This window comes from Aegilops tauschii, chromosome 7 (genome assembly GCF_002575655.3).
Source record: "Aegilops tauschii subsp. strangulata cultivar AL8/78 chromosome 7, Aet v6.0, whole genome shotgun sequence".
NCBI classification, from domain to species: domain Eukaryota; kingdom Viridiplantae; phylum Streptophyta; class Magnoliopsida; order Poales; family Poaceae; genus Aegilops; species Aegilops tauschii.
The window spans coordinates 204,103,018-204,173,947 of record NC_053041.3 but is presented as its reverse complement, the minus strand read 5'-3'; the positions used below and the strand labels follow the sequence as shown (position 1 = coordinate 204,173,947).

Sequence of the window (70,930 nt, the reverse complement as noted above, 5' to 3'; positions counted from 1 at the left end):
GGTTGCTGCGGGTGGGGTGTGGGGATTCCTGTCGTGCGGGAGGTTACGAGAGGTGGGGGTGGGGTAGGTGCTTTGTTTAAGGGCTCTGACGCGGTTCGGTTAGGATGATGCAACAGTGTGTTTGTGTTAGCAGAATAAGAAAATTGTTAGTAGAATAAGACTCTTAAGGGGTGTTAAGATAACACCCTTAAGACCTTATTCTACACCCCAAAACCTTATTCTTCTAACATCGGACCAGACGCCCAGCCCCGAAGAAAAAATCCAACCCCCACCTTATCCATTCCTAAAACCAGCCCAATCCCCTCTCTCCCTGTGCTCCCCACCTCCCGCCCCGCCTTCCACCCCGCGCCTTCGCACCGTCGCCCCGCCTTCCGTCCTGCGCTGCCGCCTCGCCTCCCACCCCGTGCCTTCGCACCGCCGCCCCGTCTCCCGTCCCGCGCCGCCGCCCTGCCTTCCACCCCGTGCCTTCACACCGCTGCCCCGCCTCCCACCCCGCATCGTCGCCCCGCCTCCCACCCCGCATCGTCGCCCCGCCTCCCGCCGCGCGCCGCGTGCCGCCTCCCTTCCTCGCCGCCGCACCGCCTCCCCGCATCGCCTACCTTCCCCGCCGCCCCACCACATTCCACCGGCCGCCCAGAATTGCCACGCTGCCGGCCGCCCCGCGCCGTTGCGGATCCAACTAGGCCCGAGGGAGGAGATCAACCGGCTCTCTTCCTCCTCTCCGGCGAGGCCTGGGCGCCCCCTCCTCCGGCGCGGACAAGCCACCCCGGATCCCAGCCCTCGCCGCCACCACCTCCGCTCTACACCACGGGTGGACCGGGCCGCCACTGCCTACGTCGCACCCCTGGGTTCCCCACCGGACTCCCCTCTACCTTTCTCTGAACTGCACAGCATGCAGTGCGGGCGACTGTGGTGTGCAGTGCAGCTCGACCCGGCATGCAGCTCAGCCCCCGCCCCGGCGTGCGGGCACCCTCACGTGCAGCATCGGTGGGCTGGAGGTCCGACATCTCCCTGGCCTCCCCGGTCCGACATCTCCCTGGCCTCCCCTCTCCCCTGGCCAGATCCGCCCATTCTCGAGGTGTGACTCCGACACTGCCGAGCTGCATCGCCCATTCCCTGCTCACTGATTTAGTTGCCTGTGGTTGTGTGTCGTGCATCGCCGTGCCCCGAATGGCAAGATGTGTGGCACCTACGGGCGTCCAGTACGGCCAACGTCGGCGTGCAGTGCGACCGACGACAGCATGCAGTAGGGCATACGACGGCGTGCAGTTCGGTGACCCTCCCACGCGCCACAACAACCTCGAGTAGCAGCGCGGTTGGGAGTGGGCTGCGGTAACCATGAGTAGCTACATCTCTTCTTGGACAAACTTCTTCAAAAGGTTGCGGTTCTCATTCCTTTTATTTGCAGTGCGCTTGCAGTTTGGCGCACCTGGACGAGCAGCTAGATTATTTGTGTTCTCGGCAATCTACGTCTCGGTGCAATTAAGTTTCAGGTTGGCAACCCCAATTCGTTTGCCAGGCCATTTGCAGTTCGTCGGCGGGCAGAGTTGTAGTGCCTCTGCCATGTAGTAACCCCACGAGGGTCATATTGTACTTTTCTGTCAGAGTTTGTTTCTGCAAAATTGCGGTGATCATCTGCAGATGAGTTCATCTAGCAGCAGTCATGTGAACTCCCGTAGAGGTTCATCTAGGAGATGTACTTATTATCGTTTGTTTTAAATTATCAGGGACAAAAAGAGAATTAACTTGTTGCAAACCTTATGCCCAATGAGAAAACCACACGTCCACTGTGTAAAAACACATGATGGACACATGAAGAGCTTAAAATGTATTCCCTCCATCCGGAAATACTTGTCACCAAAATGAATAAAAGGGAATGTATCTAGATGTATTTTAGTTCTAGATACATCTCTTTTTATCCATTTTAATGACAAGTATTTTCGTACGGAGGGAGTATGCAATTAGGAAGTTTGTGTTTTTGAGAGGTTCACTTTTTCAATACCCAGGCGCCATGCAGTCCATATTCATATTTTATTACAAAAATAAAAAAATGCAGTTCATTCGGTTTGTCTCGCAGCCCAGATTGACGTCAATCGAAGCTCACAAAAAATGTGTAAGAGAACTCCAAAAATAAGTTCACTTCGCTGCGCTACAAAAACTTCACTTTATCAAGGCAGCTCACTTAGTTTAAAGTATATATTTTTAGAACATGATATAGAAAACATGATGTGGTTCACTAAGACTCGGTCCCGCTGTTCTGATGCGTTTATCTAAAAAGTGTCTTGATGCATTTATCAAATAGTTGGAAAACGAGAGAAGACTCCTTTGTTCTTCACTTGGTAAACGAGAGGAAAAAACATCTCAAAGAATTTCACTTCTTTTTTTATGTAGTTCACTCGCTCAGTCGTTGTTTCACTTATGTAGTGTTGCGGCTCACTTACTCTAAAAAAATTTGAAGTACAGATAATTGTTACAGAAATGATAAACAAAACTATGCGGTTCATTTCTCAATAGTGTTGTGGTTCACTTACGCCCGATGTGAAGTGTTGATCACTTCCTCGCCTGAGAAAATTTACGTTTGACAAAAGAAATCATGAAGTTCACCTGACTGCCTGATGCAGTGCGATTTTTAATTTGAAGCAGTGCGTTCTTCTGTCCGATGCAGTACACACGACGATTTTGGTCTCGCAAAAAACAGAGTATCCGTTTTTCGGTAAAATCAAAACTGCTCTAAAACCGTAAGGAATTGGAGAGAGTGTTCTACATGAAAAAGTTGCGCCTCATCGATATCTTTCCAACGGCATATAATTTGAATCATTTCGAAAAGCGGTTTGTAAAAATTTCGCGAAAAACAGCCGCTGCCTCTCGTCGTCAGCCGCACGATTTTCAAAATTAACTAAAAACCGTGAGGAATCTCAAAACCATTTCATCATATATAAGTTGCGCCTTGTCCGTAGCTTTCCAATGGCATACCATATGCCTCATTTTGACAAACTGTTCAAAAACTGGAGCAAAGATAGTACCGAAAATTTGAATTTTTTTTGAAAAACAGAGTTCCGCGATTTTAGTAAATTTGAAACTGCTCTTAAACCGTAATGAATTAGAGAAAATAATACATATGAAAAAGATGGGCCTCGATGGTATCTTTCCAACGGTGTATCATTTGATTTAATCCGACGAGCGTTTAGAGAAAAACGCGAAAAAACGCTTGCTGCCACTCGTCATGCGGCGCACCATTTTCAAAACTGCTCTTAAACCGTGAGGAATCCCGAAAAGTGTTCAACATGGCGAAGTTGCACCTAATCCATAGCTTCTCAACGTTATATTACACGCCTCGTTCTGATAAACAGTAAAAAAAATTAGAGCGAAAAAGGTACCAAAAAACACCGCGTGCAGTTTTTTCCGACACGAAGTTCACTCGCCTGAGTACTGCAGCACACTTGGTTCAAACAATGACGTGCACTTGCGTTGAGCGTGCAGTGCGGAAGTGTTATCACAATAGTTGTCGGGTGGTAGGTGCGACATATGCCAACGGGTGGCTTATCATTGTGGGAGCCAGTAAGACATCGTCGGTGCCTGGAAACAGGATGAGGCGAAGACATGCACGCCGGCGGATCTTACCCAGGTTCGGGGCTCTCCGTGGAGATAACACCCCTAGTCCTGCTCTGCGGGGTCTTCGCATGATCACTAAATCAGAACAAGTAGCTACAAGTGCTCCTTGAGCTGTTTGGCTAGAGGAAGAAGAAGGGCAAGGCTAGCTCTCCTTTTCTCTCTATGTGGTGTATGAAACTCTATGAGATCAACCCTTTGCATGGGTGTCCCGGGGGGTTTATATAGGCCTACCCCCCAGGGGTACAATGGTAATCCGGCTGGGAGCGGGTCCCAACCGTCAGTGCCTATGCTCGCCGGCTTCTCCGACGGCCATTGGGGCCCGCCGACTGGTGGGTCCCGCCGGCTGCCGGCCTCTTGGTCGACAGGCCGGCCCCACCGCTTGGGGGCTTTGTCGGCGGCTGGTTACTCTTGCCTCGCCTCTGATGACGAGGGCTTTGTCGAGGTAAGCGTGGCTACAGTGCCGCCGCCTTGCGGGCTCTCACTGTAGCCTTACCTCGTCTTGTCTCCTTAATGAGGCACATGCTTCGAGGGAGGGAGGTAGCCGGCTATTGGGAGCCGGCCACGCCCCTGGCCGACTAGGGGAGGCCGGGCCGCCTTCGGGTGTCTCTCTGGCTAAAGGGGGCCGCCGCCCGTGGGCCGTACTGGCGCCTGTCGTGGGTGACATCGAGGCCAACATGGCTACAGTGCCGCGCCGGATGGGGGATGGCTGGCCCGTACGGCGCCCTGTGGCCATGCCTGTTCCGGGATTTGGGGGTAGTGGGCTGTACTGCGGCCACGCCCCGTCCTATCGCCGTTATGTGGATTCAGTCTTAGTGGGTGCAGTCTTGGCCGGCTTCTGGGAGCCGGCTTTCTTCATGGCCGGCTTCTGGGAGTCGGCTATCTCGTATCTTTCCTGGGGAAGGTTTCTGAGGTCGGGTCGCCTTCTGGGAGTCGGCCCTGGGGATAGCCGGCCGGGGGAAGGTGGCCCTATGCTTTGTATGCTCGAAGGCTCGAATGGCCTGATAATTTTTCAAAGAGCCAGGGGGAATCGGTCAGGCTACCCATGGCCATTTACTCCGACAGTAGTCCCCGAAGCTGGTTTGGCTTCGAGGCTAAGAGGAGGTCGAGAAGCTCGGTCAGCTTCTTATCTTGATGGCCGAAACTGGACTTCCTATATATAATTCTTCACCTCCGGACCATTCTGGAACTCCTCGTGACGTCCAGGATCTCATCCGGGACTCCGAACAACTTTCGGGTTTCCGCATACTAATATCTCTACAACCCTAGCGTCACCGAACCTTAAGTGTGTAGACCCTACGGGTTCGGGAGACATGCAGACATGACCGAGACGCCTCTCCGATCAATAACCAACAGTGGGATCTGGATACCCATGTTGGCTCCCACATGTTCCACGATGATCTCATCGGATGAACCACGATGTCGAGGATTCAATCAATCCCGTATACAATTCCCTTTGTCAATCGGTACGTTACTTGCCCGAGATTCGATCGTCGGTATCCCAATACCTTGTTCAATCTCGTTACCGGCAAGTCACTTTACTCGTACCGTAATGCATGATCCCATGGCTAACTCCTTAGTCACATTGAGCTCATTATGATGATGCATTACCGAGTGGGCCCAGAGATACCTCTCCGTCATACGGAGTGACAAATCCCAGTCTCGATCCGTGTCAACCCAACAGACACTTTTAGAGATACCCGTAGTGTACCTTTATAGTCACCCAGTTACGTTGTGACGTTGGGTACACCCAAAGCACTCCTACGGCATCCGGGAGCTACACGATCTCATGGTCTAAGGAAAAGATACTTGACATTGGAAAAGCTCTAGCAAACGAACTACACGATCTTTTATGCTATGCTTAGAATTGGGTCTTGTCCATCACATCATTCTCCTAATGATGTGATCCCGTGATCAATGACATCCAATGTCCATAGTCAGGAAACCATGACTATCTGTTGATCAACGAGCTAGTCAACTAGAGGCTTACTAGGGACACGTTGTGGTCTATGTATTCACACATGTATTACGATTTCTAGATAACACAGTTATAGCATGAACAATAGACAATTATCTTGAACAAAGAAATATAATAATAACCATTTATTATTGCCTCTAGGGCATATTTCCAACAGTCTCCCACTTGCACTAGAGTCCATAATCTAGTTACATTGTGATGAATCGAACACCCATAGCGTTCTGGTGTTGATCATGTTTTGCTCTAGGGAGAGGTTTAGTCAACGGATCTGCTACATTCAGGTCCGTATGGACTTTACAAATATCTATGTCTCCATTTTGAACACTTTCACGAATGGAGTTGAAGCGACGCTTGATATGCCTGGTCTTCCTGTGAAACCTGGGCTCCTTCGCAAGGGCAATAGCTCCAGTGTTGTCACAGAAGAGAGTCATCGGGCCCGATGCATTGGGAATCACCCCTAGGTCGGTAATGAACTCCTTCATCCAGATTGCTTCTTGCGCTGTCTCTGAGGCTGCCATGTACTCCGCTTCACATGTAGATCCTGCCACGATGCTTTGCTTGCAACTGCACCAGCTTACTGCCCCTCCATTCAAAATATACACGTATCCGGTTTGTGACTTCGAGTCATCCAGATCTGTGTCGAAGCTAGCGTCGACGTAACCCTTTACGACGAGCTCTTCGTCACCTCCATAAACGAGAAACATATCCTTAGTCCTCTTCAGGTACTTCAGGATATTCTTGACCGCTGTCCAGTGTTCCATGCCGAGATTACTTTGGTACCTTCCTACCAAACTTACGGCAAGGTTTACATCAGGTCTGGTACACAGCATGGCATACATAATAGACCCTATGGCCGAGGCATAGGGGATGACACTCATCTTTTCTCTATCTTCTGCCGTGGTCGGGCTTTGAGCCGTGCTCAATTGCACACCTTGCAATACAGGCAAGAACCCCTTCTTGGACTGATCCATATTGAACTTCTTCAATATCTTGTCAAGGTACGTACTCTGTGAAAGACCAATGAGGCGTCTTGATCTATCTCTATAGATCTTGATGCCTAATATATATGCAGCTTCTCCAAGGTCCTTCATTGAAAAACACTTATTCAAATAGGCCTTTATACTTTCCAAGAATTCTATATCATTTCCCATCAATAGTATGTCATCCACATATAATACGAGAAATGCTACAGAGCTCCCACTCACTTTCTTGTAAACACAGGCTTCTCCATAAGTCTGTGTAAACCCAAACGCTTTGATCATCTCATCAAAACGAATGTTCCAACTCCGAGATGCTTGCACCAGTCCATAGATGGAGCGCTGGAGCTTGCATACCTTGTTAGCATTCTTAGGATCGACAAAACCTTCCGGCTGCATTATATACAATTCTTCCTTAAGAAAGCCGTTAAGGAATGCCATTTTGATGTCCATTTGCCATATCTCATAATCATAGAATGCGGCAATTGCTAACATGATTCGGACGGACTTCAGCTTCGCTACGGGTGAGAAAGTCTCATCGTAGTCAACCCCTTGAACTTGTCGATAACCCTTAGTGACAAGTCGAGCCTTATAGATGGTCACATTACCATCCACGTCTGTCTTCTTCTTAAAGATCCATTTATTTTCTATGGCTCGCCGATCATCGGGCAAGTCAGTCAAAGTCCATACTTCGTTTTCATACATGGATCCTATCTCGGATTTCATGGCTTCTAGCCATTTGTCGGAAGCCGGGCCCGCCATCGCTTCTTCATAGTTCGAAGGTTCACCATTGTCTAACAACATGATTTCCAGGACAGGGTTGCCGTACCACTCTGGTGCGGAACGTGTCCTTGTGGACCTACGAAGTTCAGTAGTAACTTGATCCGAAGCTTCATGATCATCATCATCAACTTCCTCCCGAGTCAGTGTAGGCACCACAGGAACATCTTCCCGCGCTGCGCTACTTTCCGGTTCGGAAGGGGTGACTATCACCTCATCAAGTTCCACTTTCCTCCCACTTAATTCTTTCGAGAGAAACTCTTTCTCCAGAAAGGACCCATTCTTGGCAACAAAGATCTTGCCTTCGGATCTGAGGTAGAAGGTATACCCAATAGTTTCCTTAGGGTATCCTATGAAGACGCATTTTTCCGACTTGGGTTCGAGCTTTTCAGGTTGAAGTTTCTTGACATAAGCATCGCATCCCCAAACTTTTAGAAACGACAGCTTAGGTTTCTTCCCAAACCATAATTCATACGGTGTCGTCTCAACGGATTTTGACGGAGCCCTATTTAAAGTGAATGCGGCAGTCTCTAAAGCATAGCCCCAAAATGAGAGCGGTAGATCGGTAAGAGACATCATAGATCGCACCATATCCAATAGAGTGCGATTACGACGTTCGGACACACCGTTTCGCTGAGGTGTTCCAGGCGGCGTGATTTGTGAAACGATTCCACATTTCCTTAAGTGCGTACCAAATTCGTGACTTAAATATTCTCCACCACGATCTGATCGTAAGAACTTTATTTTCCTGTCACGTTGATTCTCAACCTCACTCTGAAATTCCTTGAACTTTTCAAAGGTTTCAGACTTGTGTTTCATTAGGTAGACATACCCATATCTACTTAAGTCATCAGTGAGAGTGAGAACATAACGATATCCTCCGCGAGCCTCAACACTCATTGGACCGCACACATCGGTATGTATGATTTCCAATAAATTGGTTGCTCGCTCCATTGTTCCGGAGAACGGAGTCTTGGTCATCTTACCTATGAGGCATGGTTCGCACGTGTCAAATGATTCGTAATCAAGAGACTCCAAAAGTCCATCTGCATGGAGCTTCTTCATGCGCTTGACACCAATGTGACCAAGGCGGTAGTGCCACAAGTATGTGGGACTATCGTTATCAACTTTACATCTTTTGGTATTCACAGTATGAATATGTGTAACATCACGTTCGAGATTCATCAAGAATAAACCATTGACCAGCGGGGCATGACCATAAAACATATCTCTCATATAAATAGAACAACCATTATTCTCGGATTTAAATGAGTAGCCATCTCGAATTAAACGAGATCCAGATACAATGTTCATGCTCAAAGCTGGCACTAAATAACAATTATTGAGGTTTAAAACTAATCCTGTAGGTAAATGCAGAGGTAGCGTGCCGACGGCGATCACATCGACCTTGGAACCATTCCCGACGCGCATCGTCACCTCGTCCTTTGCCAGTCTCCGCTTATTCCGCAGTTCCTGTTTTGAGTTACAAATATGAGCAACCGCACCGGTATCAAATACCCAGGAGCTACTACGAGTACTGGTAAGGTACACATCAATTACATGTATATCACATATACCTTTGGTGTTGCCGGCCTTCTTGTCCGCTAAGTATTTGGGGCAGTTCCGCTTCCAGTGACCACTTCCCTTGCAATAAAAGCACTCAGTCTCAGGCTTGGGTCCATTCTTCGACTTCTTCCCGGAAACTGGCTTACCGGGCGCGGCAACTCCCTTGCCGTCCTTCTTGAAGTTCTTCTTACCCTTGCCTTTCTTGAACTTAGTGGTTTTATTCACCATCAACACTTGATGTTCCTTTCTGATCTCCACCTCCGCTGATTTCAGCATTGAATATACCTCAGGAATGGTCTTTTCCATCCCCTGCATATTGAAGTTCATCACAAAGCTCTTGTAGCTCGGTGGAAGCGACTGAAGGATTCTGTCAATGACCGCGTCATCTGGGAGATTAACTCCCAGCTGAGACAAGCGGTTGTGTAACCCAGACATTCTGAGTATGTGCTCACTAACAGAACTATTTTCCTCCATTTTACAGCTGAAGAACTTGTCGGAGACTTCATATCTCTCGACCCGGGCATGAGCTTGGAAAACCATTTTCAGCTCTTCGAACATCTCATATGCTCCATGCTTCTCAAAACGCTTTTGGAGCCTCAGTTCTAAGCTGTAAAGCATGCTGCACTGAACGAGGGAGTAATCATCAGCACGTGATTGCCAAGCGTTCATAACGTCTTGGTTCTCTGGGATGGGTGCTTCACCTAGCGGTGCTTCTAGGACATAATCTTTCTTGGCAGCTATGAGGATGATCCTCAGGTTCCGGACCCAGTCCGTATAGTTGCTGCCATCATCTTTCAGCTTGGTTTTCTCTAGGAACGCGTTGAAGTTGAGGACAACATGGGCCATTTGATCTACAAGACATATTGTAAAGATTTTAGACTAAGTTCATGATAATTAAGTTCATCTAATCAAATTATTCAATGAACTCCCACTCAGATAGACATCCCTCTAGTCATCTAAGTGAAACATGATCCGAGTTAACTAGGCCGTGTCCGATCATCACGTGAGACGGACTAGTCAAGATCGGTGAACATCTCCATGTTGATCGTATCTTCTATACGACTCATGCTCGACCTTTCGGTCCTCCGTGTTCCGAGGCCATGTCTGTACATGCTAGGCTCGTCAAGTCAACCTAAGTGTATTGCGTGTGTTCCGAGGCCATGTCTGTACATGCTAGGCTCGTCAACACCCGTTGTATGCGAACGTTAGAATCTATCACACCCGATCATCACGTGGTGCTTCGAAACAACGAACCTTCGCAACGGTGCACAGTTAGGGGGAACACTTTCTTGAAATTATTATAAGGGATCATCTTACTTACTACCGTCGTTCTAAGCAAATAAGATGCAAAACATGATAAACATCACATGCAATCAAATAGTGACATGATATGGCCAATATCATTTTGCTCTTTTGATCTCCATCTTCGGGGCACCATGATCATCTTCGTCACCGGCATGACACCATGATCTCCATCATTGTGTCTTCATGAAGTTGTCACGCCAACGATTACTTCTACTTCTATGGCTAACGCGCTTAGCAATAAAGTAAAGTAATTTACATGGCGTTATTCAATGACACGCAGGTCATACAAAAATAAAGACAACTCCTATGGCTCCTGCCGGTTGTCATACTCATCGACATGCAAGTCGTGATTCCTATTACAAGAATATGATCAATCTCATACATCACATATATCATTCATCACATCTTCTGGCCATATCACATCACAAGGCACATGCTGCAAAAACAAGTTAGACATCCTCTAATTGTTGTTGCAAGTTTTTACGTGGCTTGTATAGGTTTCTAGCAAGAACGTTTCTTACCTACGTAAAACCACAACGTGATATGCCAATTTCTATTTACCCTTCATAAGGACCCTTTTCATCGAATCCGTTCCGACTAAAGTGGGAGAGACAGACACCCGCTAGCCACCTTATGCAACTAGTGCATGTCAGTCGGTGGAACCTGTCTCACGTAAGCGTACGTGTAAGGTCGGTCCGGGCCGCTTCATCCCACAATACCGCCGAAACAAGATAAGACTAGTAGCGGCAAGAAGAATTGGCAACATCTACGCCCACAACTGCTTTGTGTTCTACTTGTGCATAGTAACTACGCATAGGCCTGGCTCATGATGCCACTGTTGGGGATCGTAGCAGAATTTTAAAATTTCCTACGCATCACCAAGATCCATCTATGGAGTATAGTAGCAACAAGGGGAAAGGAATGCATCTACATACCCTTGTAGATCGCGAGCGGAAGCGTTCCAATGAACGGGGTTGATGGAGTCGTACTCGCCGTGATCCAAATCACCGATGACCGAGTGCCGAACGGATGGCACCTCCGCGTTCAACACACGTACGGAGCAGCGACATCTCCTCCTTCTTGATCCAGCAAGGGGGAAGGAGAGGTTGATGGAGATCCAGCAGCACGACGGCGTGGTGGTGGAAGTAGCGGGGATCTCGGCAGGGCTTCGCCAAGCTTCTGCGAGAGGGAGAGGTGTTGCAGGGGGAGAGGGAGGCGCCAGGGGCTGTGGTGTTGCTGCCCTCCCTCCCCCCCACTATATATAGGCCCCTTGGAGGTGGGGGCGCCGGCCCTGGAACCCATCTACAAGGGGGGGGCGGCGGCCAGGGGGGAAACTTCCCCCCCCCCAAGTCAAGTGGGGCGCCCCCCACCCCCAGGGTTTCCAACCCTAGGCGCAGGGGGAGGCCCATGGGGGGCGCCCCAGCCCACTAAAGGCTGGTTCCCTTCCCACTTCAGCCCATGGGGCCCTCCGGGATAGGTGGCCCCACCCGGTGGACCCCCGGGACCCTTCCGATGGTCCCGGTACAATACCGATAACCCCCGGAACTTTCCCGGTGGCCGAAACTGGACTTCCTATATATAATTCTTCACCTCCGGACCATTCCGGAACTCCTCGTGATGTCCGGGATCTCATCCGGGACTCCGAACAACTTTCGGGTTTCCGCATACTAATATCTCTACAACCCTAGCGTCACCGAACCTTAAGTGTGTAGACCCTACGGGTTCGGGAGACATGCAGACATGACCGAGACGCCTCTCCGGTCAATAACCAACAGCGGGATCTGGATACCCATGTTGGCTCCCACATGTTCCACGATGATCTCATCGGATGAACCACGCTGTCGAGGATTCAATGAATCTCGTATACAATTCCCTTTGTCAATCGGTACGTTACTTGCCCGAGATTCGATCGTCGGTATCCCAATACCTTGTTCAATCTCGTTACCGGCAAGTCGCTTTACTCATACCGTAATGCATGATCCCGTGGCTAACTCCTTAGTCACATTGAGCTCATTATGATGATGCATTACCGAGTGGGCCCAGAGATACCTCTCCGTCATACGGAGTGACAAATCCCAGTCTCGATCCGTGTCGACCCAACAGACACTTTTAGAGATACCCGTAGTGTACCTTTATAGTCACCCAGTTACGTTGTGACATTGGGTACACCCAAAGCACTCCTACGGCATCCGGGAGCTACACGATCTCATGGTCTAAGGAAAAGATACTTGACATTGGAAAAGCTCTAGCAAACGAACTACACGATCTTTTATGCTATGCTTAGGATTGGGTCTTGTCCATCACATCATTCTCCTAATGATGTGATCCCGTTATCAATGACATCCAATGTCCATAGTCAGGAAACCATGACTATCTGTTGATCAACGAGCTAGTCAACTAGAGGCTTACTAGGGACACGTTGTGGTCTATGTATTCACACATGTATTACGATTTCCGGATAACACAATTATAGCATGAACAAAGAAATATAATAATAACCATTTATTATTGCCTCGAGGGCATATTTCCAACAGCCGTCGCCCGACTTCGGGTGATGATCCAGTCGGAGGGGCTGGCCGGGTCCGACTTGCTGGCCGCCTTTGTCGCGCGCCGGGTGCTTCCGCTTCAAAGCCGCCCTCACCTGATCTGTCAGATGAGCGGCCAACTCGATCCGAGTCGGATGGGCACCAAAGACATGCCGCACGACGAGGTGGCCCACATGGTGAATTACCTTGCGAACTGCAAGCTCTCCGCAGAGTGGCGGTTTGGCAAGGAGCCATATTCCCGTGCACATCCTCCGCCTACGGTATGTTCTCCTTTTCCCTTTCTTCTCTTAGTTTTGTCGCCGAGTTTTTCTTGGCCGACTCTGACCAGTCGGCACGTCTTGGCAAAGCCCTCTCCATTGACCTGCAGCCGAGTCAGGGGCGGAGCGCCGATTTCTCCCCGACCGGGCGGAGCATGACCTGGAGGACCACGACTTGGGAGCGGCCGCCATGGACGAAAACACCGAGGCAGGTGGCGGTGAAGCCGGTGGCGAAGCAGGCGGCTCCGGGCTTGGAGCCAGCTTCGACGACTGGTCGGATGACGACGAGGTGGAAATCGTCCCACGCCGCCAGCCGGCGTCCGGCCACAGCGCGGGTTCCTCCACCGCGCCGCCTGCTCGGGGCGGTGGGCAGAAGCACCGGGCCGCGTCGGGCTTGTTCGGCAGTCGGCCGAAGAAGCCCAAGGGCGGGGCGGCGGCTACCAGGCGGGATGAGGCGGCCGCGAAGGCGGCCCGCTTTCGCAAGGTGGTGAAGCAGCCGCAGACGGTGTCGGCGTAAGTGTATATTCCTTTGTGCATCCTTTCTTCTTTTCTTTGTAGATTTCTGAATCCTTGCCCTTTCTCAAAACTCAGGGCTCCGCTTTCTCTTGAGCGGGTTGCTGCCGCCTCCGTCGTTGGATCCCCGGGAGGATCCGGGAGCACCCGCCGCGTGGACCCCCGCGCCGAGCTTAAGGCGGTGACGGAGTGAAACACGCGGGAGGCGCGGGAGGCGGAGGAGTTGAGGGCGGCCGCCGCCAAGGCGGCACAGGAGGAGGAGGAGGCGGCGAAGGCGCGTGCCGACGCAGCGGCCAAGGCCCAAGCGAAGGCTGCGGCCGCGGCAACAGCGGAGGGGGCCTTGCTCGTCACCCCCCTGCGCGTCGCGGCGCCCGAGGTCCCGGAGCCCCCGCCGGAGGAAGCTGGTGGCGACCGGACGGGGTTGGAGAGGGAGGACGACGTCATCGTCCCGGAGAGGGAGGCGGCACCGGCCTCGCCGACTGGGGCGGCTCAAGGCAGCCGGCCTAACGTGCCGCCTGCGCAATCGGCTGGGGGCGAGGCGGCCGCGAGGACGGACCTGGTGGTCCAGTCGCCCTCGCGCCAGCGCGCTGGAAAGGCCACTTCGGACCCGCAGAAGGCCGCGGGCTCCAGCTCGTCGGCCCGGGATGTGGAGGCGGCCAGCACCAGCTCGGGGTGGACGCCGGGTGGAGGGACGGCCGTGGTGAACGTGGCGGCGCAGGAAGTCCGGAACCGGCTTCAGTCCCAGGCTGCGGCGCTGAGGAAATACAATGACGAGTTCCTTGCGACGCGGGTGGCCATTCGGGTTAGTCTTCCTATTTTTGCTTTTTTGATCTTGGTTTCTTCCGTGGGGGCGCGTCAGCGCACCCACTGGGTGTAGTCCCCGAGTTCCGAGTCAGCTGCTGAGTAGGCGGCTTGGAACTTCTTAGCGGGATTTGTTTTGCTATCTTGTTCTCATTCGCTTCTCTGCCTGACTTGCAGGACTACCACAACCTCCGCGCGGCCGCCTTCAACTCCCAGGCTCGGGAGCTGACCCAGAAGAATGCTGATCTATCTGAGAGCCGGGGTAAGTACTTCATCTTTTTTCTCGTGTGGGGGTGCGTCAGCGCACCCACTGGGTGTAGTCCCCGAGATTCGGGCCGACTGCTGAGCAGTCCGGTCGGATCTTCCTTGACGACTTCTTCCTTATTGCTTCTTTCTTTTCTGCCATGCCTGCAGCGGCCAACGCCAAGCTGAGGGAGCAGCTGGGTGGGACTCAGGCCGCCCTCCGCGCTAAGGAGGCCGAGTTTGAGGCCTTGGCCCAGGAGCGTGACCGCCTGGCCAAGAGGCTGGCCGACTAGGAGGAGAGCCACAAGGCGGCCCTGAAGGCGGTGCAGGACAGCGAGGCCGCCCTCCAAGCCGAATATGAGACAGAGGCGACAAGCTGGGCCGAGGCGAGGCAGTCGTTGATCAATGGCTTTGGCCAGATCGAAGACTTGGTTGACGGTAGGCCGCCCTCTTCTTCGTCCCTTGCTTGCCGCTTGCTGTTTGGTTCATTTTCTGACTTGGTGTTTTTCTCTTTTTTCTCTTTCTTTCTTGCACAGAGTACTTCCCTGGCTACTCTACCGCCGCCAACCAGGTCGTCGAGGCCCACCGCGAGGCGCAAAGGCAGGCTGGCGCTGAGATCGCGCCGAACACTCGCCGGTCGCTGGAGGAACAGCTCTTGGCGATTCAAGCCCGCCTCCAGCCGGCTCACCGCATGCTCCGCCGGCTTCAGCGTGTTGGGGCGCAGGTGTTGGCCGCTCTCTGGCCTGGTGAGGTGATTCCCCGCACCCCCAGTCGGACTGCCAACTGGCTGGAGGTGCCGGCCGGCCGCTTCGAGGCCTGGAAGGCTTCTACGGCCCGGTCCAGCGCCAGGCGGGCGCTGGAGTTTGTCAAGGCCTGGTATCCCGAGCTGAGTCTGGACCAGCTGGCAACCTGGCGGCAGGAGGCCGACACGGAGCTGGAGCCAGCGCAGCCGGCTATCATCCAGCGAGCCTCGGCGATCGCCGACTACACCGACACCAGCGCCTTCGCTCCCGAGCTGGATGACAACAGCGTTGCTCAGCCGGAGGAGTGGTTCGGGTTGAACCCGGCAGACGGCGAGGACTCGGCGGAGGAGATCGACTCCAGCGACGAGGGCGAGGAGGAGGAGGAGGGTGAAGACGCCGCGCCAGGTGGTGGAGTGGCCGGTCAGCCTCAGCTTGACCGTGCCTCCAGCAACAAGGCACGCGCGGGCGCACCGCCTGCAGCCGGCGATGACCAAGCCGAGACTCGCCAGCCGGTCACTCCTCCAGCCGGCGCCGCCGTCTCCACCGACCAGCCCGGTTCCCCTGCTGCGCCCTTAGTCTAGTCTGCTGCCTCTACTTTCCTGTTTTACCACTCTTGGAACAGTATTTTGTTAAGTTTGCACAATTCCACCCACTGGGGGTGTATTTGAACTATATTGACTGCCGGCCTGTTGAAGGCCTTATGTGTAAATATGATCATGCATGCGTTTGGCTTTCCCTTGTTCTTTGCTTTTCATCCTTCGGTTGTTTCCTTTGCCGCCCTCCCTTGGTTGCCGCCTTCCCAGCCGGACAGCTGCTCTGCAGTCTGTGGCTGGAGAAGTGCTTGGCCGGTTGGGAGGGCAAGTACTCTAGCTTTGTTGGATTATAGCGAAGTGACTGGGAGGCCGGCCAGCCGGCTGTTTTGACAGCCGGTAGGCGTGGTTGGAGGCCGTCTTTGTGTTATATAAGTTCGTTAGTCCTTAGTCGTTTTTCATGTGGGCATCCTTTCTGCCTTTGGCTCTTGCCAGTCGGACAGTCGGTTCTTCGAGCTGCGACTTTCAACAAGAGAGGGCTCGGGTGCCGACACACTACTTGTCTGACTTCAGGTAGAACTTTTAATATAACTTAAGGCGGCCAGTCCCCGGGCCGACTAGTCGAACCCGGTGCCAGACAGAAAATCAAATGTAATAGTGCATTCATAAGTATGACACTCGTCATTCATAGATAAAGGAGGGCAGTCCCCGAGTGCGCCTCGGGGGGCCCGTTTGTCTCATATTTAATACAAAAACGGTAGCATGATACATACTGGTTTCAACTGTAAAATCTTCTCAGGAGGTTTGCGTTCCATGGTCGTTCCGACTCCTTGCCGGAATCATCCCTCTTGCGTGCTCTTGGCTTCTGTGCGTCGATCAGGTAGTAGGAGTCGTTGCCTAGTGCCTTGCTGACGATGAAAGGGCCTTCCCAAGGGGCCGAGAGCTTGTGCTGGCCGGCTGTTCGCTGGATCAGCCGGAGCACAAGGTCGCCCTCTTGGAAGGATCTTGGCCTGACCTTCCGGTTGTGGTAACGGCGCAAACCCTGCTGGTAGATGGCGGACCGGCTGAGTGCTAACAGCCGGCCTTCTTCCAGCAGGTCGACGCCGTCTTCTCGCACTTCCTTGGCCTCCGCCTCCGTGTACATGGTGACCCGAGGCGAGTCGAACTCGATGTCAGTTGGGATGACAGCCTCGACACCATATACAAGGAAGAACGGAGTGAAGCCGGTTGACTTGTTTGCGGTAGTACGCAGACTCCAGAGGACAGCCGACAGCTCATCGAGCCAGCAGCCGGCCGAACGCTCCAGTGGTACGACCAGTCGGGGCTTGATGCCGGAGAGGATGAGGCCGTTTGCTCGCTCGACCTGACCGTTTGACTGCGGGTGGGCAACGGACGCTAAGTCCAGTCGGATGCCCTGTGCCGCGCAGAAACGTGCCAGTGCTCCCTTGGCAAAGTTTGTGCCATTGTCGGTGATGATGCTGTGTGGCACGCCATACCGAGTAGTGATGTCGGTGATGAATGTCACGGCAGTCGGCCCGTTCAGCTTATTGATAGGCTTTGCTTCGATCCACTTGGTAAATTTGTCCACGGCGACAAGCAGATGTGTCATGCCGCCGCAGGCTGTCTTGAATGGGCCCACCATGTCCAGCCCCCAGACGGCAAAGGGCCAGGTGAGGGGGATGGTCTTGAGTGCAGAAGCCGGCAGGTGTTGCTTGGAACTGAAGACTTGGCATCCTTTGCAGCATTTGACTATCTCTTTGGCATCTTCCAAGGCAGTCGGCCAGAAGAAACCATGGCGGAAAGCTTTGGCCACAAGTGATCTTGAGGCTGCGTGGTGACCGCATTCGCCTTGGTGGATATCCTTGAGGATTGCTACGCCCTTCTCTGGCTCGACGCAGCGCTGGAAGACTCCAGTGACGCTACGCTTGACAAGTTCTCTGTTTATTATTGCGTATGCTCTGGCTCGGCGTTGCACTAGTCTTGCCGAGATCTCATCAGTCGGCAGCTCTCTGTTGACTAGGAAGTTGAGGATGGGCTGGGCCCATGATGGAGCTGTGACTTCTTCTACTGTCAGTACGGCCACTGTGACCCGGGTGGGTGGGTTGGGTGGTGGAGAGTTGGAGTCGGCCACTGCTTCTTGTGCCGATGCAGTCCCCGGGCCGACTGCTGCAGTCCCCGGGCCGGGTTCTGAAGTCCCCGAGCCGGGTGCGACTACAGTAGTCCCCGGGCCGCTTGTCGAAGTCCCCGAGCCGCCTGCTGGGTTCCTCTAGTCGGATCCGGCTGCATCAGGGGCGGTACGAAGATAGAGTCTGACTCTGGAGACGGCTTGATAGACGGTTTGAGGAGGCGCTGGAGAGAGACACCGGTTGGTATAGCCTGTCGGGTGGAGCCGATCCGTGCCAGGGCATCTGCTTGGTCGTTGTCGGCCCGTGGCACGTGGAGGAACTCGCACCCTTCGAAGTATCCACTGATCTGCTGGATGAGGAATTGATAGCTCGCCATGTTTGCATCCTTGGCGTCCCAGTCGCCAGATGACTGCTGGACCACCAAGTCTGAGTCGCCATAACACAGGATCCGGCGTATGCCGAGCTCTTTGGCTAGCCGGAGCCCGTGTATGAGCGCCTCGTACTCAGCCACATTGTTGGAGGCGGCAAAGTGGATTTGCAGCGTGTATCTGAGCTTGTCGCCTTTGGGGGAGGTGAGGACGATGCCGGCTCCCAAGCCGGTGCGCATCTTGGACCCGTCGAAGTGCATCTGCCAATGAGTGGAGTCGGGAGCCGGCGGTAGGTACTGGGTCTCGGCCCAGTCGACAAGGAAGTCGGCCAATGCTTGGGACTTGATGGCGGTGCGGGGCTGGTAGAAGATTGTGTAAGGAGCCAGCGCAATGGCCCACTTAGCCACCCGGCCGGATGCATCCCGGCTGCCTATGATATCGGCGAGCGGGGAGGTGCACACGACCGTGATGGGATGCTCTTGAAAGTAGGGCTTCAGCTTCTAGGCGGCGAAGTACACTCCATAGCACATCTTCTGGTAGTGCGGGTAGTTTTGCTTTGAGGTGGATAGTACTTCGCTTAAATAATATACCGGCCTCTGGACTAGCTGGGCTCGGCCTTCTTCTAAGCGCTGGACCACGATGACTGTACTGACCACTCGGCTAGTTGCGGCGATGTAGAGGAGCATGGGCTCCTTCTCAGTCGGCGCCGCCAGGACAGGTGGAGTAGTCAGCATCTTCTTCAACTCATGGAAGGCTTGGTCTGCTTGGTCATTCCACTCAAAGTGAGTGGATTTCTTCATGAGTCGGTACAAGGGGAGAGCCTTCTCCCCTAGCCGGCTGATGAAGCGGTTTAGGGAGGCCAGGCACCCGGTGAACTTCTGCACATCTTGCAACTTGGTGGGAATCTCCATTCTCTCAATGGCCTTGATCTTCACAGGGTTGCACTCAATGCCGCGTTCGGAGACCAGAAAGCCTAGAAGCTGGCCGGCTGGTACCCCGAACACGCATTTCTCGGGGTTGAGCTTGATCTGGAATCGGCGCAAGTTGGCAAATATTTCTTTGAGGTCTTCTAGCAGGGTGCCGCGCTTCTCCGTCTTCACCACAATATCGTCTACGTAGACGTGGGCATTTCTGCCGAGTTGCTTGAGGAGGCATTTCTGCATGCAACGCTGAAAAGTGGCACCGGCATTCCTCAAGCCGAATGTCATGGTCAGGTAACAGAAAGCTCCGAATGGTGTGATGAAGGCGGTCTTCAGGCGGTCTGCTGGGTCCAACTTGATCTGGTGGTATCCTGAGTAGGCATCCAAGAAACTCAACAGCTCGCATCCGGCTGTGGAGTCTATCACTTGATCAATCTGTGGCAGAGCAAACGGATCTTTGGGGCAGGCTTTGTTGAGGCTAGTGTAGTCTATACACATACGCCATTTGTTGTTCTTCTTCAACACCAAGACTGGGTTGGCAAGCCACTCTGGGAAAAACACTTCCATGATAAAGCCGGCGGCAAGGAGCCGGGCTATCTCTTCTCCTACGATTCTTCTCTTCTCCTCCGACAGTCGGTGGAGGGGCTGCTTGACTGGCTTCGCGTCCGCTCGGACGTGTAACTTGTGCTCGGCGAAATCCTTCGGAACACCCGGCATGTCCTTTGGGGAGCATGCAAAGATGTCTCGATTCTCACGGATGAAGTCGACGAGCTCGCCTTCCTATTTACTGTCTAGGTTTGCACCAATAACAGCAAACCTCTCTGGGTTCTCCGGGTCCAAAGGTATCTTCTTCGTCTCCTTGGCCGGCTGGAAGGAGCCCTGCGCATCATATTCCATGGCCACAACTCGCTCCAGCATCTTCTTCTCTTCTGCTACCACGAGGGACTCGGCCAGCTGGCTGCTGGCTGCAGCGCACTCGATGGACTTCCTGTAGTCGCCGGCTACTGTGATGATCCCCTTCGAGCTCGGCATCTTCATCTTCAGGTAGGCATAGTGGGGCACAGCCATGAACTTGGCCAGGGCAGGTCGGCCAAGCAAGGCGTGATAAGGGCTTTCCAGGTCCACTACCTCGAACCAGATCGCTTCTCGGCAAAAGTGATCCTTGTCTCCGAAGAGAACATCCATCTTGATCTTGCCGATTGGGGAACAGGATAGGCCGGGTACGATGCCATGGAACACGGTCCGGCTTGGCATGAGCTGCTTCGCCTTGAGGTTCAACTTTTCCATGGTGTCGCGGTACAGTATGTTGATACTGCTTCCGCCATCAATAAGTACGCGGGAGAATCTGGCAGCTCGCCCCTCCATTGCGAGGGTGACATCCAACACCAACGCGTAGGAGCTAGGGGACGGCATCACCTCTAGGTGATCGGCCCGGCTCTAGCTGATAGGCCTTTCGGACCAATGCATGAACTCGGGGTTGCTGGAGGCGACTGCGTTGACCTCTTGGTGCTGTCGGCGCCGGCTGCGCTTGTCTTCGACCTGGCTCATGAAGACGACGTAGGCGGCGTGTTCATCTGGGAACTCATCTTGAATCGCTCCGACTGCTGGTCGAGCAGCCGGCTGCTGGGGGGCTGGAGGCGGCGGGCCGGGAGGCGGAGGCGGCACCAGCCCCTCGCCCTTGGAGATCCGTGTAAGCCAGTGGCACTTCCGGGTCGTGTGGTTGGACGGCTTCACGCCGCTGTGGAACTTGCAGGGGGCATCGAGAGTCTGCTCGTAGGAGAAGGCCGGCTGCCAAGCCGGCCTGCCGCCCTTCTTCTTGGGAGCGGGCCGCTCTTCGGGCTGCTCGTCTTCGACAGTGGCCACCTGCCGACTGGTGGAAGGCGGCATAGGGGCCTTGCACTTGTGGTCGTTCTGGTAGGGGCACCGATTGGACTCGCCAGCCGGCGTCTTGGGGGCCGGAGTGAGCACTTTCCCAGAGGCGTCCACTCGGAGCTCGGTCTTCATCGAGGAGTCGGCCGTGGCGTACTTGTCGGCTATGACCAGCAGCTCGTCGAGGGTATCCGGCTCGTCGCAGAGGAGTCGGCGCTTGAGGAGGGTGTCCTCTCGGCACCCGGCGGTGAAGTATTCGATGGCTTGAACCTCGTGCACCCCCTCGCAGGAGTTGCGGAGCTCGGCCCATCGCGTGAGGTAGTCACGAGTCGATTCGCTGGGCCCTTGGACGCACAAGGAGAGCTGGCGGGGCTTGGGAGGCCGCTTGTACGTGCTGGTGAAGTTGCGGACGAAGACTTCCGTGAAGTCCAGCCAGCTGTTGACGCTGTAGGGCTTGAGGCTGTTTAGCCAGGTGCGTGCTGTGCCTTGAAGCATGAGAGGGACGTACTTCACGGCTACGCGCCTGTTGCCGTTCGCTATGCTGACAACGGTAGAGTAATCGATGAGCCAATCTTCCGGCTTCACCGAGCCGTTGTACTTGGGCGTGTCTTTGGGGAGCGAGAACCCTTTGGGGAAGGGCTCGTCGCGGATGCGGGGGCCAAAGCATGGCGGGCCGACATCGTCTTCTTCTTCTAGCGCCAGGGATCGTGCTAGGCGGTCGATCCGGTGGCGGGCGTCGTTCTCGCCGACTCCTTCGTGGTGGCCTAGTCGGCCACCGAGAGTCGGATGCGTGACAGGCGGTGGGGTGGGATATCTCTCGCCACGAGGCGGGGGAGGAGGCGGATTGCCTTGGCGCTCCACCGCTCGAGGGCGGCCTTCTGTGTCACGCTCGATGGTGATTCGAGTCCGGCTGCGGCTAGCAGCCGGCTCCTTGTCTTTCCTTGCGCGGGCGCCGCTCGCAGTCGGCGACCGGGATGTCGTGGTGTGTTCTCGGCGCCGGCTTCATGCCGTTCCGCGGCCGCGTCGATCAGCTGCTGGATGCGCCTTGTCATGTAGGGAAGCTCATCAGCCCCCAGCCCGTTCAGCTCTTCTGCAGCCGCCTGAGCGGCTTGCAGATTCTCGAGCGGTGTGGCGTAAACGGGGCGGTTAGCCCCCAGCATGCTGGCGATGGTCGCGCCGCGCTTCTTGACGAGGCCAGCTCGGCTCGGCCCGCCATGAGGCGACGTACCAAAGGCGGCGCGGTCGACTTCGCGCTGGTGATCCTCGGTGAGGCATCTCATGGAGGCTATCTTCTGGCCCTCCGTGATGAGGTCGAGGCGGCATGCCTCCAGGGTCTCAGCGTCGGCGTCAGCCGGGATGGGGACAGACAAGTCATGCATCGCCGCTTGTAGGGCGTCGTGGGCATTCTCGCCCGAGTCGGCGGCGTGGCTGTTGACCAGCACCTTGGTGACAGCGCTGCTGCCACTGTCAGCTCGAGGGAGAGGGTCGTCGAAGACTACCACGTCGGAGGGGTAGGCGTCGAGCGATGCCGTGTCGGAGTCGACAAGCATCGGGTCGGTGGAGCCGCCCGACTCCAAGTCCACAGCAAGCTCGCTGGAGACGTGAAGCTGGTCGAGGAGGCTGACGAGGCGGCTCTCGGGGTAGTCTGTGCCCGCGTCGGACGCGGGCTCGTCGGAGATGCGAGTCTCGCCAAGAAGATCGGCGAGGCAGCTTGCTGTGCAGGCGTCGTCGACGCCTTGCAGCGCGTCGGGGCATGCGCCATCGGGCGTAGCAGGCTGGCTACGCTCGCGGGGGAGAAAAAGGGTTCCCGTCCAGAACAGGTCTCCGGACGACGGTGCACCTGGCCCCACGGTGGGCGCCAAATGTCGGGTGGTAGGTGCGACATATGCCAACGGGTGGCTTATCATTGTGGGAGCCAATAAGACATCGCCGGTGCCTAGAAACGGGATGAGGCGAAGACATGCACGCCGGCGGATCTTACCCAGGTTCGGGGCTCTCCGTGGAGATAACATCCCTAGTCCTGCTCTGCGGGGTCTTCGCATGATCACTAAATCAGAACAAGTAGCTAGAAGTGCTCCTTGAGCTGTTTGGCTAGAGGAAGAAGGGCAAGGCTAGCTCTCCTTTTCTCTCTATGTGGTGTATGAAACTCTATGAGATCAACCCTTTGCATGGGTGTCCCGGGAGGTTTCTATAGGCCTACCCCAGGGGTACAATGGTAATCCGGCTGGGCGCGGGTCCCAGCCGTCAGTGTCTATGCTCGCCGGCTTCTCCGCCGGCCATTGGGGCCCGCCGACTGGTGGGTCCCGCTGGCTGTCGGCCTCTTGGTCGACAGGCCAGCCCCACCGCCTGGGGGCTTTGTCGGCGGCTGGTTACTGTTGCCTCGCCTCTGATGACGAGGGCTTTGTCGAGGTAAGCGTGGCTACAGTGCCGCCGCCTTGCGGGCTCTCACTGTAGCCTTACCTCGTCTTGTCTACTTAATGAGGCACATACTTTGAGGGAGGGAGGTAGTCGGCTATTGGGAGCCGGCCACGCCCCTGGCCGACTAGGGGAGGCCGGGCCGCCTTCGGGTGTCTCTCTGGCTAAAGGGGGCCGCCGCCCGCGGGCCGTACTGGCGCCTGTCGTGGGTGACATCGAGGCCAACATGGCTACAGTGCCGCGCCGGACGGGGGATAGCTGGCCCGTACGGCTCCCTGTGGCCATGCCTGTTCCGGGATTCGGGGATAGTGGGCTGTACTGCGGCCACGTCCCGTCCTATCATCGTTACGTGGATTCAATCTTAGTGGGTGCAGTCTTGGCCGGCTTCTGGGAGCCGGCTTTCTTCATGGCCAGCTTCTGGGAGTCGGCTATCTCGTATCTTTTCTGGGAAAGGTTTCTGAGGCCGGGTCGCCTTCTGGGTGTCGGCTCTGGCGATAGCCGGCCGGGGGAAGGCGGCCCTATGCTTTGTATGCTTGAAGGCTCGAATGGCCTGATAATTTTTCAAAGAGCCAGGGGGAGTCGGTCAGGCTACCCGTGGCCATTTACTCCGACAATAGTTATTCTACTAATATTAGCAGAATAGACCGGCTGTATATATATATAGATGGATTTGCTATCAACACTTACTAGGGACACTGCTAATCGGAACCGTTAGTTTGCATCAAGATCCGAACTCCCATGTGGATAAGGTTCCTATATATTGAATTATGGTGGATCGATATACCAAAGAGGAAGCCATGTGCTAGCACTTTACAAGGGGGCAGACCAAAATGGCAGCCTATGGCCTGACATTTCAGAAACAATCAGAGGTTGGGTGCAGCTTCTTTCTAACATTGGGGCTCGCGCGTGCAACCATTTTGGCAAGGCTACGCAGTAGGTTTTGGTGTGTTGCTGACTTCAAACGGTTCCATATATGTTTACATTTTTTTAGTAAAATGACCAGCCATGATCTGCTTCCACTTCCTATGGTTCGGCACTTTTTATCGTACCCCATGAATAACCGGAAGTTTGAGACTCAAAAGCATCAATCAAACTGCACTAACCAGGCATCAATCAAACTGGCTACTACTTGCATTCGGTTCGTCAGTCTTCAATTACTGCACCCCAAAAATGATACTGCAGTAAAGGCGTCCATTTATTAGACCGGCCATCTTTTCTCGGAAGTGCAAACTTTTTTTACGGTGGCTCAATCCATGCCTTCTGTATATGTAGCTGCCTCCCTCTTAGTCTCTGTTGAACAGACTCACCAGATGGCTTCGATGGGAGGTGTAGGAAATGAAAGTAATGCAAAGAGAAGTTCCTCCATGAGCGTTGTTAAAGTTGAAGTACATACAGTCCATGCACACGGCTAAGTAAGTACCCTTTTAATCTGCGGGGGCCATTGTTCACTATGCACTTCATCTTTTTTTTTCTGGTCACTTACGCCAGGAATGGTGATTACATTGTGTTGAACAGTAGTATAAGAATTAAGAAAGGGAAAGGCTAATCCAGGCATGCACATACGTGCCTATTCCTTAAGGCAAGATTTTTGTGATATGCTGTGTGTACTGAAACGGTTTAATTTTACACTGACATTGATACACTTCTCCATGTGATTTTGTTGACATTTTAGCCTTGTCAAAGACTATAGCGACATCACTCACCACTTCCTTTCACACATGTACACTCATTTTGGATCTTCAGAAGAAGGCGAGTATTAGTTCCACGGGACCTACTCCCTCCATTTACTTATATAAGGCCACTATGGAATATACGTTTTGCATCAATACAAGGCCACCAACGGTAATTGAGGAAAGAATTGATGATATTTCGTCCTACTAGCAACATGTTCAATACTTGCATGCATGCAGTTATAATAACAGTAGCTACTTCCTCCACTCAGTTTCTTTGCATGCATGTTGCGTATTAATGATCTCAGTAAACGAAAAGAAAAGTTGGCTTATAAAATATGCATTAAATTTTACCTTGGTACCTGTAATTTGAGTTTGTGGCCTTATATATAAAAATGGAGGGAGTACCTTTTTTTTTTACATAGGCATCTGTGTACACAAGGTAGAAGTTGTCATCACATCGTGATCCAAACTGGAGTACTGTATCAAGCATCTATTACTCCAACGAATACTAGAGGTAAGTTTGTATCTCCGTGCAGCCATTGTACTGACCTGCAGTTTCCAGTGCAGCTTACCATGATGGTGATTTATAATTAGAATGAATGGGTCCTGTTTTCCCTTATTGCCATTGAACAAGCTAGTGCAGCCCCTATCTATCATTGCTTTTGTTCACTAGTACATCCCTTTCTCAGCTCGTTTTTTTCTTTTTGCAAGTGCCCTTTCTCTGCTTATTGACTTTGAATCTCTGAGCTCTGAGGTTATATGGACTGACGACTGAGCCTCTGCTCTTTGTCACTCTTGTGTGACAGTACATGGATGATGGACCTAAACATTACCAGCGTGGCTGATGGACTTTGCAGGGGGCGTATGAAGCACTACCTTACTGCCTGTCAGACCCGTCCAATGCAAGAAAGTAGAAACTACAGGGTAGCCTGATGGACTTTGCAGGGGGCGTATGTGGTGGACCGCTCGGTGCCTTTCTTGGAGTTCTGTCAAGACGGCGAGCCTGATGAGGATGAGGATCTCACCCGACGCCATGACTACTCCCGCTTTTGCTTCCGCAGGCGTGTGGATGGTACTGGGATGGGCTCAACTCCTCGCTCGGGTGCTCACCCTTTTGGTGGTCCAGGCGGCTTCGGCATTGCGGGAGACTGGGGCGGGCGCCGTGTGCATGGTCTGCTGGCGCCGGCGGGTGGCATGACACTCCCATTCCTTCGCTCTTCGCGCCCGGCGTCAGACTGCTTGGCGGCTGCTTCTCAGGCGAGATCGAAGATAGCTTCGTCGGGCTCGAGCGCTGCTGTTCTGGACGGATCAATCTCTGCTTCCGGTTCGCTGGTGCTCACGGCGGTGGGCTCGGCTGCTCATGCGCCCACGCCATGCATGTCGGCGCCTTCCGGATGTGTCTCCACGGCTGTGGGCACCGCAGCGTATGCTGACACGCCAGCGGAGCCAGGATCTTTGGCTTCCACTAAGGTGGGTTCCAAGGCCCACGGTACAACGCCACCGTCAGGCAGGGCTTTGCTTCGTATGCCACTATCTCCATGCCGGCTATCCTTCAATGTGGAGATGGAGGAGCATGATATGTTGATCCGTGCAGACAAGGAATCCTTGGACGCTCGTCCACCCTTCGAATCGTGTCCATCTACAGCTGATGTTGACATGGTTCTCTCCGGCTCCCATGATCAGCCTCAGGGCCTCAAGACGCTGTTGTTGCCGCAGCGACCAGAGGACTCATTGGAAGCCTGCTATAGTCCGGTGTGCACGCCTTTTGCAGTCCCCTTGAGCCCAAGCAAGTTGCTCCCTCCTCTGGCGCCTAAGAGCAAGAGTACGGACCCAAGACTGCCGAAGACACGCTCCTGGAGGGTATTGGTGCCACGCCTAAGCCCTCTATTCTGGGACCAAGGCCGTCGGCATCGGCTCCAGTGCGCCGCAAGAAGGTTATTCCACCGGGTTTCACACCTCGTCGAAACGCGAGGCTATGCAAAAACAACGACGGCATCAACAAGGGGCCCTACCACCAGGCCCAGACGGTTCTTTTCCGTCGCATGGGTGTGATTCAAGCCGAGGAGCAGTTGACCAAGGAGGCGTTGGACGAGTACCTGAAGCTGTTTGACAAGCCCCTAGCACCCCACCACATCAAGGCCATTGCCGCTCTTTTTGACCCAGATGGTGCGAACTTCGACGAGCCTGCGCACGATGGCTTCTCGGCCTTCTCTCTACCAGATGCAGTAGAGCCCTGTGGTGCTTAGGGGGGCTGTTTCATTTTCTTTGGGTTTCTGTAGTTGTGTCATGACAATGTCTGTTGGTGTGTTGGCATGGAATGTTAGGGGGCTCAATAACCCTGCTAGGCGTAACTCGGTCCGCTTATTCCTACAAACTTGCAATGTTTCACTGGTTTGTCTACAAGAATCTAAGTTGGCCCTGGTGGATGCTGCGGTTGTTGGGCAAACTCTTGGCCCATCTTTTGATGGCTTTGATTTTCTTCCAGCGGAGGGTACCAGAGGAGGGATCCTACTTGCATGGAAATCTGATAGTCTGCTGGTTTCTACGGAACACAAGGGGAAATTCTCTATAACGATCAAGGTTTCTTCTTTGACGGATGGTAAAGAGTGGTTGGTTACATCTGTCTATGGACCTCAAGTATATGCTGATAAAATCAGATTCCTCGAGGAAATTGTAGAGGTTGGGAGTAATATTCAGTTGTCGTGGATCTTGAATGGGGACTTCAACTTGGTTTGCAATGAAGATGAGCGCAGTACGCATAGGTTCAACAGGAGATTGGCAAATAGATTCAGACACTCTATTAACTCTTTGGGTCTTCATGACATGCCGTTGGTGGGTAGGAGGTTTACTTGGTGCAATGAGCAAGAGCACACCGTGATGGCTAGGTTGGATCGTCTTCTATTCAACAATGCCTAGGAGGATTTATTTCCTATCAGTGATCTGCTGCCGCTCAGTTCTAGCATCTCGGACCACTGTCCTCTTCTCCTAACTTGTTCCCCGGTCAGGCCAAAGGCTCGCCGCTTTCGTTTTGAAAACTTCTGGGTTAAGTTGCCAGGGTTTATGGATACTGTGAAAGCAGCTTGGGAGGAGGAAGTGGATGCCACTGATCCCATGTTGATCTTCAGTGTCAAACTGCAACGTACGGCCAAATCTCTCCGTAGCTGGGGGCAAAGGAAGCAAAGTTTCATGAACCTTCAATTCCAAATTGCCAATGAGCTGATTCTACGTCTTGATGGCGCTCAGGAATTTAGGTCTCTGTCACGCGAAGAACGATGCCTCAAAGCTTTTCTAAAAGGAAAATGTCTCGCTCTTGCCTCTCTGGAAAGGATCCGTCTATGCCAGCGGGCTAGGGTGAGGGATTTGAAGGAGGGGGATGCGAACTCCAAATACTTTCATATGAAGGCCAATGGCCGGAGGTGTAAGCATCAGATACCATTTTTCAGAGATGGGCAGCGAACAGTTTCAGACATGGATGAGAAGCTCGATCTGGTGCGGGACTTCTACCGTGGTCTGATGGGCACACCTGCACCCCAACGGTCCTCCTTGAAGCTGGAGCAACTCGATTTCAATTGCCTTCCCCCTGATTTGGCACGTGGTCTTGAAGTGATGTTCACGGAAACAGAGGTCAAACAAGTGATAATGGATATGCCCTCGGATCGTGCGCCCGGGCCGAATGGCTTCTCAGGCCTTTTTTACAAGGTGTGCTGGGATATTATTGCCAAGGATTTCATGGCTGTCATGCTTGAGCTCTACAGGGGCAATTTTGCCTCTTTTGGTAGGCTCAATTCCTCGATAATTACTTTGTTGCCCAAGAAGGACTGTTCGGTGCAAGTGGCTGATTTCAGGCCGATTAACTTAATCCATGGAGATGCAAAAATCTTTGCTAAAGTTCTAGCCGTACGCCTTGCCCCTTTACTGCCAGCCCTTATTTCGCAAGTTCAGAGTGCTTTCATCAGCCACAGAAGTATTCATGAGAACTTCAAATTCGTCCGCAATGCTGCCAGAATTCTGCATCGGAAGAAATCGCCTGCAGTTCTTATGAAGATTGATATTTCCAAAGCCTTTGATACCTTGTCCTGGGAGTTCATCATTCAGATATTGATAAGGAGAGGCTTTGGTCGGCGTTGGTGCTCTTGGGTCTGTGGTCTTTTGCGCAGTGCGTCGTCTTCTGTGTTGGTCAACGGTGAGACTTGTGAGCCATTCTCACTTGGCCAAGGTGTGAGACAGGGGGACCCGCTGTCCCCGGCGCTCTTCATTCTTGCCATGGACACTTTGCAAGCAATGCTGCAGTGGGCAGACCATAACAACATGTTATCGGACTTAGGTCTCACCCCCAACATTCCGAGGGCTTCCTTCTTTGCAGATGATGCAGTTCTATTTTTCAAACCTTACTCGACAGATATGGGGGTGATCTCAGCCATCCTGAAGCTGTTTGGAGAAGTGTCTGGGCTTCACATCAATCTGCAAAAGAGCACTGTCACGTGTATCAGGGGTGACGACTCCATTTCTGCTAGTGTGTCTCGACACTTTGCCTGTCGGTTGAGGCCGTTTCCACTTCAGTATCTTGGGCTGCCACTATCAATATACAGATTGAGGCGTCAGGACATTTTGCCACTCATCGACAAGTTCTCCAATAAGATGAAGGGATGGAAACCCAAGCTAATGGCCCCTGCCGGTCGCTTGACACTCACCCAATCGGTACTCATGGCTCTACCAATCCACTTCATGTCAGTTCTGCCGTTGCCGGCATGGGCGCTGAAAATTATTAACAGGAGGTGTCGCGGATTTTTATGGAAGGGTGATAGTGATATCAATGGCGGCCATTGTCTCCTACCATGGTCGAGGGTGTGCATGCCCAAGGAGTGTGGGGGTTTGGGCGTTTTGAACCTCAAGTGCTTTGGCTATGCCCTCCGCTGCTGTTGGCCTTGTTTAAGGTGGGAGGATGAGGAGAGGCCATGGAATCTACTGCCGGAGGATCTGGAAAAGGAGGTCTCTTACATCTTTAAGGCGGCCACTTCTATCCACTTGGGGGACGGCAAGAGGGCTAAATTCTGGACGGACAAGTGGCTGCCAGGAGGGAACTGCATACAGGATGTGGCTCCTGCCTTATTCTCTTTTGTGAAAGACTCGGAAAAATCTGTCAAGGACGCTCTGTGCAACAGCAATTGGATTAGGGATATCTCTGGAGGCATTTCGGTACAGGCTATGGCTCAATATCTTAAAATTTGGGACATTGCGCGAAGTACTTCATTGTCGGTGGAAGCTACAGATAGACTGGATTGGAAGTGGACTGGAGATCACAAATTCTCTGTTAGTAGTGCGTATGGTTTGTTCTTTGCAGCGAATGTGCGCTCTGCATGCCATGGGCCGATTTGGAAATCCAAAGCACCACCAAGACGCAAATTTTTTATGTGGCTTGTCGTCCACCGTAGGTGTTTAACAACGGATAATTTGGAACGCATGGGTTGGCCTTCTAATGGATCTTGCCCGCTATGCCTCTCGGCACACGAAGATTGCACACATCTGTTTGTGCACTGTTGTTTCTCTCAGCAGGTTTGGATAAAATTCAGGGATTGGACGAGGGCAGCCTTTCAGACTCCAGATGGTAGCTTTGGTACTACGGAGGACTGGTGGCTGAATACGAGGAAGGAAGTCCCTAAGATGGAACGACGTAATTTGGACACTATCGCAATCCTGCTACACTGGAGGATTTGGAAAGAACGGAATGCTCGGATCTTTGAGCAAGTGGCTAGCAACGTGGAGAGGGTGCTGGAACTAATCAGAGAAGATATTGCAACTTGGAGGGCTGCCGGCTGCGTTGGCGATCTCTGCTGACTTGTTTTTCTTCCTCTTTGGTGTTCTCTGCTTGCCTCTTGTGGCTGGGCTTTGTCTCTGTTTATTCAGTGTGTATTCAGAGTTAAACCCTGATGGCTGACAGTTCTAGATCGCCTAGACTGTTTAGCCTTGCTGTATTCTCCCTTTTCTATCTAATAGAAGATCGGCCTGTGGCCCTTCGAGAAACTACAGGGTAGCGCCGCTGCCGTCTGAGAGGGAAGAAAACAAGCATGCAACAATGGAGACGGTGGTTTTGTGCTGCGAACAAGATGCAAATTTTCTGCTCTTCCATTCTCCTTTTATTCATTGTAATTCTCGCATTTACATCACAAATTATTCAACTGTCTCCATGAATAGATTTGCCTTACAAGATACACATGCAAGCCAGTGATAATGCTATGGTCCACTGACATGCACAACCGTGGGTGCTGAAAAGAAAACAAGATAACGAGTGCACTGCTTTTGCCACAGATGTATAAAGGTGTCATGTGCTACGCAGCATTGCCAAGACAAGGACAGCCACATACGAACAAGACGCAGAATAACCAAGGTCAACTTCAGCCGGCCAACTCTTAACATATGCGGACGTGGATTTTTTTTTCTTTTTGTCCCTTTGGGTCGAATGGATGTGTGCGCTTTTCGTCTGAGTCTGCCGGTGCATGCAACGGGGATAGAAGCATTTCCCGTTTGGAATTAAAAAAAAGTTCAACACATGCACACAAATTAAACATAAAACAGTCGGTCAACCGCCGGCCAAAATTCACTTAGACATAATTAAATATAAACTAAAAAAACTAAAAAAACATGCGCATCCTAGCCGCTCAGCACGCTGCCCTAGGCCTCGCCATCGTCCTTAGAGCCCGTGAGGTCGACGAAGTTCGAGGGCGGCGCAGCCCACAGGAAGGCGATGCGGTGGGGGCCGACGTGCCAGCGATGGGGGAGGTTGACATTGGGCCACGACAGTGGCACACGGTACTGCCAATGGTACTGCGCATGGTGCACCGGCATGTAGAGCCGGTCCCGTGGCCGGCGAGCCCTCCCCGCTCACGGCACCAATGTTAAGTTGTCCAGCAGCGACGATTGCGCGCGGAATGAGTCTGCGCTGGCGTTGAACTTGCATTTGCCCTTGTTGTCGAAGAACCCCATGGCGGACGCGCGTGCTAGTTAGGGTTTTTTGTCGCCGGCGAGGGAGCGAGGGTGGCCAGATGTGGACGGGAGTGGGAGGACAAGTTGATGAGGCCGGGCCCCCTGCACAATTGCATTTAGAAAAGACATGGACTTCGAGGCTTCCATACGTTGCCATGCGACCCAAGGTAGGTGTACGCATTGACTACGACCGTGTAGGGTAGTTGTGCTTCTGCGGCCGACACGTGGATATTCAGACGGACCGGCTCGGCGAGGGTGGTGACCATGTCGAAAGCATCAGTACCTAGACACACACAAAGAAGAGAGAGAGGGAGGGGGTGCGGTGTTATATGAAATCTACCCCCACCCCCCGGCGTTTTTCCTGCTCTCTCTCTCTAGTCCTTTAACATCTGATTTAGTGTGCATGCATCTCTAAAAAAACTTATATGGGGCGTGAACGGCCACCTTATAGTGAATGTGCTCGTGCACAAAAAAAGGGTGCCCTCGGGTGGATATGCACGGTTTCGACAATGTAAAACGAAGGTTCTTATGTAACAACCAACTTATAGAGAAGGCTCTCGTGCACAAAAAAAGGGCGCCCTCGGGTGGGTATGCATGGTTCCGGCAATGAAGTACGGAGGTTCTTGTGTAAGCGTTGCGATGGTGATTTATCTAGTTATCTATAGTTCCATCCTCTCTAGTCCTTTAACATTCAATTTAACGTACGCACTATAAAACCTTACACAGGGGTCAAATGGTGTCGGTGGGTGCAACACCCGCCAATGTCCAATGCAAAGAAAGGGTGTGGTGGATATATGTAATCTAACAATGCGATGACACATTGTGAATGGTTTATGAAATCGACTTGAAAAATGACATGGTATTACTCTTCATGGCGGGCGCGGCCGCTCACTGGCACCGCTGGGATTGGCACGCGGTCTGCGGAGAGATGCCAGTTGTTTGGCAAATGGACATCTCCCCACGGGAGCGGCGTGGACGTCTCCCAGTACCGGCGGCAGACATCGACGTGGACGTACTTCCTGTTGCGCTCACCGGCCACCGGTGGCGCGATCTGAAAGGCGGGCAGAGCATTGTCGGAACCATGCATACCCACATGAGGGACCCTTTTTTGATGCATGGGAGCCTTCTATATAAGTTGGCTGTTGCACAAGAACCTCCATTTTACATTGTCGGAACCGTGCATATCCACTCGAGGGCACCCATTTTTTGCGCACGAGAGCCTTCTCTATAAGTTGGTCGTTGCACAAGAACCTAAGTTTTACATTAAGATCAGCCGTCGCTGCGCCCGCCTGCCACCGGATCTCCTCCAGGACGCAAGGTACGCCATTGACTCGCCGCTGTGGGACGCGTGGTTCCGCGACGAGCACGACCTGCGGCGGTGGTCCTTCTTTGCTGGTCGTCCTCGTAGCCCGCGGGCTCGTGCAGACAGCCCGCCCCAAGCGCGTGGTCGTAGGCGTGTGCGCGGCATCTCGCCGTCGCCATCTCCGTCCCCTCCACCGCCGCCACCCATGACCGACGAGGAGGACGCCAGGCTTATGCGGCGTGTCGTGGAGGACTCCATGAACACGCACGACGAGCGGCAATGGGACGGCCTGGAAACCGCCATGGCCCTCTCGGCGGCCGGCGACGTGGCCATCCCGGAGTTGGACGTCGCCATCAAGGAGGAGGTGCAGGAGGTGGCCCATCGGCGCGTGGAACCCTCGCCTCGTGGGCCAGCGGTGGAGCTGGTCCTGCACCACGGCGGAAATGGCCGACTCGGTGGGAGTCTGCACATGGTCAGCCACACCACGCGGTCGCTGGAGCAGGAGCCACGGGAGGAGGTGGTGCAGGCGCCGTTGGCACCTCCGGTCTGGCAGGGGCCGCCAACCCACCTTTGGCAGCCACCTCCGTACGTCGACCTCACTAACGACGACGAGTAGAAGGGCGGCTTCTGGAGACGACGGTGGCCTCACTAGCGACGACGGCGGCCATTTTTATCATGTTTTGTATGTCTTTTTTGAAGTTTTAGTTTAATTATGAACTATGGTGAACTTGGGTACTGCAGCCTCTGGCCTTTTAATGTTTATATTTATGAGTTCGTACTATTTGCAAGTCTATTTGGCGTTTTTTTTTGCACAAATACAAGTCCAAAACACACGGACGTTTTGAGGTGAGCCGTGCCCGTTGGGCGAACCGATGGGTGCATGACCGACAAATGGACGGCCGTGCCCGTTTTCCTACCCCAAACGGACAAAGCGGACATTCGTTTTGGGTTGCGTTTTGGAGTTGGCCTAAACAACAAGCTCAAGAAAAAGAAACTCAATAGAACTCCCATCCTGGGCTTTCTGCCAGCAGAAGGAATTGAGTAAAACAGGTCATGGTTGAATTTGGCTTGCATCAGTCAAAGCCTGCTTTATTTTTCAGTCTTGTCTTCCGCTTCACACTACTTTTCTTCTGATATTGAATCTTCCTCGTCAGATTCAGCTCTTAATTCATTACTTTTGTACTATGTGGCATCCTCGAATCCTTTCCGGGGTAGTACTGCTAATCATCCATGTCAGACAAAAGTAACAAACCAGTTAGAAAAAAAGTGCTGCTAATACAAGTGCAAAGCATTAACAACGTTGAACACAAAGTCCTGCTCATACACATACACCACACAATTTAACAAGTGCCCATTGATTTAGAGAAATAGATGGGGGCCGAGGAGGTTTACCTGTGCACCACTGCAGCAAAGGGTCAGCTGTCTCCAAGTTCATTCTGTTCTGCTGCAACAACAAATCCTGGACAACGATGCATGTCCTTTCGGCTGTGCAGATCAGTAAACAGTGGTAGATGCATGTCCTTAAGGCACCGAAGCTGCGTTCTAAAGTGTTGTTGCTCACCCGAGCGAGGCACGCTATTGTTTTTATGAAATGAAAAATGGTAGGGGGTCTCCCCCTGGATCTAGTTCAAAAGGAATCGCCTGGAAGAAAAACCATCACAAAGTTCAGATAAAAGGACCTCGCAAAAAAATCAGATAAAAGGAGCAAGGAAGAAATCCAACTGCAAACGAAGATAGCGAAGGGAAAGAACAAACCTGGAATGATCCACAACATGGGTGGACGCACAACAACAACAGAAGGAAAAGGATCTCCTTCAGAAACATGCAGCAACAAGCCAACAACTCTGCTTACAAGACAAAAAGGGAAGAACATCGCAACTGATACATAAGAAGAGGAAGTAAAGAAGGCAATCACAACTGCAGTCGTCCACCACCGAAGGATCATAGTCCAGCCGCATCTCCGACCTGCATAAAGGAGTCAACACTTAGATTCCGCAGCATCAATGGCGATGACAGCACTCAGATTCGGCCAAGGAAAGAGAAGTGGCGGTGCTCATATCCCGCTGAACTCACCGGAGAGGATGGTGATGTGGTGAACAGCGTCCGCGTCCACGCGGGATGGAGGTGGGGAGGAACAGGAGATGATGTTCGATGGCGATGTGGAGGCGGAGGCCAAGCAGTGTGGGTGGCGCCAGCCACGCTGTAGCTCATCGGCCGGGGCTTCCAACGCCGTCCAGGTCGTGATGGCGGATCAAGGACGAATCCCAACACATGTTGTCGCGGGCTGTCGACCTCGAGGTCGAGGCGCTCGCGTACTTCAGTTCCCTCTCCACATCCAGCCGATTGGAGCAGCTTCTCCAAGTGAGGCCTCGACGGGAACAAAGACCACACAGAGAGAAGAGGGGCGTCGTCTCCATCAGGAGAGGAGAGAGTAGTGGTGGGGATTCGTGACTGCTATGATGCTGTTTGCCCACACAGGAGGAGTATATGCGGCCAACAAGGATTGACGGGAAAAAAGTGAGGCATTTCTCGTGGGCTAGGAACTGTGCGCGGTGTGGAACCTCTCATGGGCTGGAACCATATGCGAATGGGCTGAGGACTGGCTCGGCTTTTTCCTATATATAGGTAAAATGTGTGGGGCACCTAGGTGCCTGGGCACCTAAGTCCGAATATAGCAAGTCATATTTATAGTGCATGGCTTTCCAAATTTTGTTTGCATGCACTACAAGCATCAATGGTCAATAATTGCTTTCCAAAAAAGATAATACACTACTGGTTTCGTAGTATGATTTCTTTTTGAAGCAAAAATGGTAGGTATATACAATCCTATTTCTTAAGGTATCAGATATGATAAATAATACAAAAGGTCCCAAAGGTTTGTATGTATAATAAGGATGTTTTTATGCATTTTTCTAAAGTTTTACTTTTCAAGGTAGTATTTAAAAAAAATTAAGACCGGGTCGGACTTTTTAACCCGCTAATATTTCTATACAAATTAAGGTGACCAAATAATATAAAATGTGATCCTAATTAAATTTTTTACTTGTAGGAATATATGATGCATGCCGATACCCACTGGCGATTACTTTTAGTTTAAGGAATGTTTGTTACATATACCCACACATGATCCTATGTATTTATTGTATTGATGTATATACTCATAAATTTAATGCCAAGGTATGTAAATACGATGAGTATGCACATACAAGAAAAATATATTGAGTACTCTAGGGTATATACATACACAAAAATCTAATCAATACGTACTAAGTAAGTTAATTCATATGTATCTAATATATTAACTATTCTGGGTATATATGTACTAAAAAATATCTAATGGGTGTGTAATAAATAAATGAATCCGTACATACCTGATCTAATTTATACGCACTGAATATTCTGGGTATATACATAGACAAAAATCTAATGTGTACGTACAAAATATTCTATGTATATACATATAAACATTTAACGGGTACATACTAAACAGATGAATTCATATATACCTAATTCGTAATATATCTAATGTGTAGTATTTTTCCTTCTAAAGATATGCTACCATGCATTGCGTGCTTAATCACATTTATTTATGATATACATCATAATTGTTTCCATACTGAACTGTTTCAGAATTGGCAATTAATAATGGGTTGACCCGTTACCTTCTATACCTATCACAATAATACGCATCTAAATGCAATCAAACGGTGGAAAGGCAAGGAGCCTGGGCACTTAGGTGTCCCATACTGATGTCGATTTGTATGTTCTATGTAGTATTTACCAAATCGGAGAGTATGTACGCGTAGTATGTAGTATATAAGAATGTTTAGATAGTATATATAGTCCTTTTTAGGTAGTATGCATCGTATTTTCAGTATGCTCCCAAATATATACGTATTTCACAAATATAATAAAACCCATGGGTCAACTTGCAATTTTTTCATGTTACCCACTTTGAATTATCTTATATATAGTATATAAACATATTTAGAATGATAAAGTACTATATATAGTATCATAAGATAGTATACGAGACATGTGGGGTAACTACCACCGGGTGGTAGGTGGGATAACGCCATTAAGAGTCTTATCCTCATAACAGTTTCTTATTCTGCTAACACTTCTTCCCGCATCGAGCCACCCAACCCACACACACGAAAAAAAACAAAGTCAACCCACCCCACCGTAAAATACCCCTCCTCCCACCTTTCTCCTCCTCCGCGGCCTCCTCCCACCTCCTTCCTCCTCGGCCAAGCCTCTCCACCTCCTACCTCCCGACGGGTCGCTAGGGGCCACCCCCACCTTCCTCCGGTGGGCGGCCCCTCTGATCCTGTCGCCGGTGCCTACCCCCGTCTCACCGTCGCCCTTGCTACCACACAATGCCGGATCTCGGCCATCCCCCGGCTCCCCGCGCCACCCTGGGTAACTCGACCGCCGGATCGCGGCCATCCCCAGTCCCCCCACGCCGCCCTGGGCCTTTCTCCCCTTCCTCCACTCCCTCGATTCATCACCACCTCCCCTGATGTACCGCGATTTCGGGAGGACAGCGCCGCCATGATTCCCCCGATCTGGGTGGTCGACGATGGCGTCCATGGCGGCTGGCGTTTGTCTCCTGCTGGTGCTGTGCCCCACGGCGGGGGAGGGAGGTTAGGGAGGGGATGCAGAGGATTTGTGGTCGGCGGCGGTAGGAGGCAGTACCGGGGTTCGGGCTGGTGATGCAGCGTGTTGGGTGTGGGTGTTGGTCGCGGCTCAACGACGACCATCACCTGCCTTGCGTGGCCAGCCCAACAGAGCTCCGGCGAGCACTTTCCCATGGGGATCAAGCTCTTCACCCACGGCTCCCCGATTTTCATTTTTTATTCGTGATTTTTCACTGCTTTTTTGTTGTCCGGCGTCCCGCCGATGGCACTGACGTGCAGTTTGGGTAGTGCTCCTGAGAAGCTCCCAGCCGCCTCGATGTGGTCCACACTGCAGTGCAGTGCAGGACTCCCTCTCCACATCCCTTTCACAGTGGCCATTGCCGTGCAGTTTGGCTGGTCCCCAGCAACATGTAGATAGTGTTGCGGTTCCATTGCCGTGTTGTTGCGGCGGCCGTCCATGGTGCGGCGATGCGGGGTCGTGCTCCTCCTGGAGATCAGCCCGGCCGGCGGCGCCGGCCAAACCTCCCCTAACCCCGGTTCGACACCGCCCCGGCGGGAATCAAGTGGAGGGAGGCCAGGTCGATGCGGTGGTGGCTGCCTTCCACTGCAGATCCCAGGGCGGTCCCTCCCCACCCCATGACGGTGAGATCTCGCCTGGCCCTTCTTTCCCACGACTTTTAGCGGCAGCGGAGCTCAATCTCTCTCCTCCACTTTCCTCCACATCCTCTCCCTTCTCAGCGCGGATGAGATCCGGCGCCCAGCTTCCTCCGGGTCAACCCTTTTCTGTCCTCCTCTGCATCGCGTGCAGTGCCCACCTCGCGCCGCTGCAGTGCGCGGCCGTCCACAATGGTCCATCATCGACTCCAGCGCCCATGGGAGTAGCTTTTGTCAACCCATTCAGGTGAAGAAGCAGTTGCTACTGACGAATCCCGTTGATGTTCGACTCACAGTGCAGAAGTGTACTGCGTGGGGAGTCGATGATGGCTACACGCACCTGCTGAGTGCACTGCTTCAGCGACGACCTTTTGTGATTTTCATATGCGGTTTAGTGTAAATGTTGTTTGCAGTTTGCTCGGCTGATACTCCGCCACTCAAGCAGCACGACCATGGTGATGCAGTGCACCGCGACTCCAGCGTGCAGTGGAGTGGGTGTGTGCCCTCCTCGAGTACTCCTCGACTCCACGCCACCTTGTAGTATGGGCGTCAGTGAATTCTTCTTCGTCGAAGATATGCAGCTCGTCGGCGAGTGTCTCGTGGTTCAGGCAGCACGGGCGTGCAGTCCACCACTTGACTTTTGTTTGTATTTTGAGGTGGTGCAGTGCGGCGGTGTTTCTCCTTGGGGCATGGGCGTGGAGTACATTTTTTTTATGATAAAGTTGGGCGACGCAGTCCACTCCATCCATGTTTTGCATTTTTTGGAGATTTTTTTGAAGTGCACTCAGTTTGTGTAAAAGGAATATGTTCCATTATCCCTATGTATGAAGTGCAAAAATTGTTCCGTGTTTCAATTATCAGTTGGCTACATCAACGTCTGCAGTCTGTTTGGTCCTCGGATGTGGTTCGCTTTTGGGAGTGAAGCTGTTCACTTGCGCACATGTGGAAGTGCGGAAAAAATAGCAAAACAACTTAAAAATAATGCGGTCCACTACGATATTTGTCGTGGTTCACTTGTCTCATCTCTGCGGTCCACTCTCGTTCATAAACAAAGTTGGAAAAAAGACAACAAAAACTTTTGCGAGAAAGTTTATGTCCGACAAAAAGAAATCATGAAGTTCACTTGATTGCATGCTGCAGTGCGGTTTTCCGTTTGAAGCAGTGCGTTCTTCTGTCCGATGAAAGGTCCACTCGCTTGGTCAACGCGCGTAAAAAGTTAATAAGTATGAAAAAAATACAACAAAAACTCATGAGGTTCACTTTTGATAGTGGTCCGGTTCATTTTCGGGAGTGTTGCGGTCCACTCTCGTTCAAAAAAAGTTGAAAAAAGACAACAAAAACTTTTACGAGAAAGTTTATGTCCGACAAAAAAAATTATGAAGTTCACTTGACTGCCTGCTGCAGTGCGGTTTTCCGGTTGAACCAGTGCGTTCTTCTGCCCGATGAAAGGTCCACTCGCTTGGTCAACGCGCGTAAAAAATAATAAGTATGAAAAAAATACAACAAAAACTCATGAGGTTCACTTTTGATAGTGTTGCGGTTCATTTTCGGGAGTGTTGCGGTCCACTCTCGTTCAAAAAAAAGTTGAAAAAAGACGACAAAAACTTTTGCGAGAAAGTTTATGTCCGACAAAAAGAAATCATAAAGTTCACTTCACTGCCTGCTGCAGTGCGGTTTTCCGTTTGAAACAGTGCGTTTGTCGGAGTAAATGGCTACGGGTAGCCATACCGACTACCCCTGGCTCTTCGGAAAATTTATCAGGCCTTTGGGCCTTCAAGCACTTCAAGCATTTGGGCCGCCTTCCCTGGCCGGCTACCACTAAAGCCGACTCCCGGAAGGCGACCCAGCCTCACCGACTCCTCCCCAGGACGACTACGGGGTGGCCGACTCCAAGAAGCCGACCAGGAAGGACGCCGACTCCTAGGAGCCAGCCAAGATCACAACCACCCCTCCATAACGGCGACGTGACGGGGTGTGGCCACAGTGCGGCCCATGACCCCCGAAGCCCGAGGCGGGCATGGCTACAGGAGGCCGTACGGGAGGGACGTCTCCCGTGCGGCTCGGCACTGTAGCCACGCTAGCCTCGACGTCATCCACGACCCACTCCTGTACGGCCCAAGGACTGCGGGCCCCTTCAGCCAGAGAGAGGCGTGAAGGCGGCCCGGCTTTTCGTAGTCGGCCAAGAGTATAGCCGGCCTCCAGAAGCCGGCTACTCCCTTCCTCGAAGCAGGAGCCCCATTAAGGAGACAAGACGAGGTGAGGCTACAGTGATAGCCCCCGAGGCGGCCCACTGTAGCCACGCTCACCTCGTCGAAGCCCTCATCATCAGAGGCGCGGCTACAGCAAGCAGCCGCCGACAAAACCCTAGGCGGTGGGACCGGCCTGTCAACCAAGTAGCCGGCAGCCGGCGGGACCCAGCAGCCGGCGGAGAAGCCGGCGAGCGTAGACACTGACGGCTGGGACCAGTTCCCAGTCGGATTACCATTGTACCCCCGGGGGCAGGCCTATATAAACCCCCCGGAGCACCCATGCAAAGGGTTGGCTTCTAGGTTAACACCCACGCATAGCACACACACCATAGATAGAGAGAAGCAAGGGCTAGCCTTGTTCTTCTTCTCCCTTGATCTCAACAGCTCTAGGAGCGATTGTAGCTACCCTTTATCGATCTAGTGATCATGCGGAGACCCCGCAGAGCAGGACTAGGGGTGTTATCTCCTCGGAGAGCCCCGAACCTGGGTAAGATTCGCCGGCGTGCATGTCTTCGCCTCATCCCGTTTCCGGGCACCGGCGACGTTTTATTGGCTCCCACAATGATAAGCCATCCCTTGGCATATGTCGCACCAACCACCCGACATTTGGCGCCCACCGTGGGGCCAGGTGCACCGTCGTCCGGAGACCTGTTCTGGACAGGAACCCTCTTCCTTCCCCGCGAGCGCAGCCAGCCCGCTGCGCCCGATGGCGTTTGCCCCGACGCGCTGCAAGGCGTCGACGACGCCTGCGCAGCGAGCCGCCTCGCCGATCTGCTCGGCGAGACTCGCATCTCCGACGAGCCTGCGTCCGACGCAGGCACCGACTACCCCGAGAGCCGCCTCGTCAGCCTCCTCGACCAACTTCACGTCTCCAGCGAGCCCGCTGCGGACATGGAATCGGTCGGCTCCACCGACCCGATGCTCATCGACTCCGACACCGCGTCGCTCGACGCCTACCCCTCCGACGTGGTGGTCTTCGACGACCCCCTCCCTCGAGCTGACAGCGGCAGCAGCGCTGTCACCGAAGTGCTGGTCATCAGCCACGTCTCCAACTCGGGCGAGAACGCCCGCGACGCTCAGCAAGCGGCGATGCACGACCTCTCCGTCCCCATCCCGGCCGACGCGGACGCCGAGACCCTGGAAGCACACCGCCTTGCCCTCATCGCGGAGGGCAAGAAGATAGCCTCGATGAGATGCCTCACCGAGGCCCACCAGCGCGAAGTCGACCGCGCCGCCTTCGGGACGCCGCCGCCTAGCGGCCCGAGCCGAGCCGGCTTCGTCCAGAAGCGCGGCACAGCCGTTGCCAGCATGCTGGGCGCAGATCGCCCCGTCTACGCCACCCCGCTCAAGAATCTGCGAGCCGCTCAGGCGGCTGCAGAGGAGTTCAATGGGCTGGGAGCCGATGAGCTCCCCTACATGACAAGACGGATCCAGCAGCTGATCGACGCGGCTGCAGAACGGTACGAAGCCGGCGCCCGAGCTGATAGCCATCCCCCGCGCCGGGATCACGCCGCGACGTCCGCTCGCCAACTGCGAGCGGTGCGGGCCAGAAGAAAGACAAGGAGCCGGCTGCCAGCCGCAGCCGGACTCGCATTACCATCGAGCGCGACGCGGATGGCCGCCCTTGAGCTGTAGAGCACCAGGGAAACCTGCCTCCTCCCCCGCCTCGAAGAGAAAGACGCCTCACTCCACCGCCTGTCACCCATCCGACTCTTGGCGACCGACTCGGCCGCCGAGAAGGAGTCGGCGAAAACGACGCCCGCCACAGGATCGACCGCCTTGCTCGATCCTTGGCGCTAGAAGAAGAAGACGATGTCGGCCCGCCATGCTTTGGCCCCCGCATCCGCGACGAGCCCTTCCCCAAAGGGTTCTCGCTCCCCAGAGACATGCCCAAGTACAACGACTCGGTGAAGCCGGAAGATTGGCTTATCGACTACTCCACAGCCGTCAGCATCGCCAACGGCAATCGGCGCGTCGCCGTGAAGTACGTCCCCTTGATGCTGCAAGGCACGGTGCGCACATGGCTCAACAGCCTCAAGCCCTACAGCATCAACAGCTAGCTGGACTTCACCGAAGTTTTCGTCCGCAACTTCACCAGCACCTACAAGCGGCCTCCCAAGCCTCGCCAGCTCTCCCTCTGCGTCCAGGGGCCCAACGAGTCGACCCGCGACTACCTCACGCGATGGGCCGAGCTCCGCAACTCCTGCGAGGGGGTGCACGAGGTCCAGGCCATCGAGTACTTCACCGCCGGGTGCCGAGAGGGCACCCTCCTCAAGCACCGACTCCTCTGCGATGAGCCGGCTACCCTCGATGAGTTGCTGATCACCGCCGACAAGTATGCCACTGCCAACTCCTCCATGAAGGCCGAGCTCCGAGTGGACGCCTCGGGGAAAGTAGTTGCTCCGGCTCCCAAGACGCCGGCTGGCGACCCCAACCGGCGCCCTTACCAGAACGACCACAAGCGCAAGGGCCCCATGCCGACTTCCTCCAGTCGGCAGGTGGCCACCATTGAAGACGAGCAGCCCGAAGAGCGGCCCGCTCCCAAGAAGAAGGGTGGCCGGCCGCCTTGGCAGCCGTCTTTCTCCTACGAACAAGCACTCAATGCTCCCTGCAAGTTCCACAGCGGCGCGAAGCCGTCCAACCATACGACACGGAAATGCCACTGGCTCACCCGCATCACCAAGGGCGAAGGGATGGTGCCGCCTCCGCCTCCCGGCCCGCCGCCTCCAGCTCCCCAGCAGCCGGCGGCCCGGCCGGCAGTCGGCGCCATCCAAGACGAGTTCCCCGAAGCGCACGACGCCTACGTCGTCTTCACAAGTCAAGTCGACGACAAGCGCAGCCGACGCCGGCAGCACCAAGAAGTAAACGCAGTCGCCTCTAGCACCGCCGAGTTCATGCACTGGTCGGAAAAGCCCATCAGCTGGAGCCAGGCCGACCACCCAGAGGTGATGCCTTCGCCTGGCTCCTATGCTATGGTCTTGGACGTCACCCTTGCGACGGAGAGGCGAGCTGCCAGATTTTCCCGCGTCCTGATAGACGGCGGAAGCAGTATCAACATACTGTACCGCGATACCATGGACAAGCTGAACATCAAAGCAAAGCAGCTCATGCCGAGCCGCACCGTCTTCCATGGTATCGTACCCGGCCTATCTTGCTCTCCAATCGGCAAGATCAAAATGGATGTTCTCTTCGGAGACAAAGATCACTTTCGCCGGGAAGCAATATGGTTCGAGGTGGTGGATTTGGAGAGCCCCTATCATGCACTGCTTGGCCGACCTGCGTTGGCCAAGTTCATGGTCGTGCCCCACTATGCCTACCTGAAGATGAAGATGCCGAGCTCGAAGGGGATCATCACGGTAGCCGGCGACTACAAGAAGTCCATCGAGTGTGCCATGGCCAGCAGCCGGCTGGCCGAGTCCCTCGTGGTGGCCGAAGAGAAGAAGATGTTGGAGCGGGTTGTGGCCATGGCCGGCAAGCAGCCGGCCTTGTCCCCCAACCCCAAGGACTGTGATGCGCAGGGCTCCTTCCAGCCTGCCAAAGAGACGAAGAAGATACCTCTAGACCCGGAGCACCCGGAGAGGTTCGCCGTGATTGGGGCGAACTTGGACAGTAAATAGGAAGGCGAGCTCGTCGACTTCCTCCGTGAGAATCGAGACATCTTTGCATGGTCCCCAAAGGACATGCCGGGTGTCCCGAAGGATTTCGCCGAGCACAAATTACATGTCCGAGCTGATGCGAAGCCGGTCAAGCAACCTCTCCGCCGACTATCAGAAGAGAAGCGAAGAATCGTGGGAGAAGAGATAGCCCGGCTCCTTGCAGCCGGCTTCATCATGGAAGTGTTCTTCCCAGAATGGCTTGCCAACCCAGTTCTGGTTTTGAAGAAGAATAACATGTGGCGCATGTGTATAGACTACACAAGTTTGAACAAGGCCTGCCCAAAGGATCCGTTTGCTTTGCCATGGATTGACCAAGTGATAGACTCCACAGCCGGATGCGAGCTGTTAAGTTTTTTGGATGCATACTCAGGGTATCATCAGATCAAGTTGGACCCGGCTGACCGCCTGAAGACTGCCTTCATCACACCCTTTGGAGCTTTCTGCTACCTGACAATGACATTAGGCTTGAGAAACGCCGGTGCCACTTTTCAGCGTTGCATGCAGAAATGTCTCTTGAAACAACTCGGCAGAAATGCCCACGTCTACGTAGACGACATTGTGGTGAAGACAGAGAAGTGCGGTACCTTGCTGGAAGACCTGAAGGAAACATTTGCCAACTTGCGCCGATTCCAGATCAAGCTTAACCCCGAGAAGTGCGTGTTCGGAGTGCCAGCCGGCCAGCTGCTAGGATTCCTGGTCTCCGAACGCGGCATTGAGTGCAATCCTGTCAAGATCAAGGCCATCGAGAGGATGGAGGTTCCCACCAAGCTGCGAGATGTGCAGAAATTCACTGGCTGCTTAGCCTCCCTGAACCGTTTTATCAGCCGACTAGGAGAGAAGGCTCTCCCCCTGTACCGACTCATGAAGAATTCCACTCACTTTGAGTGGAATGATCAAGCCGACTAAGCCTTCCATGAGTTGAAGAAAATGTTGACCAATCCGCCTGTCCTGGCCGCGCCGACTGAGAAGGAGCCCATGCTCCTCTACATCGCCGCGACAAGCCGAGTCGTCAGCACTGTTGTTGTGGTCCAGCGCCCGGAGGAAGGCCGAGCCCAGCTGGTCCGGAGGCCGGTCTACTATCTCAGCGAAGTACTGTCCAGCTCAAAGCAAAACTACCCGCACTACCAGAAGATGTGCTATGGGGTGTACTTCGCTGCCAAGAAATTGAAGCCCTACTTCCAAGAGCACCCCATCACGGTCGTGTGCACTGCCCCGCTCGCCGAGATCATAGGCAGCCGGGATGCATCCGGCCGGGTGGCCAAATGGGCCATTGCCTTGGCGCCCTACACGATTTTCTATCAACCCCGCACCGCCATCAAGTCGCAAGCATTGGCCGACTTCCTCGTCGACTGGGCCGAGACCCAGTACTTACCGCCGGCTCCCGACTCTACCCATTGGCGGATGCACTTTGACGGGTCCAAGATGCGCACCGGCTTGGGAGCCGGCATCGTCCTCACCTCTCCCAAAGGCGACAAGCTCAAGTACACGCTGCAGATCCACTTCGCCGCCTCCAACAACGTGGCCGAGTACGAGGCGCTCGTACATGGGCTCCGGCTAGCCAAAGAACTCGGCATACGCCGGATCCTGTGCTACAGCGACTCAGACTTGGTGGTCCAGCAATCATCTGGCGACTGGGACGCCAAGGACGCGAACATGGCGAGCTACCGTTTCCTCGTCCAGCAGATGAGCGGATACTTCGAAGGGTGCGAGTTCCTTCACGTGCCAAGGACCGACAATGACCAAGCAGATGCCCTAGCACGGATCGGCTCCACCCGACAAGCCATACCGACTGGCGTCTCCCTCCAGCGCCTCCTCAAGCCGTCCATCAAGCCGTCTCCAGAGTCGGATTCCATCTTCGTACCGCCTGCGCCAGAAACAGCCGGATCCGGCTCAAGAAATCCCGCAGGCGGCACGGGGACTTCGACGACTGCCCCGGGGACTGACGTAGTCGCACCCGGCCCAGGGACTTCAGAACCCGGCCCGGGGACTGCAGCAGTCGGCCCGGGGACTGCAACGACACAAGAAGCGGTGGTCGACTCCAATGCAACACCCAACCCACCCACCCGAGTCATGGTGGCCACATTAACAGCAGAAGAAGTCACAGCTCCCTCATGGGCCCAGCCCATCCTCAAGTTCCTAGTCAGCAGAGAGCTGCCGGCTGATGAGATCGCAGCAAGACTAGTGCAACGACGAGCCGCAGCATACACAATAATCAACAGGGAGCTCGTGAAGCGCAGCGTCACTGGAGTCTTCCAGCGTTGCGTCGAGCCAGAAAAAGGAGTGGCAATCCTCAAAGACATCCACCAAGGCGAATGCGGCCATCACGCTGCCTCAAGATCCCTCGTGGCCAAGGCTTTCCGCCATGGTTTCTTCTGGCCGACTGCCTTGGAGGATGCTAAAGAAATAGTCAAGAGCTGCAGAGGATGTCAAGTCTTCAGTTCCAAACAACACCTGCCGGCTTCTGCCCTCAAGACCATTCCCCTCACCTGGCCTTTTGCCGTCTGGGGACTGGACATGGTGGGCCCTTTCAAGACAGCCCGCGGTGGCTTGACACATCTACTCGTTGCGGTGGACAAGTTCACAAAGTGGATTGAAGCCAAGCCAATTAAGAAGCTGAACGGGCCGACTGCCGTGACATTCATCACCGACATCACTACTCGGTACGGTGTGCCGCACAGCATCATCACCGACAACGGCACGAACTTCGCCAAAGGCGCACTGGCACGTTTCTGCGCGATGCAGGGCATCCGACTGGACTTAGCGTCCGTTGCCCACCCGCAGTCAAACGGCCAGGTCGAGCGAGCAAATGGACTTATCCTCTCCGGCATCAAGCCCCGACTGGTTGTACCACTGGAGCGATCGGCCGGCTGCTGGCTCGAAGAGCTGCCGGCTGTCCTCTGGAGTCTGCGCACTACACCCAACAAGTCAACCGGCTTCACTCCATTCTTCCTTGTGTACGGTGCCGAGGCTGTCATCCCAACAGACATCGAGTTCGTCTCGCCTCGGATCACCATGTACACGGAGGAAGAAGCCAAAGAAGCAAGAGAAGACGGCGTCGACCTACTGGAAGAAGGCCGGCTGTTAGCCCTCAGCCGGTCCGCCATCTACCAGCAAGGCCTGCGCCGCTACTACAACCGCAAGGTCAAGCCAAGATCCTTCCAAGAGGGCGACCTTGTGCTCCGGCTGATCCAGCGAACAGCCGGCCAGCACAAGCTCTCGGCCCCTTGGGAAGGCCCCTTCGTCGTCAGCAAGGCACTCGGCAACGACTCCTACTACTTGATCGACGCGCAAAAGCCAAGAGCACGCAAAAGAGACGACTCCGGCAAGGAGTCGGAGCGACCATGGAACGCAAACCTCCTAAGACGATTTTACAGCTGAAAAGCAGTATGTATCACGCTACCCCTTTTGTATTAAGTACAAACCAACAGGCCCCCCGAACAGTACTCGGGGACTGCCTTTTATTTATCTATGAATGACGAGCGTCATATCCATGAATGTATTATTACATTTTGAATTCCTGTCCGGCACCGGGTCCGACTAGTCGGCCCGGGGACTGGCCGCCTTGAGCTATATTCAAAGTTCTTCCCGAAGTCAGCAAAGTAGTGCGCCGGCCCCCAAGTCCTCTCTTGTTGAAAGTCGCAGCTCAAAGAACCGACTGTCCGACTAGCAAGAGAGAAGACAGAAAGGACACCCACACGAAAAACGGCTAAGGAACAACTAACCTATATAGCAAAGAGACGGCCTCTAAATATGCCTGCCGACTGTCAAAACAGCCGGCTGGCCGGCTTCCTAAAAAACTTAGCTTAAGTCCGGCAAAGCTAAAAGTACTTCCCCCTCCCCAATCGGCCAGGCACTCCCCGGCCACAGATTGCAGAGCAACTGTTTGACTGGGGAGGCGGCAACCAAGGGAGGGCGGCAAAGGAAAAAAGCAGAAGGACAAAAAGCGAAAGTACAAGGAAAGACCGATTGCATAACTTATATACATAAAGCCGCCCGCAGGCTGGCAACAGACTTGAGTTTGAATACACCCAGTGGGTGGAATTGTGCAGACTTAACCAAACATTGTTCAAAAGTAACAAGACAGGAAAACAAAAGAAAGAAGACTAAGGCGCGACAGGAAGGCCGAGCTGGTCGGTGAAGGCGGCCTCGCCGGCTGAAGGAGTGGCCGCCTAGCTGGTCCCGGCTTGACCACCTCCCGCGGCAGGAGACGCACCCGCACGCGACGTAGTGCTGGAGGCGCGGTCAGGCTGGCCGGCTACTCCGCCAGCCGGCTCGGCGTCTTCACCCTCCTCCTCCTCCTCTTCGCCCTCGTCGCTGGAGTCGATCTCCTCCGCCGAGTCCTCGCCGTACGCCGGGTCCAGCCCGAACCAATCTTCCGGCTGGGCGACTCCATTGTCGTCCACCTTCCATGCCTCGAAGCGGCCGACTGCCACCTCCAGCCAGTCGGTGGTCCGACTGGGGGTGCGAGGGACCACTTGGCCGGGCCAGAGGGCGGCCAAGACCTGCGATCCCGCGTGCTGAAGCCGGCGGAGCAGCCTGTGAGCCGGCTGGATGCGAGCCTGGATCGCCAGGAGCTGTTCCTCCAACGAGCGGCCGGCGGTGGGCGAGATTTCGAAGCCGGCTTGCCTTTTCGCCTGGCGACGGGCTTCGATGGCCTGGTTGGCGGCAGTTGAATAGCCAGGGAAGTACTCTGCGCGAAGAAGAAAAGAAAAGAAGAACACCAAAATCAGAAAAGCAAGTCAAAGTAGCAGATGGCAAGAAAGGATGAAGGGGTAGACGACTTACCGTCAACCAGATCCTCAATCTGACCATAGCCGGAGACCAGAGTCTGCCTGGCCTCTGCCCAGCCGGCCGCCTCCGTCTCGAACTCGGCCTGGAGGGTAGCTTCGCGATCCTGCGCAGCCTTCAGCGCCGCCTTGTGGCCTTCCTCCTGGTCGGCCAGCTTCTTGACCAGGCGGTCGCGCTCCTACGCCAAGGCGGCGAGCTCCGCGTCCTTGGCACGAAGAGCAGTCTGGGACTCCCCCAGCTGTGCCCTCGGACCGGCGTTGGCCGCTACAGAGATAGAAGAAGAAGAAGAACAATGAGAAATCATCAAGGAAGATCCGAGCCGACTGCTCAGCAGTCGGCCCGAATCTCGGGGACTACACCCAGTGGGTGCGCTGACGCGCCCCCACATGAGATAAAGATCAAGTCACATACCTCGGCTCTCAGTAAGATCGGCGGTCTTCTGGGTTAGCTCCCGAGCCTGGGAGTTGAAGGCGGCCGCTCGGAGGTTGTGGTAGTCCTGCAAGACGGACAGAAGACCGAAGTGAGAACAAAAGCAGCAAAGACAAAATCTCCAAGAAGTTCCAAGCCGCCTGCTCAGCAGCCGACTCGAAACTCGGGGACTACACCCAGTGGGTGCGCTGACGCGCCCCCACGAGAGAAATCAAGATCAAGAAGAGAAATCAAGATCAAGAAAGAACAAGATAGGAATGCTAACCCGGATGGCTGCCCGCGTTGCGAGGAATTCGTCGGTGAACTGCCTCAGCACCGCGGCTTGGCTTTGGAGCCGGGTCCGGACGTCTTGTGCAGCGACGTTCACCACGGCTGTTCCTCCGCCTGGCGTCCACCCCGAGGTAGCGCTGGCCGCCTCCGCGTCTCGGGCCGACGAGCTGGAGCCCACGGCCGGCTGTGGCTCCGACGCAGCCTTCTGCGGCTCCGACGCAGCCTTCCCTGCACGCCGGCTTGGCGGAACCCGGACCGCCACCTCAGCTCCCGCGGCCGGCTCGCCCTCCGCCGACTATGCGGGCGCAGGCTCAGGCTGGCCGCCTTGGGCCGCCCTAGTCGGAGGAGTCGGCCCCGGCGCCTCCCCCAAGATGATGACGTCGTCGCCGCTTCCTCCCAGCCCCGGCTGGGAACCGCTGGCTCCCCCTGGCGAGGGATCCACGTCCCCGGGCGCCATGGTGCGCAGGGGGGTGACCATCAAAGCCTCCCCTGCCACCGCCTCGGCCTCGGCCTCTGCCTGGGCCTTGGCTGCGGCCTCGGCGAGCGCTTTCGCCGCCTCCTCCTCCCGAGCTGCCTGGGCGGCGGCTGCCCTCCGTGCCTCCGCCTCCCGCGCTTCCTGCTCCTCCCGCACCTCCCGCACGTTCCTTTCCGTCGCCTCCAGGAGGGCGGTGCGGGGATCTACGCGGCGGGTGGTGCTCCGAGAGCCCCCTGGCGACTCGACGACGGAGCCGGCAGCCGCCCGCTCAAGTGACAGCGGAGCTCTGACCGTTGAAAAAGAAGACGAAGATTCAAGAACCACCAAAGGAAAGAAAGAAAGAGAGTACATAAAAAGAGAGAACTTACGCCGACACAGTCTGCGGCTGCTTCACCACTTTGCGGAAGCGAGCCGCCTTCGCGGCCGCCTCTTCGCGTCTAGTGGCTGCCGCCCCACCCCTGGGCTTCTTCGTCCGGCTGCCGAACATGCCTTGGGTGGCGCGACGTTTCTGGCCTCTACCCCGAGCAGGCTGCGCGCCGGAGGAGCTCGCGCCGCGTCCGGATGACGGCTGGCGGTGCGGGACGGCTTCGGCTTCGTCCTCGTCCGGCTAGTCGTCGAAGGTAGCGGTGAACCCGGAGCCGCCTGCTTCGCCGCCGGCTTGACGGCATCCTCCATATGGACCGCTCCCAGGTCGGGGTCTTCCTGGTCGTGCTCGGTCCGATCGGGGACGAAGCGGTGCTCCACGTCTGTCCCGCCGGCCGGCCGAAGCAGAGGACCCTGTCAAAAGAACGAGCCGACTGAGTTAGAGTCGGCCCAGAAGAACTCGGCGACAAGGCTGAGGGAGAGAGAGAGAGAGAAAAAGAAACGAGGGGAGCGTACCGTAGGCGGAGGATGGGCACGGCTGTATGGCTCCTTGCCGAATTGCCAGTCTTCAGAAAGTTGGCAGTTTGCGAGGTAATTCACCATGTCGGCGGCGTCGTGCTGCGGCATCTTCTTGGTGCACATCCGGCTCGGATCGAGCTGGCCGCTCATCTGACAGATCAGATGAGGCCGGCTCTGGAGCGGAAGGACCCGGCGCGTGACGAACGCAGCCAGAAGATCGGGCCCCGTTAGGCCCTCCGACTGGACCATCACCCGCAGTCGGGCGATGGCGGCGTTTCCAGCCTGCGACAGCGTCACCGTCCGGAAGGACCACTGGGGCAGCCTCCCCGCCGGTGGGCCGGCTACGTAAGCCGGCAGGTTCATGTAGTCGCCCCGTGGAGCGATGTTCCGCACGTAGAAGTACGACTTCTGCCACTTCTTCACCGATTGGATCAGCGTGCTGACGGGGAAGGGGTTGTCGGCGCCCGATCTCCGCGACGCGATGAAGGCGCCAGTATGAGCCGGCACGCCTTTACTGCGCGTGCCCAGCTTCGACTGGAAGAACTCCCCCCAGAGCTCAAGGGTGGGGAGGACGCCGAGATAGCCCTCGCACAGGGTGACGAAGGCCGACAGCAGCACCACCGCGTTGGGGGTGAGGTGGTGCGGCTGGAGCTGATAGAATTCCAGCCAGGAGCGGAAGAAGGCGCTCACTGGCAGGCCGAAGCCGCGCAGGAAGTGCGAGCGGAAGACCACCCGCTCGCCCTCCCGCGGCGCCGGCCTGATTTCCTTCTCCGGCGCGAGGCGGACCTCCACTTTGTCCGCGCTGGGCAGACGCCAGGTGTCGCGGAGGAAGTCGATGTGGTCGTTATGGACGATGGAGCCGTCCCAATCCCCGCCAAGCTGCTCTACGTGGGGAGGCATAGCGGAAGCTAGCACGGCGGTGGAGGAGCGTGCGGAGGAAGAGCGCGGCGGCGAGGCGCTGTCGCGAGAATGAGCAAGGCAAGGAGACGGTGGAAGTAGGAGGAGCGTGCGAGGGCCTGCCGCCCTCCACCTCCCCCTACTTATAGCCTCACGCGGCCGCAGAGGCCGAACGTGGGGGGGAGACGTGGGATTAACTGCGCCCACTCCCCCCACGTCTCGCGTTTATTACGCATAAGTGCGAGCCGAAACTGCCGCACGGAACGTGCAGGCGGTTTCGGGATACAAAAGATCCGCGCCTGGGCCGGGGCGCGGACGTGGCGGGCCCCCTCCCTGCGGCGACGTCCCGTCACGCGCGTGGGCTGGCAGGCTTTCCGGCCACGTGGCACGCCAACGGCCCGAGGCCGGCCCGCGGCCCGGTGCACGTGCCTGCGGGTTCCCGTCCCCCGACTCCAGAAGTATTCGACTAAGGCGGCGCGCCTGACCAAGGCCAGCTCCCAGCTGCCGGCTTGTCACGATAGGAAGCTGATCGAGCTTCTTGAATTCCACTCCACCTCGAAGCCCAATCAGCTTCGGGGACTACTGTCGGAGTAACTGGCTACGGGTAGCCATACCGACTACCCCTGGCTCTTCGGAAAATTTATCAGGCCTTTGGGCCTTCAAGCACTTCAAGCATTTGGGCCGCCTTCCCTGGCCGGCTACCACTAAAGCCGACTCCCGGAAGGCGACCCAGCCTCACCGACTCCTCCCCAGGACGACTACGGGGTGGCCGACTCCAAGAAGCCGACCAGGAAGGACGCCGACTCCTAGGAGCCGGCCAAGATCACAACCACCCCTCCATAACGGCGACGTGACGGGGTGTGGCCACAGTGCGGCCCATGACCCCCGAAGCCCGGGCATGGCTACAGGAGGCCGTACGGGAGGGACGTCTCCCGTGCGGCTCGGCACTGTAGCCACGCTAGCCTCGACGTCATCCACGACCCACTCCTGTACGGCCCAAGGACTGCGAGCCCCTTCAGCCAGAGAGAGGCGTGAAGGCGGCCTGGCTTTTCCTAGTCGGCCAAGAGTATAGCCGGCCTCCAGAAGCCGGCTACTCCCTTCCTCGAAGCAGGAGCCCCATTAAGGAGACAAGACGAGGTGAGCCTACAGTGATAGCCCCCGAGGCGGCCCACTGTAGCCACGCTCACCTCGTCTAAGCCCTCATCATCAGAGGCGCGGCTACAGCAAGCAGCCGCCGACAAAACCCTAGGCGGTGGGACCGTCCTGTCGACCAAGTAGCCGGCAGCCGGCGGGACCCACCAGCCGGCGGAGAAGCCGGCGAGCGTAGACACTGACGGATGGGACCAGTTCCCAGTCGGATTACCACTGTACCCCCGGGGGGTAGGCCTATATAAACCCCCCGGAGCACCCATGCAAAGGGTTGGCTTCTAGGTTAACACCCACGCATAGCACACACACCATAGATAGAGAGAAGCAAGGGCTAGCCTTGTTCTTCTTCTCCCTTGATCTCAACAGCTCTAGGAGCGATTGTAGCTACCCTTTATCGATCTAGTGATCATGCGGAGACCCCGCAGAGCAGGACTAGGGGTGTTATCTCCTCGGAGAGCCCCGAACCTGGGTAAGATTCGCCGGCGTGCATGTCTTCGCCTCATCCCGTTTCCGGGCACCGGCGACGTTTTATTGGCTCCCACAATGATAAGCCATCCCTTGGCATATGTCGCACCAACCACCCGACAGCGTTCTTCTGTCCAATGAAGTACACACGATGATTTTGGTCTCGCGAAAAACAGAGTGTCCGCTTTTCGGTAAATTTAAAACTGCTCTTAAACCGTAAGAAATTAGAGAGAGTGTTCTACATGAAAAAGTTGCGTCTCGTTAATATCTTTCCAAAGGCATATCATTTGAATCATTTCGACAACCGGTTTGTAAAAATTTCGCGAAAAAGGCCGCTGCCACTCGTCGTCCGCCGCATGATTTTCAAAATTAACTTAAAACTGTAAGCAATCTCAAAACCATTTCTACATATGAAAGTTGCGCCTTGTCCATAGATTTCCAACGACATAATACACGCCTCGTTTCGACAAACGGTTCAAAAACTAGAGCGAAAACAGTACCGAAAATTGCAAAAATTTCAAAAAAAACAGAATTCCGCGATTTATTGAATTTAAAACTGCTCTTAAACCATAACGAATTATAGAAAATAATAGATATGAAAAAGATGCTCCTCGACGATATCTTTCCAACGGCGTATCATTTGCTTTATTCCGATGAGCGGTTTAGAAAAAATCACAAAAAAACGCTCGCTGCCACTCGTCGTCCGCCGCACCATTTTTGAAACTGCTCTTAAACCGAGAGGAATCTCAAAAAGTGTTCAACATGGCGAAGTTGCGCCTAATAAATAGCTTTCCAATGGTATATTATACGCCTCATTCCGATAAACGGTTAAAAAATAGAGCGAAAACAGTACTGGAAAAACACTGTGTGCAGTTTTTTCCGACACGAAGTTCACTCGTGTGAGTACTACAGCACAGTTGGTTCAAACAATGACGTGCACTTGCATTGAGCGTGCAGTGCGGAAGTATTATCAGAATAGTTATTCTGCTAATATTAGGAAAATAGACCTGGCTCTCTATATATATAGGGCTGGACTATTTTGTTAATATAGGGCTGGACTATTCTGTTACTAGTAACAGAATACCCTATAAGGAGCGATCGAACTAATTTCCTGGAAAAAGGCCGTCGGGCGCAATCCCCCCGAGCCCATCCTCCCATGCGCCCACCTCCTCGCAGACGCATCCCACCTCCCGGCGTCTGCTAAAAAACGTCTCGATGACCAGCCGTGCCGCCGCCTCCCACCTCCCCGGCGACCAGCCGTGGCCCCGCCTCCCACCTCCCCGGCGTCCAGCCGTGCCGCCGCCTCCCACCTCCCCGGCGACCAGCCGTGGCCCCGCCTCCCACCTCCCCGGCGTCCAGCCGTGCCGCTGCCTCCCACCTCCCTGGCGACCAGCCGCGGCCCCGCCCCCACCTCCCTGGCATCCAGCCGTGCCCCCGCCTCCCACCTCCCGGGCGACCAGCTGCAGCCCCGCCCCCACCTCTCCCCGCTCGCACCTACCGGCGACTCGCCGCACCCCCTTCCCACCTACCGGCGAAATAACGTGCCCCCGCCGGTCGTCGCATCCACTGCCTCGCACCAGTCGCCATGGCTACCAACCACCGCGGAGGCGACCGCTCCCTCCCTGATTTTAGGCGTCGCTGGCCCCCCTCCCCTTCCTTCCAAGCGCCGCCGACCGCTCCCCGCTGATTCCACACATCGCCACCCCATCCCCTGCTTCCACGCGCTGCTATCCCTCTGCTTCCACCGCGTCGGCGGCTCGCTCCCTGCTTCCACTTCCATTCGCCGCCTTAGAACCCCGCACACTACCGCCCTCCCATACCCCCTACAGCTCGTCGTGTGCAAGCTCGTCAGTCCAAGTTCTCCGGCGAGCTCGTCTCTGGTTTCGTTTTCCTTAACACTCGGTAAGGAAAAATGATCATTCAACTTCAAACATGTTTTGGACTGATCGTTCAAGTTCTTTCCTATAGAAGGTTCAGAGAGTTTTGTTCCTGAAAATGCACATATTTGGACTACGCCAATATATATGTATTACTGAATTTGGCTCTTGTGTAACAGTTCAACATGTATTATGTCATCAATTCATAATGAAAAGGCAGTAAACAGTTCAATACTTGTATGTTAAAAACGTATCATTATAGAGAAACTTTCGTAGTAGTTCGATGGAATAAATCGCATCAGTTCTGACTCGGATCTGTTCTTGCCTACAATGCATTGAAAAGTCAATTTTTTGCCTTTGTTCAGGCTTGAGAAGCATGTATCTCTAGGATATGTGCCATGTTAAACTTGAGTTGTTTTCAGTTAACACAGGCTGACTGTCTCTTAAGCCTAAACAAAATTTATTTATGTGAGAGACACCTGAATTGAAGTTGTTCCCAAGTAAAAGAAACTTCAACTTATTTGAGCATATGCTGGTTAGATAATTTTGTAATTACTTTAGCTCTCGTCAATGATAACAGATCAAAAAAATTGGCTCCTCTTAGATATAACTTGAAGAATGCTAGCGCTGAGGTTGGGCATTATTTATCAATGGTAAATTTTTCATAGGGCCGGCCAGTGGAAAATTTCCTAAGTTCAACTAGGTTGCTAGAGCTTCAGTCCAACTATGTTGCTTCTGCGATTTTCCTTATGGAGAAAATCACACTGAGGAACGCTCAAACTATGTTTCATCTTTGAACTTAAACGCGTTTGTTCTTCGAGCTAAAATTCCTAGAGCTTCATCAGTCCAACTTTTTGTGATTCTCGTACCTACTATTCAGAAATCAATGGTGAAAAACTCTGATTGCAGCAATGGCATGCTCCAAGCCCGCCGAGACTGAATCATTTGACACCAGTTCTCTGCACAGCGTGGCTCGACGTGCAGCCCGCCATCTCCTTCGTGTACATCCAGACAAGATGTTGTGGTGTACAATTTAATGCATGATGTAAGCCCATCAATTCGGTTTCATTTTCTGAATTTCTTTTGAACTTGTTGTCACTTAACTTTTACATGTATCTAGTTACGATAGTACTAACCAGATCAAGCTACTTCATTTTTTTAATCAAATTTTAGAACTTTTACATATCCGTACTGCTGCTGCTCCATACTCGTATTTGCTATTTCTTCTTATGTGTGCACTGAACTTCTAATACTATTCACGACCAGCTTCTAGTTTTTGCTCTATTATGTGCTTCACTTCCACAAAAAAAGGTTGGGTTATATAAATAGGACAAAGATGTTTGCTTTTTTTTTCAGAAATGAAATGGTTGGACCTGTATCGATGATGTAAATAAAGCTCTTCTCTTGTGTTGTTTGAAAATAAAATCACACAAGTACGTGGTTAAGTTTGTTTCAGTTCAGAGAAAAAAGAAACAAAGTTCAAAAACAAAATTTGTGAGTTCACCTTCCATAATGTTTGTAAGTACAGAGATACCACCTTGTTGTAGAATGTAAATATGTATTGCAAATTTGCAATTCAGGAATGGGTGTGTGTGTTGTAGTCTCTGCCTACAGAGTCGATATGTGTTTTTGTAGTGCTGTTAGTTGTAGTCTCCCACGCTCTTTGCCATCGTCAAGGGCGCATGTGTGACGTCCTCAGTCCAACCCCATGGCATCAGAGTGGTCGAGTTCATCGCGACCAACAGTCCATGGCTGTCGGCTTCAACCTTATTCCACCTAGGTGCTTCACTTCTTTTTGAATGTTTTTTGTATGAATGTGCATTTTGGTTATTAAATTCAGTACAACGAAACACATGAATCCCCAACGCGCACCAAATTACTGATTCTTTTAAAATCGGTTAGTAGATTTCGCCATTGGTTGGTCTACTTGTGTAAATCTGTCAGTTCATGACAAGTAACTTGATATATATAGTTTCATCTAATTTCGTACATCTCATGACAAGCAGGAGATCTCAATGCTCGCAGTGTCCCTGTCAACAAACGCACTCAAGTTCTATGCTCCAGCAACTGGACAGTATTTGGGCGAATGCACAGGTCATACGGGGAGTATCCATGAGATTGCCTTTTCAGCTCCGTCTTCGCTGCAAGTGATATGCTCTTGCTCTGGTGATGGAACTATCAGAGCCTGGGACACAAGGAGCTTCAAGTAGGTCCCCCCTACCACTTTGTGATTGTTGAATACTCATGTTGGTTATACATGGTTACTTTCTTTTAATATTATATAAATTCCGAGCCATCACTATGTTTCTCAGTTTCTGTATGGTAAATATTTTGTACTTTCATTAAGTGTTAATTCTTGTGATGCTTGGTTTGGATCGAGGTTGGTTCATTCTTGTAATTCTTGTTCTTGTTTCTACCTCAGCCAATAAGTTGTATCCATGTACAAATTTCTAATTTCTATTGCTATTAGTTCAAATGATCAATTGCTATAAGTTCCCCTGATATTGTCCCATCAGTACACATTTCTAATTTCTATTGCTATTAGTTCAAATGATCAATTGCTATAAGTTCCCATGATATTGTCCCATCAGTTCAAGTGATCATTGTTGTCTTGTTTAAGCCGTTTAAGTACAAAATAACTAGCGTTGATCTTTGTGCAGCGATCAGGCCGTTCAGCTCTGCCACCGCAAGGCGTTCACCTCTGCCACACGAGGTCGTTCGACGATGCAGCGCTCATCATGTTGTGTTTTTAAAGTACATGTTTTGTGTGCTTTCTAGTTCACCTATTTAACGATTCTATAGTACACTAGGTGTTTGTGTTATGCCTTAATAAGCATTTGAGAAAACCTTGTATGGACCGAAACTAGCATATGTTCTGTTCTATTCTTGTAAATGAAGCTCCACTTTTGTTTTGTTTCAAGTTATTTGGCAAAAAAATTAGTATATGTTCTACTGTAAAAGACATAAAATGTCTTGATGCATGCTAGCAGAAATCTAAAAATACACTCAGTTCAGTTCCTATATTTTATTTCAGTTCAATTTAGAACTATTTGCAACTGTTCAGACTTGAGTGTTCCTATATTTTATTTCAGTTCAATTTTGAAGTATTTACAGCTGTTTAGACTTGAGTTTACAACGGAAAAACATTTGGAAGTTTAGCGAGCAAAAATACTTGTTAGATTCATTTAAAAAGTGTCATATAGTTCAACTTTTATATATAATAAATCCATAATGAAATGTGGGAACAATTCAATATGTGTGTGTGTTAAAAACATAACAGTACAGAGAAATTTGGTACGTACTCGTCGAAAAAAATTGCATCAGTTCAAGAGGTACGGAAAAGAAAATTTGGTGTCAATAAAGTTCGAGGGAAAAACTACTTTAAAAGGAAACGTGAGAAGCTTACAAATTAATTCTGTGACATTGACGTCCAAGTTCTATAACTGATCCGTACAAACAAAAACGATGGTCCGTTCTACAAAGGAAAATTGGTTTAATTAAAAATATTGATCACTACAATTTAAAAACGGTGGTCCGTTCGGAATAAAAGAAATGACATAAATTCAAATTGTAAAAGTTCAAGCAAAAGGAAACTCCATGCAATTCACAAAATAAGAGAAGTCCAGAACATCGTTGTAAAAAAATGTTTAGTTCAAAAAAAAGAATAAAAAACATTTTCTTTTTGAAAAAAATATAATTCAGTTCGATGATATAAACCATGCAAGTACAGGGCCGACGATACAATAACATTCAGTTCAACAATATAAACCATGCAAGTTCAGGGATAGGATATAGTAAACCGTTGAAAATTTACGAGAAAAATATTACACAAAAAACAGAGCAAAGTCTAGTTAGTGAAAACACGCTTAGTACAAACCCATGCAAGCATCAGTACAAGTACCTTTTTCCGAACCATTTAAAATTACTCTACAAAAAATAGCTCAGTACAAACATACACATACATCAGTACGACTACTCTGTTTTTCAGACGAGAAAACAACAGGATCCGTCATGCCGTATTCAAGATTACTCTTAAACGGTTGCGAAGTAGAGAAAACGTCCAACATGACTAAGTTTCGCATTTTTGATAGATATCCAACCGTATATTATTTGCCCCATTTCGACAAACTTAAAAAAAACATGTTCAAAATCAATTTTAACCGTATTTGAATTCATATTTAAAATGTAAAGAATTAGAAAAAACTTTCTATACACAAAAATTGCGCATTTTCCATAGCTTTCCAACGCCGTATCATTTGCGTCAATCCGACAAACCGTTTGCAAAAAACAGTGAAAAAACATTTCGCCCAGAATTTCACCGTTTTTCAAATTACTTTTAAATCATATAGAATTTGAAAAAATAGTATATATGGAAGATGCGGATTTTCACAAGCTTTCCAACGTCATCTCATTTTCTCAATTCCGACAAACCATTTGAAAATTAAGTCCAAAATACGATTCGCGTTTTTGGTTTGGAAAAAACGGTTTTTTCAAAACTGCTCTTAAATCATAATTTTTTTTGCAGAAACAAATTATAAGATTGTAATGTGGATGTCAAGAGCTTTCCAACGATATATTACACGCCCCGTTTTGATAAAAAATATTGCAAAAAAAAATTAAACTAAAGAAGACGATTTTTAACAGGAACAGAAAGCATCAGTTCAACCGCTTGAATTCATCTGTTCAAGTAGGGTAACAGAATAGCCCAGATATATATATGCAATTCCAACGCACAACGCACACGTCTTATTAGGAACAATCGTCTGTGTTATTACCGGTCTTCGCACACATTTCTGATTACAGACCTGTTTGCAGCGTATCACACACATCTTGTTAAATTGAACCATTTCTGTTATCTTGGCTCAATGCAAATAGTTCATCCGAGTGAACTGTTTGCCCTCTATCGCACACACCTTGATTAGGCTGACCGTTTCTTTTGTTCCGCCTAATCAGAAACAGTTCATCCGAGTGAACTGTATGTCGTATATCGCATAAACCTTCATCTGGCTGCCCGTTTTTGTTATTCTGCCTCATCAGAAACAGTTCATTGTATTGAACCGTATGCCCCGCATCGCACACGCAACTAAAATCCAAACCGTGTTTGATGTATCCGCCATCGCAAACGTTTTTCATCTTTTTGACGGGTTTTTACATCATCGTTTGCGATTATTGCATCGCACACAGTTTCATCGAAGGGTCTCTGATTGTAGTGTGGCGTTAGTAGCATCCTGCAGTAGTGAATGTTCTCCTCGATGTTCTTGGAGATCTATTTTATGTAATCTTCTTTTGTGGTGCATTTATTGAGATATAATGAATTGTGGGTTTATGATCAGATTATCTATGAATATTATTTGAGTCTTCTCTGAACTCTTTTATGCATGATTAAGATAGCTTTGTATTTCTCTTCGATCTATTGATTTGGTTTGGCCAACTAGATTGATCTATTTTGCAACGGGAGAGGTGCTTTGTGATGGGTTCAATCTTGCGGTGTCCTCACCCATTGATAGTAGGGGTAGCGAGGCACGTATTTGTATTGTTGACATTAAGCATAAAAAGATCGGGTTTTTACCATATTGATTGGATCTATCCCTCTACTTCATGTCATCTTGCTTAAGGCGTTACTCCGTTCTTGTTACCTTAATACACTAGATGCATGCTGGATAGCCGTCGATGTGTGGAGTAATACTAGTAGATGTGGGCAGGAGTCAGTCTACTTGTTACGGACGTGATGCCTACATTCATGATCATTTCCTTAGATATCGTCATAACTATGTGCTTTTCTAGCAATTTCTCAACAGTAATTTGTTTACCCACTATATGATTTCTTTAAGAGAGAAGCCTCTAGTGAAACTTATGGCCCCTGGGTCTATTTTTACCATATTATGTTCGGATCTATAAAACCAAAAAATACCTTGCTGCAATTTATTTATTTATCTTTACTTTATTTTATACTTTTACTTATCTTTTATACCTATCTCTATCAGATCTCACTCTTGCTAGTGACCGTGAAGGGATTGATAACCCCTTTTTTGCGTTGTGTGGAAGTGTTTGTTAGTTTGTGTAGGTGCATATATTGGAGGCTTGTGTATTCCTCCTACTGGATTGATACCTTGGTTCTTAACTGAGGGAAATACTTATCTCTACTTTGCTGCATCACCCTTTCCTCTTCAAGGGAAAAATCAATGCAAGCTCAAGAAGTAGCAGGAAGAATTTCTGGCGCCGTTGCCGGGGAGGTTCTACATCAAGCCTACCAAGTACCTATCATAAACTTTCATCTCTTACACTTTCATTATTTGCCATTTGCCTCTCGTTTTCCTCTCCCCCACTTCTAAAACATTTTCAGAAAAAACATAAAAATATTTGCCTTTTTCGCCTTCTTCCCGTCTGTCTTTTCGTTTGCTTTTTGTTTGCTTGTGTGCTTGCTTTAAACCTATTATCATGAGTGATTTCGGTATGGCAAAAACAAATGATGGGAGAACTCCTAAAATTGGACGTTATACTAATCTGGATTCTAAAACTTACATTATGGGACAAGGGAATGTTATAGGAAAAGGAACCATCTAAGAATTCTTTAATTGTGTTGGAACTTTGACTTGTGATGATTTTCCTATACTTAAAAGAACTAAAACTTATGCAGAAGCTATTTCGCGCTTGATTTTAAACTTGAGAAAAGATTTATTCATACTCATCCTACTTTGCAAAGATTATTTTATGAGTTGCCCGTTATAAAAGATCTTAGAGCTAAGAAAATAGCTACCATTGCCCTTATGAATGAGTTTGATTACATAGTGCGGGAAGCTAGAGAGATCTTTGATTTTTATGGTATGAACCATGAAAAACCGGTGATAGATGAGATCCTTTACAATAGTGATTATGTTTTAAGACATTTGCTTGGAAATAATCAAATCTTTGATGAGACCCTTAAAAGGGAAATTCATGTTTTGGATGTGATTCAACAAGTTTTCAATGATGTTAATCAACAATATTCTTGGATTGAAGCCGCGAATCGAAGAGGTTATGTAGATGGGAAACTTGATAATGCTAAAATTTCTATGGATAATGTGATAGGGGCGAGGGCAAGGTTGTCAGAATCGCGATTTTGAATCGGATCGGAGCCCCGATGGTAGGATCGCAAATCGTAGAATCTTCACTATCAGGATCATAGAAGTGTAGATTCTATGAAGTAAAATCGTAGAATCAGAGGGGTTAGTTTGGGTCATAAAGTCATAGAATCATATAACAGAATCGTGATTCTGACAACCTTGGGTGAGGGTGTCCCAATCTTTTGATGAGATGATAACTATCAATTTGGTGGAGACGACTTTGACGATCCGACTACAAACATGCACGACGTTGCGCCTTAGCAATCGCTAAACCAACTCCGAGAGGTTATTGACCATGCTGGAGCACGATCAACCTGACCACGAAGGTCTATTCCTGCAAGCAATCGAAGAACAAGCAAGAATATGATAAAGCAATCTGAATATTGCGAATATGGATGAGTATTGATAATGGTGGGGATTCGAAAGCGGTCTTGGTCTGGTCATTGGACACAAACGAAGTACACGAACTTGCATTGGCTAACTTTTAACTACACAAATCCCCAAAACTAAGGTGGTGCAGCACCAATAATAAGCTATGGACGAAATTTATGAAAGACATGTTGTATATTTTGTCCATCTTCTTATATGTCATCATGGTGGCTTCAAAGTGCGGAAATCTCCTCCGAAAACTCCGTTCTTGTTCCCTTCGCGTGCACCTTCACCATAGTGCTTGATCATGCTCCAGTGTTCATACTTCTTGTCCATGCTAGGTGCTTCAACTGTAACCAACACAAATATATCTAAGTTAGGCAGCATCACAGTCTCATGAACATTAGAAATATTACGAAGAAACGAAAGTACCTGATAATTTAACAGGCGTGTGCGAGCTCTACTAGTTGGTCCACTAGGTATAGCAGCAGGGGCTATGGGTGTAACTATGGTAGCCATGTCCTCATCATCCTCCCCTTCTTGAAAACAAAGCCGTCCTCGGCGTTGCCTAATCTGAAATGTGGCTAACAAAAGAGAAAAGGTGTACACATTGTATATGTATATGTCATCCATTTTTATTGATCTCAGTTGTGGCACATGTGACACATTTATACAAGAGCACTCTTCAGATGTCATGGAATATAAAGCCAAAATATTATCCCAATAAGTCAAAGGCATGAATATATTGCAACTGAGTTTGCACATATAAGTGAAGCTCTTATTCATATCAAAAGGTTGGCAATGCTCATCATTAAACCATCCCAACATTGGTGAATAAACTTTAATTGTTTCCAAATTACATGTTAAAACATGCTTAAGTAAGCAAACATGCAACAAGTCATTCGACATAGAATCATCACCAAAATTGGAGGTCATATCAAAATGATTAAACATTGGCACAATTATTTTCAAACGTATTTGATCCAAATCTGATTTATTCCCTGATTCACTTGGTTCTTTTGCATCAACAGTTAATTCAATGGGTGCACTTAGAATTGTTGATACTGCAGTTATTTGATCACATATCAAAGTAAAATCACCAACATAGTCCTCTAAAATAGGTGGTGTGATCAAAGTAGTGGGTAGGTCATCACATGGTGCATTAAATTAACAAGGCATACATCATACTCATGTGGAGGTGGAAGATCGGTACCTTTCTCATTACCTCTTATGATCATCTCAGATGATGTAGGCACTCTTAGTGGTGATGTGTCACATGGTGGAGGCGATGTAGTCCTCAGAACAACGGATATGGTTGCAATAGCATGCCTAGTAGTTGAAGGAACAACCATATCATCACTTGGAATGTGCACCTTGCGCTTGTTCTCCTTGTTGCAATAGAACGCTTATATTTCCAGTTTAGCTTTACAAGCAAGACGAGACAAACGCTCCATAGGATCACACTCTTCATGAATTAGTATCTCCTGAATATCACGGTTTAGTCCTCCCCAAAATCTATCCATAAAATCACCTTCACTTTACTCTAAAAAGCAGTGCAACAAGATAGTTTGTAAATCATCATAATATTTTGTTACAGTGTGACTACCTTGTTTTAAATGTTGTAGTTTTTTAATCATGCCATGAGTATAATAAACATGAACGAATCTATCTCTCATGACAAGTTTTAAATCATCCCAAGTAGTAGGTGTGACGCCCCCGATTCAATTGTACACTAATCATACACGCAAATGTCTACGATCAAGATCAGGGACTCACAGGAAGATATCACAACACAACTCTAGACACAAACTAAAATAATACAAGCTTTATATTACAAGCCAGGGGTCTCGAGGGCTCGAATACATAAGCTCGAAAAAACAAGAGTCAGCGCAAGCAACAATATCTGAGTACAGACATAAGTTGAACAAGTTTGCCTTAAGAAGTCCAGCACAAAAGCATCTACAATCGAAAAGGCAAGGCCTCCTGCCTGGGTGTCGGGTGGTTGGTGCGACATATGCCAAGGGATGGCTTATCATTGTGGGAGCCAATAAAACGTCGCCGGTGCCCGGAAACGGGATGAGGCGAAGACATGCACGCCGGCGAATCTTACCCAGGTTCGGGGCTCTCCGAGGAGATAACACCCCTAGTCCTGCTCTGCGGGGTCTCCGCATGATCACTAGATCGATAAAGGGTAGCTACAATCGCTCCTAGAGCTGTTGAGATCAAGGGAGAAGAAGAACAAGGCTAGCCCTTGCTTCTCTCTATCTATGGTGTGTGTGCTATGCGTGGGTGTTAACCTAGAAGCCAACCCTTTGCATGGGTGCTCCGGGGGGTTTATATAGGCCTACCCCCCGGGGGTACAATGGTAATCCGACTGGGAACTGGTCCCAGCCGTCAGTGTCTACGCTCGCCGGCTTCTCCGCCGGCTGGTGGGTCCCGCCGGCTGCCGGCTACTTGGTCGACAGGCCGGTCCCACCGCCTAGGGTTTTGTCGGCGGCTGCTTGCTGTAGCCGCGCCTCGGATGATGAGGGCTTAGACGAGGTGAGCGTGGCTACAGTGGGCCGCCTCGGGGGCTATCACTGTAGCCTCACCTCGTCTTGTCTCCTTAATGGGGCTCCTGCTTCGAGGAAGGGAGTAGCCGGCTTCTGGAGGCCGGCTATACTCTTGGCCGACTAGGAAAAGCCGGGCCGCCTTCACGCCTCTCTCTGGCTGAAGGGGCCCGCAGTCCTTGGGACGTACAGGAGTGGGTCGTGGATGACGTCGAGGCTAGCGTGGCTACAGTGCCGAGCCGCACGGGAGACGTCCCTCCCGTACGGCCTCCTGTAGCCATGCCCGCCTCGGGCTTCGGGGGTCATGGGCCGCACTGTGGCCACACCCCGTCACGTCGCCATTATGGAGGGGTGGTTGTGATCTTGGCCGGCTCCTAGGAGTCGGCGTCCTTCCTGGTCGGCTTCTTGGAGTCGGCCACCCCGTAGTCGTCCTGGGGAGGAGTCGGTGAGGCTGGGTCGCCTTCCGGGAGTCGGCTTTAGTGGTAGTCGGCCAGGGAAGGCGGCCCAAATGCTTGAAGTGCTTGAAGGCCCAAAGGCCTGATAAATGTTCCGAAGAGCCAGGGGTAGTCGGTATGGCTACCCGTAGCCATTTACTCCGACAGTAGTCCCCGAAGCTGATTGGGCTTCGAGGTGGAGTGGGGTTCAAGAAGCTCGATCAGCTTCCTATCGTGACAAGCCGGCAGCTAGGAGCCGGCCTTGGTCAGGCGCGCCGCCTTAGTCGAATACTTCTGGAGTCGGGGGGCGGGAACCCGCAGGCACGTGCACCTGGCCGCGGGCCGGCCTCGGGCCGTTGGCATGCCACGTGGCCGGAAAGCCTGCCAGCCCACGCGCGTGACGGGACGTCGCCGCAGGAGGGGGCCCGCCACGTCCGCGCCCCGGCCCAGGCGCGGATCCTTTGTATCCCGAAACTGCCCGCACGTTCCGTGCGGCAGTTTCGGCTCGCACTTATGCGTAATAAATGCGAGACGTGGGGGGAGTGGGCGCAGTTAATCCCACGTCTCCCCCCCACGTCCGGCCTCTTTGGCCGCGTGAGGCTATAAGTAGGGGGAGGTGGAGGGCGGCAGGCCCTCGCACGCTCCTCCTACTTCCACCGTCTCCTTGCCTTGCTCATTCTCGTGACAGCGCCTCGCCGCCACGCTCGTCCTCCGCATGCTCCTCCGCCGCCGTGCTAGCTTCCGCTATGCCTCCCCACGTAGAGCAGCTTGGCGGGGATTGGGACGGATCCATCGTCCATAATGACCACATCGACTTCCTCCGCGACACCCGGCGTCTGCCCAGCGCGGACAAAGTGGAGGTCTGCCTCGCGCCGGAGAAGGAAATCAGGCCGGCGCCGCGGGAGGGCGAGCGGGTGGTCTTCCGCTCGCACTTCCTGCGCGGCTTCGGCCTGCCAGTGAGCGCCTTCTTCCCCTCCTGGCTGGAATTCTATCAGCTCCAGCCGCACCACCTCACCCCCAACGCGGTGGTGCTGCTGTCGGCCTTCGTCACCCTGTGCGAGGGCTATCTCGGCGTCCTCCCCACCCTTGAGCTCTGGGGGAGTTCTTCCAGTCGAGGCTGGGCACGTGCAGTAAAGGCGTGCCGGCTCATACTGGCGCCTTCATCGCGTCGCGGAGATCGGGCGCCGACAACCCCTTCCCTGTCATCACGCTGATCCAATCGGTGAAGAAGTGGCAGAAGTCGTACTTCTACGTGCGGAACATCGCTCCACGGGGCGACTACATCAACCTGCCGGCTTACGTAGCCGGCCCACCGGCGGGGAGGTTGCCCCAGTGGTCCTTCCGGGCGGTGACGCTGTCGCAGGCTGGAAACGCCGCCATCGCCCGACTGCGGGTGATGGTCCAGTCGGAGGGCCTAACGGGGCCCGATCTTCTGGCTGCGTTCGTCACGCGCCGGGTCCTTCCGCTCTAGAGCCGGCCTCATCTGATCTGTCAGATGAGCGGCCAGCTCGATCCGAGCCGGATGTGCACCAAGGAGATGCCGCAGCACGACGCCGCCGACATGGTGAATTACCTCGCCAACTGCCAACTTTCTGAAGACTGGCAATTCGGCAAGGAGCCATACAGCCGTGCCCATCCTCCGCCTACGGACGCTCCCCTTGTTTCTTTTTCTCTCTCTCTCCCTCAGCCTTGTAGCCGAGTTCTTCTGGGCCGACTCTAACTCAGTCGGCTTGTTCTTTTGACAGGGTCCTCTGCTTCGGCCGGACGGCGGGACAGACGTGGAGCGCCTCTTCGTCCCCGATCGGACCGAGCACGACCAGGAAGACCCCGACCTGGGAGCGGTCCATATGGAGGATGCCGTCGAGCCGGCCGGTGGCCAAGCCGGCGGTGAAGCAGGCGGCTCCGGGTTCACCACTACCTTCGATGACTGGCCGGACGAGGACGAAGCCGAAGCCGTCCCGCACCGCCAGCCGTCATCCGGACGCGGCGCGAGCTCCTCCGGCGCGCAGCCTGCTCGGGGTAGAGGCCAGAAACGTCGCGCCACCCAGGGCATGTTCGGCAGCCGGACGAAGAAGCCTAGGGGTGGGGCGGCAGCCACCAGACGGGAAGAGGCGGCCGCAAAGGCGGCTTGCTTCCGCAAAGTGGTGAAGCAGCCGCAGACTGTGTCGGCGTAAGTTCTCTCTTTTTATGTACTCTCTTTCTTTCTTTCCTTTGGTGGTTCTTGAATCTTCGTCTTCTTTTTCAATGGTCAGAGCTCCGCTGTCACTTGAGCGGGCGGCTGCCGGCTCCGTCGTCGAGTCGCCAGGGGGCTCTGGGAGCACCACCCACCGCGTAGATCCCCGCGCCGCCCTCCTGGAGGCGACGGAAAGGAACGCGCGGGAGGTGCCGGAGGAGCAGGAAGCGCGGGAGGCGGAGGCACGGAGGGCAGCCGCCGCCCAGGCAGCTCAGGAGGAGGAGGCGGCGAAAGCGCTCGCCGAGGCCGCAGCCAAGGCCCAGGCAGAGGCCGAGGCCGAGGCGGCGGCAGGGGAGGCTTTGATGGTCACCCCCTGCGCACCATGGCGCCCGGGGACGTGGATCCCTCGCCAGGGGGAGCCAGCGGTTCCCAGCCGGGGCTGGGAGGAAGCGGCGACGACGTCATCATCTTGGGGGAGGCGCCGGGGCCAACTCCTCCGACTAGGGCGGCCCAAGGCGGCCAGCCTGAGCCTGCGCCCGCACAGTCGGCGGAGGGCGAGCCGGCCGCGGGAGCTGAGGTGGCGGTCCGGGTTCCGCCAAGCCGGCGTGCAGGGAAGGCCGCGTCGGAGCCGCAGAAGGCTGCATCGGAGCCACAGCCGGCCGTGGGCTCCAGCTCGTCGGCCCGAGACGCGGAGGCGGCCAGCGCTACCTCGGGGTGGACGCCAGGCGGAGGAACAGCCGTGGTGAACGTCGCTGCACAAGACGTCCGGACCCGGCTCCAAAGCCAAGCCGCGGCGCTGAGGCAGTTCACCGACGAATTCCTCGCAACGCGGGCAGCCATCCGGGTTAGCATTCCTATCTTGTTCTTTCTTGATCTTGATTTCTCTTCTTGATCTTGATTTCTCTCGTGGGGGCGCGTCAGCGCACCCACTGGGTGTAGTCCCCGAGTTCCGAGTCGGCTGCTGAGCAGGCGGCTTGGAACTTCTTGGAGATTTTGTCTTTGCTGCTTTTGTTCTCACTTCGGTCTTCTGTCCGTCTTGCAGGACTACCACAACCTCCGAGCGGCCGCCTTCAACTCCCAGGCTCGGGAGCTGACCCAGAAGACCGCCGATCTTACTGAGAGCCGAGGTATGTGACTTGATCTTTATCTCATGTGGGGGCGCGTCAGCGCACCCACTGGGTGTAGTCCCCGAGATTCGGGCCGACTGCTGAGCAGTCGGCTCGGATCTTCCTTGATGATTTCTCATTGTTCTTCTTCTTCTATCTCTGTAGCGGCCAACGCCGGTCTGAGGGCACAGCTGGGGGAGTCCCAGACTGCTCTTCGTGCCAAGGACGCGGAGCTCGCCGCCTTGGTGTAGGAGCGCGACCGCCTGGTCAAGAAGCTGGCCGACCAGGAGGAAGGCCACAAGGCAGCGCTGAAGGCTGCGCAGGATCGCGAAGCTACCCTCCAGGCCGAGTTCGAGACGGAGGCGGCCAGCTGGGCAGAGGCCAGGCAGACTCTGGTCTCCGGCTATGGTCAGATTGAGGATCTGGTTGACGGTAAGTCGTCTACCCCTTCATCCTTTCTTGCCATCTGCTACTTTGACTTGCTTTTCTGATTTTGGTGTTCTTCTTTTCTTTTCTTCTTCGCGCAGAGTACTTCCCTGGCTATTCAACTGCCGCCAACCAGGCCATCGAAGCCCGTCGCCAGGCGAAAAGGCAAGCCAGCTTCAAAATCTCGCCCACCGCCGGCCGCTCCCTGGAGGAACAGCTCCTGGCGATCCAGGCTCGCATCCAGCTGGCTCACAGGCTGCTCCGCCGGCTTCAGCGCGCGGGATCGCAGGTCTTGGCCGCCCTCTGGCCCGGCCAAGTGGTCCCTCGCACCCCCAGTCGGACCGCCGACTGGCTGGAGGTGGCAGTCGGCCGCTTCAAGGCTTGGAAGGCGTCAGCAGCTCGCTCCGGCGCCAGGCGGGCGCTGGAGTTCGTCAAGGCCTGGTATCCCGGCCTGAACCTGGACCAGCTGGCTACCTGGCGGCAGCAAGCCGACACGGAGCTGGAGCCGGCGGGGCCGGCCATCATTCGATGGGCTTCAGCGATCGCCGACTACACCGACACCAACGTCTTCGCCCACGAGGTGGACGACAATGGAGTCGCCCAGCCGGAAGATTGGTTCGGGCTGGACCCGGCGTACGGCGAGGACTCGGCGGAGGAGATCAACTCCAGCGACGAGGGCGAAGAGGAGGGTGAAGACGCCGAGCCGGCTGGCGGAGTAGCCGGCCAGCCTGACCGCGCCTCCAGCACTACGTCGCGTGCGGGTGCGTCTCCTGCCGCGGGAGGTGGTCAAGCCGGGACCATCTAGGCGGCCACTCCTTCAGCCGGCGAGGCCGCCT

At 53.0% G+C, this 70,930-nt stretch overlaps 1 protein-coding gene and 2 long non-coding RNA genes across 3 annotated transcripts; 2 read left to right on the top strand and 1 right to left on the bottom strand.

The window, feature by feature from the left end:
* Positions 1-34,483: 34,483 nt before the first annotated feature.
* LOC109775201 (uncharacterized) lies at positions 34,484-35,961 on the bottom strand. The gene is made up of 5 exons (XR_012190297.1): positions 35,577-35,961; positions 35,259-35,468; positions 35,065-35,144; positions 34,896-34,962; positions 34,484-34,720 (listed from the first exon to the last, which is right to left on the bottom strand). It is a non-coding gene; the product is annotated as an uncharacterized lncRNA (long non-coding RNA).
* A 901-nt stretch (positions 35,962-36,862) lies between these two features.
* On the top strand, positions 36,863-39,651 carry LOC120968296 (uncharacterized). The gene is made up of 2 exons (XR_005762678.3): positions 36,863-38,785; positions 38,882-39,651. It is a non-coding gene; the product is annotated as an uncharacterized lncRNA (long non-coding RNA).
* A 15,335-nt stretch (positions 39,652-54,986) lies between these two features.
* LOC109775643 (uncharacterized) lies at positions 54,987-58,230 on the top strand. The gene is made up of 4 exons (XM_073503955.1): positions 54,987-55,035; positions 55,150-55,959; positions 56,844-56,979; positions 57,941-58,230. The coding sequence occupies exons 1-3, from the start codon at positions 54,987-54,989 to the stop codon at positions 56,969-56,971; spliced, it is 987 nt and encodes a 328-aa protein (XP_073360056.1). The 3' UTR covers positions 56,972-56,979; positions 57,941-58,230.
* The last annotated feature ends 12,700 nt before the right edge of the window (positions 58,231-70,930 follow it).

Bases quoted from the DNA above. Each gene is read 5' to 3' on its own strand.
- LOC109775643 (XM_073503955.1), top strand. From the start codon at position 54,987: ATGACGTGCACTTGCATTGAGCGTGCAGTGCGGAAGTATTATCAGAAT. The intron at 55,036-55,149 runs GTTATTCTGCTA...ATACCCTATAAG, and splicing joins GCGGAAGTATTATCAGAATA to GAGCGATCGAACTAATTTCC. The intron at 55,960-56,843 runs GTAAGGAAAAAT...CTCTGATTGCAG, and splicing joins TTCGTTTTCCTTAACACTCG to CAATGGCATGCTCCAAGCCC.